Genomic DNA, 72,089 nt, shown 5'->3' with positions numbered 1-72,089 from the left:
CTGGAGGTAGGACATAGAGCTAATTAAGCCCTGAAGTGAAACAGCCCAGCAGGAAGATAGCCAGAGCAGGGGTCTGAGCAGCTGTCACTGTCCAAAGGAGACAATGCAGAACTTTTCACAGTCGAGTCTAATTTCCAGTCCTGCCCATCCTAAGCTTCTGACCAACATCCAGTGTCTACAGCAGGCCAGGACATGAGAGCCATTCTGCTCCGACTCTCCCTTCCCCCTGGACAGGCACCAAGCCCCGCTTGGCCTTGTGCACCAACCTCCTGCTGGGTGCCAACAAGTCTCTGTCTTGTGGCCTGAATCTAGTTTGAGTTTGGTCAGATCAGTGGAGCCATGATCTCAGTTTCCCCCTCTATAAGAAGAGGAAGAAGGGGGAGGGGTGCCAAGTTCTCAAGGCAGCCCGGAGTTTCACCCACGTGAGTGCCTGTGGAAGCCTTTTGGAAGGCATTAAATGCTTCTGAAGGAGTGGAAGAGACTGTTGTTTTAAAACTAAATGAGGACAGCCCAGTGCTCTGGGGTTTCCAGTGCGATGCCGTGTAACCAGAATAACCAGATTGCATGTTATGCCTCTACACATACGTGCACGCGCACACGCACACACCCTGACTGGAGAATGCATCTTTGGGGCCTACCCGAGATGCTCTGAGAGATGATACACAAAAGCGGCCCAGAGAGGGTGTTTAAGAGCCTCTTCAGGTTTAAGGTAGCAAAGCTGGAGAAGAGAGATTTCGGGGTCCAAATCCAGGAAGTGTTTCCTGTTTGAAGGTACTGCCCAGTGCTCTCATGAGTAGCTCCCCAGGGCTAGGCCCTAATAACACAAGATGTCACAGGCATCCATTTGAACAGGAACAGCCCGCTTGGGGATAAACTATTGTATGTAAAGCACTGAAGATCAGCAATCAGCAACACACTGGATGACAGAAAAGCCTGCGGCAGTCACTGAACCCTGGGGAGACAAGCTCACACAAGATATATGAGATGCAGGCTGTTTACACATGAAACTATTGAAATAGGACTGCATATTATCTTATACATAATTCACATGAAGAATATGATGTCTTTATTCCAGATGGTTTTTTTTAGAAGGCCTACAAGTTGGAGGAGCCATTGTGTTGGCTCCATCGTGAGCTCCCTTCTCAAGTGGGGCTATCTGTCTTCTCAGCCTCATTCCCAGTGGAGAGCACCACACTCTGCACAGTGGTCAAAGCTGATGAAAAATAAAAAGAAAGAGTTGGAAAGGAGGAACAACAAAATGAATCAACTAGAACCCTCAGAGCTCCCAGGAACTAAACCACCAAGCAAAGAGTACACATGGAGGGACCCATGGCTCCAGCCGCATGTGTAGCAGAGGATGGCCTTGTCTGGCATCAATGGGAGGAGAGGCCCTTGGTCCTGAGAAGGCTCGATGCCCCAGTGTAGGGGAATGTCAGGACAGGGAAGTGGGAGTGGGTGGGTTGGTGAGCAGAAGGAAGGAGGATGGGATAGGGGGTTTTCAGAGGGGAATCGTGGAAAGGGGATAACATTTGAAATGTAAATAAAGAAAATATCTAATAAATAAAATAAAAAGAATTTGAAAAAGAAAAAAGAGTTGGAAAGATTGCTGTCAATAATGTCAGGACCTGCTTTCAATCCCCAGCAGCCACATGAAAAGGCTGGGTGTGGTGGTGTGCTCTTGTGATCCCAACACCAGAGAGGCAGACACAAAAGGTCCCTGTGGCTCACCGACTAGCTAGCCTAGCTGAACTGCCAGGCCTTAGCTCAGATCAGGAGTGCAAAGGGATATCAGACTATGTGTATTTGAATGCACACACTGTAGTGGCAGCCACCCTGGTGAGCCTGCCCCAGCTCTCCCAGTATCAACCCTTAGACACCCTACCCCGGCCAACATCCTGAATCTTCTGATCAATATTTCTAACATTTTTTATGGATTCCAAAATGATAGTATTTCTTGTTTTTGAACTCTTACAAAATGGCTAAAAGTTTTACAGTGGTGGCGCATGCCTGTAAGCCCAGCACTCTGGGAGGCAGAGGCAGGCGGATTTCTGAGTTTGAGGCCAGCCTGGCCTACAGAGTGAGTTCCAGGGCTATACAGAAAAACCCTGTCTCGAAAAAACCAAATCCAAAAAAAAAAAGTTATACATATTTAGTGTATCCATACTGATGAGTTTAGACATAGGGAAGTGCTGCATGGTATTGATACCACAGCTCTGGTACCAAACAGCGCCAAATCTTTCCTTGCATCATTTTTCTTGTGTACTGTGACAACTTATTTAATATCTCTCTCTCTTTCTCTCTCTCTCTCTCTCTCTCTCTCTCTCTCTCTCTCTCTCTCTCTCTCTCTCTCTCTCTCTCTCTCTCTCTAACCAAGATTTCACTATGTGTTCTAAGCTGGCCTCAAATTTATGATCCTCCTGCCTCAGCTTTCTGGGTGCTAAAATACGGTTGTTCTCTCCTCTAGACCTAACCTTACATATATTTTTAGAAACTAAGCTCAAGTTATCAAGTTTAAACTGCAAGTGCTTTTAGCTCTGAAGCATCTCTCCAGCCCCTGGCTGTAACACACTTTAAGGTGCACATAAGGCCCACACTGCTGGCCATAGGTTTTAGCTCGCTAACAGTTCTTTATCTCATGTAAGTGAAACTTCACACACACCAAATGATAAGTCCTCCCTGCCCCAACCCCAGCAGCCGCCATTCTAGTCCGTGCTTTTTATGAATTTGGTTCTTTTATATGCTCTTAGTAGGTGGATTTACTTTTCTGTGTCTGGTTTACTTCACTAAATCTAATGCCTTCCAGGTTTATCCACATTGTTGCTAATGGTAGTGTCTCTTTTTCTCTCTCTCCTTGTCCTTTTCCTAGCCCAGGCTGCCCTTGACCCACAATCCCCCTGGTTTAGCCCCTTGAGTGCTAGGATTACACGGCAATTTGCTTTCCTACCTTTTTTTTTTTGTAAGGCTGGAAGATATTATATGTATCCCATGGACTTTTATGCATTGACTCCAAATCTTTGCATGTATCTTTAATCCATTCATATACCTGTGTAGATGGTACTGTGGTGAGAACAGAACACAACTGTTATCTCTTTGCTTGTCGCTGGACATTGTGCTTAATTTCCAGTGTCGTGCCATTTACCTGAGTATTCTTGTATCCCCCGGGCTTCATGTAAGTATATGATAGGATGCTCATAGCTGGCCTCTCTTTTTTTTAAAGACTTATTTATTTATTTTATGTATATGAGTACACTGTAATTGTACAGATGGTGGTAGCCTTCATGTGGTTGTTGGGAATTGAATTTAGGACCTCTGCTCGCTCCAGTCAACTCCGCTTGCTCTGGTCAGCCCCACTCGCTCCGGTCGGCCCCTCTCCCTCAGTCCTGCTCACTCTGGTCCAAAGATTTATTTATTATAAATAAGTGCACTGTTGCTGTCTTTGGACACATCAGAAGAGGGTGTCAGATCTCATTACAGATGGTTATGAGCCAACATGTGGTTGCTGGGATTTGAAATAAGGACCTTCGGAAGAATAGTCAGTGCTCTTACCCACAGCCCCATAGCTGACTTCTAAGGCAGTGAAGCGTTCACTGTTGCCTGTGACATACAGGTTCAGAATGCCCCCAGCCTTGCCCAGCAGTCCCCACCGAGGCACTTCTCTGTGCACCATTCCCAGATGCCGCCTGGCTTTCCATGTGTTTCCTTCTAGAGTTTTGGCCTCCCCCCCCCCCCCCCCCGCCCCCTGGTCTCCGGCTTGTTCTGCTTTTCATTCCTCTTCTCCTTTGTGAAAACCAGACTCAAAGCCTCACCTCCCTACCAAATTACCAGTTCTTCTGTGCCTTTGGGCTTCATATTTGCAAAGGTCAGATGCAGGTAAACACTACTTCTGCCACCTTCTGGTTTTGTGATTTTAGAGTTCTACATCTCTCTGATCCTAGATCACCAGCCTTAAAACAGAGTGGAAATGACCCCACGCCCTGAATGTTTGCTGAGGCCAAGCTTGTCTTCTCTGCTACATTCTGAAACCTGTAAAATGCAACGTCATATCAAGATTGGAATAGTGAAATTTGGAATGACATCATCCCACGAAGGAGGATTACGTGATGCAATGGATAATCAAGACGTAACACAGGCTGTACACAGAAGACCTGCAGTGATTTCTAGATGTTAGGATATGCACACCTGTAAGCAGGAATCATTGTGTGTGTGTGTGTGTGTGTGTGTTCATGTGCATGCAGGTGCTTGTGCACACATATATATATGGTGGATGCCAGAAATGAACCTTGAGTGTCTTTCTTCAGGAGTCCTATATCTTGTTCTGTGTGACAAGATCACACAAGGACCTGGAATCACCAATAAGGCTAGAATGGCTGCCTGGCAAACCCCAGAGAGCAACCTGCCTCTGCCTCCTCAGTGCTGAGATTGTGATTACATGCCACCAAACATGTTTTGGTTTTGCATTTTGTTTTGTTTTAATTATTATTGGGGCCTGAGAGATGGCTCTGCAGATAAAAGTGCTGACTACCTTTCCAGAGGTCCTGGGTTTGAATCTCAGCACCCACACGGTAGATAACAACCGCCAGTAACTTCAGTTCTTGGAAGATCCAACTCCTTCTTCTGACCTCTGTGGGCATTGCATGAATGTGGTGCACAGACATGTATGCAGGTAAAATACCTGTACACATAAAGTAAAAATAAATAAATCATTTAAAGGTGTTACACTTTTTATTCTTGAGAAGTTTGCACATGTATACAATAAATTATAATAATATCCATGGCCCACTTTCCTTCTCCTCCCCCATCTTTCTCCCCCAACCTCACTGACAACTTAATGTCTTTCATGTCTTGTTTCCCTCTCCCTCTCCCTCTCCCTCTCCCTCACTCTCTCCCTCTCCCTCTTCCTCTCCCTCTCCCTTTCCCTCTCCTTTTCCCTCTCCCTCTCCCTCTCTTGATAGCCCACCTGGTCTAATAAGTGCCTGTTTGTGTGTGCATGGGTGCAGGGTCACCCACTGGAGAATGGGAAACTTCCCAATGGGAACACCCTCAAAAGAGAATAATTCTCCCTCCATCCAGCAGCAGCTGTCAATTGCCAGTAGCGTCTCAGTAAGGGGTGGGAACTAGAAATCACCTTCCTCCATCCCCTCATCTATGCCAGAATTCCAGCTGGCTTCATTTCCTGCAGGCCACCACAGATTCTGTGCAGAGTTCTTGGGCGCAATGGCCGTGTCATGCCCAGACAATAGCATTTCACAGCACCCCTCTCCCTCCTGCTCTTACATTCTTTCTGCCTCCTCTTCTACAGCGCTCCCCAAGCCTTGGTGGGGGAGGGGAGGTATTGATAAAGATGTCCCATTCAGGCTAAGTATTCATCTCATATTCTTGCCATGTTGACCAGTTCTAAGTCTGTGCACTGACTGCTGTCCACAGTGAAAGGAAGCTTCTCCAACTAAGGTTGAGGGCAGTCCCATGTAAGCATAAATATTCACAAGGCAATTTGATAGAGTGGCCATTCAGCATTCTATCCGAGGACCATGGCCTTCCCAACCGTGAGCTTCTGACCAGGATTACAGTAACCAGGTCTGAAATCCCTCCCCTGGTGAGCAGACCTCACATCCAATCAGGAAGTGGTTAGCGACCCCGTACCAGCCATACCACCACTGAGCCACTAAGCACATCTTCCTAGACCCCCCCCCTCCACTGTTTTTAACTCGAGGTCTGGGGGAGCAAACTCAGAGCTTGTGCCTTGAGTGACAATCACTTTACCAACTGAACCATCTATCTCCTCAACACAGTCACCCCTTAAAACATCAACTTACAGACAAAGAAACTCAGGCACCGAGCAATTATATACTTTGGCCTATGGTCAACCTGGATCTTGACAAACTCAAGCCTCTGGTTTGTTTGTTTCGTTGTTGTTGTTTTAAACTAAGTTTGAAAATGAGAGGACAAAAAGAAAATGCTATAGTCCGAAAGCACTTTTTTTGTGTGGCCATGTTGATTGTCTACCTGATCCAGACACCCGTGACCTGACTTGTGCCTAAGTGTGTATTTTGTTTCTACAGTCAGAAATTCCCGGATAAAAAGAATGGCATCTTGATCACTGGTGAATAACATTCTTTCAACATAAGCTAGGCAAGGGTATATATCAGCATGCACATGAAGAGGGAGCAGGAGAACAGAGCTAGCTGTTCGGTGTAGCCCAAAGAAAAAGACCAATGGCTGGGGAGGTAGGTTTGAGGTATGTACCAAGAAGAGCTAGTGAGACAGCCCCAGTAGATGGCTGAGGAAAAGGAGGGAGCTCCTTGTTCCTAGAGGAGTGTAGGCAGGAATAGATGTGGATGACGCAGGAGGTATTCCTAGGCCTGGAGAATCTCCAATTCTTTTTTTGTTTGTTTTTGTTGTTTTTTGTTTTTATTTTTGTTTTCTTTTCTTTCTTTCTTTCTTTTTTATTTGGGTTTGGTTTTTTTTTTCTTTTTCTTTCTTTCTTTCTTTCTTTCTTTCTTTCTTTCTTTCTTTCTTTCTTTCTTTCTTTCTTTCTTTCTTTCTTTTTTTTGGTTTTTTCGAAACAGGGTTTCTCTGTATAGCCCTGGCTGTCCTGGAGCTCATTCTGTAGACCAGGCTGGCATCAAACTCAGAAACCCTCCTGTCTCTGGGATTAAAGGCGTGCGCCACCACTGCCCAGGGAAAATCTCCAATTCTTACACTCCACCTCAGGTCCAAGAATTTCTGCCACAGGATTCTAGCTTTATCGCATTCCAGGAGGAAGGTGCTTTATTGCTGCAATGTGTGTGTCTATTGCTTAATTAATTTTTTGGGTTTTGGTTGTTTTTCTGTTGGGGGGGTTGTTTTTGTTTTTGTTTTGCTTTGTTGTGGGTTTTTTCAGACAGACCTTCACTGTGTTGTCTAAACTGTTCTCGGACTGTAGGGCTCAAGTGTCCTTTCTGCCTTGAGCTCCTCTGTGGCTGAGACAACACGCATTTCCATCCAGCCTCTCCTGTGGTTTGGAGGCACTAAGTCTCCGTGACCTCTTCTAACAGTCCAGCTCCCCTGAGAAGTTGGTGCTAACACAGAACTAACCACAAAGGATGCTGTGACTAACAGCACCGGTGAGAGCCAACCAGAGAGGGCTGAAGAACCAGGGGAGCTCCAGGGATCGGAAAGGAGGTGGAGTTATCTATAACGTGTCCAAGAGGCCATCAAGGTGGCTCGGCAGATCACTCGCCACACATGCCTGATACTCCGCATTCAATCCCTGGAACCCACAGGAAGCAGCCAGACGAAGTGGCAAGAATCTGTAATTCTTGTATTCCTAAGGCGAGATGCAAGGTGGATGCTTGCAGGTCAGCTACCCTGGAGCAGCTTGGCAGAAACGGTAAGAGAGTCGCTACTTCAAGAAGGTGGAAGGAGAGAAATAGCTCCTACTGTTGTCTTCTACATGCATAACATAGCACATAGGCACAGGCATGTACATACTGATAGATAGATAGATAGATAGATAGATAGATAGGATAGGATAGGTAGATATGCTCATGACAACAATAATATTAGTAAATAAAATTTAACAACAAGAAAGAAATTGTGCCCAAAGAGACAGACTCAGGAATATGCAAGTCTGGCTTGTGTGAAAGAAACAAAGAAGGAAGCCTGGGCAGAGGCTTCCTTATCAAGCCTGCCACCCTCTCTAAAGAAGCTTCAGACAGTTTGGGGAATGTGGTCCTCAAACTAATATGGCTAATCTCAGAGGCTCTGTATGTCCTGGTAACATAACTGCCTTGGCGTGTTCACTGTCCTCAGCCAATGGGAAGCAAGTCAGGGGAAACCTTAACTGTGAGAACTTGGGGTGGGTTTCAGATCAGTCACCTGGTACGTTACAGTCACTGTCCTCATCATTGGAAGGAAGTCTGTGCCTTAGCCTAATGCCAGTCCCTAGTCCCCCGGACAACTTAACTCTCTCTCTCTCTCTCTCTCTCTCTCTCTCTCTCTCTCTCTCTCTCTCAGGCTACCCTTGTACTTCCATCTCCCCAATGCTGGAACTACAGGTATAGGGCCCCACACCTATATTTCATGGGTTCACTCCTTTTGTGAGAAAAATACATTTGGCCCATGAGTACTCAACATGATTTATAAAATGAACAAATGGAATTACAGTTTCTAGGTGTCCCCTGAACATCTTCACACAAAGAGAAAGGTAAACCCCATAGCCCTAAAAGCACACTTGTGACACCCCCTCCCAGCCCATCCTCTGATCATGCACTGCGTCTGCTTCAAGGGTCAAGCAACTTCACAGGCTTGCTCAAGAAGCTTCTTGACCAACAGTCTAGCTCGAGACAACTAGCTGTCTTCTTTGCTCAAAAACCTGGGGATGTTTCAATCTTCTGTGAGCTCACATCTTGCCAGTCTTGGGGTCAAGCCAAGCCTCTTAGACTACCTAGCTAAGCTACTCTGTCATCTTTTCCACCTTGGATGCAAGGGGCAAGGGAAGCTGCTGTCCATCTCATGACAGGAAGTATGCATAAATGAAGAGTAAAGACCATAAAGGTCTGGATCACATAACTAACACACGCCCACATTTGGAGCACAGGGGCAGCACTGCATAGAAAATTTGATAAACAAAGGTATTATATTATGTGCTCTCCCCAACAAGTTCATTTTGAATTTGTCCTAATTAGAGTACTTAAGGTGTTATGATTTTGTTTTTTGGGTTTTGTTTGTTTGTTGGCAGGAGAATTGAAAATGTGATCAATTAAGTCACATTATGTAATACTGGAGTACAGTGGCTCCTCACCCAATGGTTTGGTTGTTTGGTTGTTTGGTTTTGGGTTTTGAGACAGGGTTTCACTTAGCCCAGCATAGCTTCAAACTCTTTAGGTAGCCAAAGGATCTTAAGAATTCTCCTGTCTCCACCAACCAAGAACTGGCATCACAAGGGTGAGCCACTGTACTCAGCTGGACGGCTATCTTGTATGTGTGTATTTGTGTGTACACATGTCTGGGCAGGTGCACTCATCCATGTATTCATGTGTGGGGACCAGAAGTCAATATTATATGTCTTCTTTAATTATTCACCACCTTTGTGTTGTTGTTGTTGTTGTTTTGTTTTGTTTTTACTTTGGAGAAAGAGTCTCTCATTGAACCTGGTTTGGGTTGGACTGGCTGGCCAACAAACCCTCAGAATTCTCCAGTTTCTATCCCCTAATATTGGTGTTATAGACACATGCCACTGTAACAAGCTTTTATACGAGTACTGGGGATTCAATCCCTGGTCCTCATGCCTGTGCCATATGCACCTTACTCACTGATTAGTCTCCCTAGCCCCTTGACTGGTGTGGGTGTAATAAAGAAATTTGGGTACTGATAGAGTGCCCTACAAAGATGAAGGGTGTCTTCTATAAGCCAAAGAAGACCGAAATTCACTAGTAAAATATACGGCTGGGGAGGAGCATGCCACAGGCTCCCTTGTGTTTTTAGTGGGAACCAACTCTCCTGGCACCTTGACAAACCCTCCAGCCTCCAGACCCATGCATCCCTTCTGTTTAAAGAACCCTGTAAATATTTGTCATATCATCTCCAGAGAACTAACACAGGGAGAAAAAAACAAGCTAACATGATAATCACCTTCAATATTTACTTACCAAAGAGCCCTAGATGATTACCTTGAAGAAATTAATATCACTAAGAGGGAAGGGAAAAAAAAAACAGCTGCTTATCAGAAGACCTATTCTGATGGGGCAATACACAAATGTTTTCAAACAGCTGGTACCTTGTGAGAAGAGGCCCCTGTCAACAGGATATTCCTGTTGGCATGGGACTCCTTATTTGCCTAAAACAACAGAGCCCCATTTCTGCAACAGTCAACCTATACAAACAAGGAAATCTGGAGAAATTAGAAAACGCAGACATCATAGAAAATCCCCTGGACACGAACGTAGACGACACTGGCAGAAGCACAACACAAACACCCAGGAGCTTACAAAAGCTTGCCCTTTGAAAGCTTGGGCATCTCCCCGGGAACGGTGCACCGGAGTCCCTCTAAAAGGAAAAGCACAGAAGGTCAAGGCTGGAAGAGAGCTTAGGGATTATCCATCCTGTCTTCCTGGTTGAGGAAACTGTCTCCCAAAGAAGGGACATTTGTCAAGTCACCCAGCAGCAAATGACTGATGAAACTCTTGTCCCTACCTTTTCTGACTTCAAGTTGATAGTCCATCCTTCTGTCACCCCTCTCCCTCTCTTGTTCCTGGACAGCTCTTTCTGTGCCACCCCCACCCCCTTCCCCCGTTCCTAGGTTCTACTTGTGCTTCTACTGTTCCTAGCTCTCTTGCAATGCTGGGTTCCCACTTTCTCTTCACGCCCTGAAGTGTGTGAGAATACCTCAAATTTATTCCAAGGAGCTGGCACTCAGCATGACAACGTTCTCCCCAGAAGGCTAATCTGTCTCCCTGACAAAAAACTGGTGGCCTGGCGCCTAAGTCTTCCCTCGGTGACTCTCTTTGTCGCTAGGACTGTTTCCAAGGGGACCCGTATAGCTGCAGTGGTGTGTAGGACTGTAGAGCCTTGGGGAGAGCTATAACAGTGTCCAACACCCATCCTACACACACCAAGCATTCACACCTCTCATCCATGGCAGGTACACACACACACACACACACACATATACACACACTGCACAGATGTGGTGTGTTATTAAGAGAAGAGGGCCCCTCACCCTCATTCTCTGACTAGACCCCATCCTAACCTTAGTCTGCCTACTGGCCTTCTCTGGGTTTCATTGGCAACTCCTGATCTCAGGCTATCTGGATGCACATCTGGTGCTTCAGCCAGGGCTTACTGCTTATCTTAGCACCTCCCAAGAGCCTGTCCATAGTCTTTCTGTATAAACCACCACTTGCTTGCGATGCTGTCTGCTTCTTACATCTGGGCCTCTGGGTAGCCATGAGATCAGCGTAGTGGGGTCTGCCAGGCTAGTTGTTGGGCCAGCTTCATTTACTCCTTCCCTTTCCATCTCCTCTTGGAAGGGAGCTGCTGAACCACTGATCTGCTGGCCTTCCTACCTCTATCAGAAACTCTTTTGATATTCCACATCAATGGACTGGAGCCAGTGCACCCAAGCGAGAGAACGAGGCAGGCCAGTGAGGATACAGCCAGTGAGGACAGAGCACAGGACAGCTGTTGATGCTGAAGGATGTAAGCATGTGGCTTCACCACACTACCATTGCTTTTACTTTTTGTGTATTTATGAGAATTTTCATAATAAAATATCTTTTTAAAAAATGAAAGAAGAAGAAGAAGAGGAGGAGGAGGAGGAGGAGGAAGAAGAATAATAATCCTCTTTTGGTTGTGCTTCTGGTCCAGAATCAAGTTCAAACATCTTGCCTTGACACGGGAGTTGTTTGTTATCCAGCAACCCAGGAGCCTGCACGCTCCCTAATCTTCTTGGGCTACTGTCCTGTTCTTTCTTACTCGCATCGATGGTTCTTTCTGAACCCTGGCTCTGAGCAGCACTGGCACCAGGAGACGTAGAAATGTAGAAATCCTAACCCACTAATGCCCCAGGACCACTGGGCACTGGGACTAGCAGTGTGGCTTTTAGCAGGGCATCCAGGTGACACTGATGTGAACTACAGCTGGAGAAGCCTCCCACTCCTCGAGGTGCTCTTAGCCAAGCTCAGGAGCTCAGTGTTTATGACAACCTCCCCAACGCCTCAGCTCCTGGAACTCTGAACTCCTAGACCTCTGAACCCAACACAGAGATCTCCTTCATGCACTCTGTTGGTATCATTTTCTTCAAAAGGCCAGAGGAACCTTGGCACATTTAAGTCTGTGTTTGCCCCAGTACCCGGACCAAGGCCTGAAACAGGATGAATGTGCCAATAAATAGTACTCTGGAGATTTGTTAAGCTATGATTTGCAAAGTCCATTAAATTCTATAACCCTTGACCAAGCTCACGTTGTGGGCAGCTAAGGAAGGCATCATAGCTGTTTGCTTCTCAACTTTGCTTCGGTACCTTCCCCCAAGTCCCTGGGTCCTTCCTGCTAAACCTCAAATGACCAGAACGTCTATGAAATCTCCAACTTTTCATCTATAAGCTTTTGCATTCAATTCCCTAATAAATCGTTTCTCCCCTCCCTCTCTCTGAGAGGGTCTCCTGTAGTCCAGGCTGGCCTTGAACTCATCTGGAGCTGAGGATGATCTTGAACTCCCGACCCTCCTGCATCTACTTCCTGGATGCTGGCATTTCTGCCTTATACTACTGCTGCTGGTTTCAATCCATGCTGGGGATTAAACCCAGGGCTTGTCCACGTTGGGCAAGTAGCTCTCTACTAACTGAGCTATGTATCCAATCCTATTTTCATATTTAACTATAGCCAGATCTATAATAAAACACAAAGCACACTGCCTTAACTCTTGAGCTCTCTTACTAGCCCTGGAATTTTATTTTTGGTTGCAAATATAAGTTATATATTTGTGCAGGGTCTATTCTAGTGCTCTGATTTGATTCTTTCTTCTTTTTTTTTTTTCATTACAAGCATACAGGGTTTATAGTCCAAATTCTACCCCTTCCAATGCCCTGTGAATAACAGGTTTTTATGCCTTTGGGTCAGAATGATGTCAGTTGAACCCACTGTAATTGTTTCCTTTAGAAAAGTGACAATACTTTTGAGAAGAAGTGGAGATAATAGAAAGGGAACTCTGCTTGGCTTTTCCTGCTCTGTTGTACTGACTAAGAGCTGACTAGATCAGCACATACAGTGTCCTACCCAGCAAACATCACAAATGAACTACAGTGGACGGTGAAACTCAGCTGGAAGGAAGTTGAGTCCCTTGCTCAAGGCTGTGTATCAGGCTGGTGTGGTGCCATTGTTCATGCAATTGATGTCCCAGCAGTGCAGTGAGTGCATTTACATTTGTGAGCATGAGAACTTAATCTGCTTCCCGACTACAAAAGCAATATGACCTTCAGCCTCAAGGTCCTGCCACCACCTTCACCGTCTAAGTGGGTCACACCGGTTAACAGTCAGCGAAAGTAAAAGCTTCTGTTCTTGAAAAAAAACAAACATATAGTAGTACTGAGTAGGCTCATTCTGTGACAGTGTTTTGCTAGTTTGGTGATTCGAGGCAGGCAGGAAGGATGGGCTTTGGCTCACAGTTCAGAAGAAGACAGTCTATTGTGGGGAAACGGCATGGTAGACCACTGATTAGAAGCAGAGAAAGGTGATGCTGGTGATCTCTATGTAGGCCGAAACCATGACATAAGTTACTTGAAAGTAATTTAAATTTACTTGAAAGCAAGGTCCGCGACTCTCCAAGTATAGTCGCTGTATCCCTCCTTACGAAGGCAAGGCTGCTTTAAGCGATATGCATGTCACCTTCGAGACTCCTGTCTATAAAGGGTTCTGTGCTCTGGGGTTTCAAGCCTCCCTGGGATCTCTGCATTGTGTTTCCCATGGATGGGGGTGGGGTGGAGATGAGTGTGATAGTCACAGCAAACACTGATTTCAGGCTTGCTAGGATCCATGCACTAACTGCTTTCAAACACACCGTATCTAGAAAATGATATCATCTCTACATTGCAGAAGAAACAAGCAAAGAATCAAAGCCAGCAGCTAATGAGCTGTGGGGCTTGGGTTTCAGATCTCGGAGTCAGTATGTTGAAACGTCTGTTACTGCCCAGAGTCCAGGTGCCGGAGCTCTGGAGGTGCCCACATCTTGTGGGAGTACAGAAGTCCCTTTGCCTTCTAGCTCCATGTGTGTTTATCTTCCCTTTGTATCTGTGGATTATAAACAACCCGTGCAGCCTTTTCTCCACCAGGTTATTATTCAAGTTCAGCCTGTGTTGTGCCTTGTAAAATCACTGTCCCTTGTTTGGAACAAGATCAGGGCTCAAGTCTTTGATCTACCACTTGGCCCCTCTGTGACACACTATGCTGTCCTACCTTCCTCCTTTCAAGTAACAATAACATGGCTGTGCATGGTGGCATGTGCTTTTAGTCTTAGCACTCAGAGGCAGAGGCAGGTGGATCTCTCTGAGTTCAGGGCCAGTCTGGTCTACATAGTGAATCCCAGGACAGTCAAGTCTATTATATGGAGATACTTGAAACCACCACCACCACAAAAGAGAGAGAGAGAGAGAGAGAGAGAGAGAGAGAGCGAGAAAGAGAGAGAGAGAGAGAGAAAGAGAGAGAGAGAGAGAGAGAGAGAAAACAGAAGAATGTGATTCTACAGCCTCTTCCATAAAGCTCACCAACCCAGATGCATCCCAGAATACTGAAGGTCTCAGGTTTCTGAGAGGCAACAGGTACGCATACTATATAATAGAGCATTGCCACTGAAGTTCAGGGCAGTACCCCAAATATCAAGCACCTTACTGCTTTTTCACATGGAGCATGAATATTCACACTGGCAGAGACATAAAGAGATTCATGTTTCCCCAGAGCAACCCTTATCACCCAGCACGTTACGAAAGCATTCTGGTTCTGGCCGAGCTTTCGGGAATGTGAGATGCAGAAGCTGTGGACGCAGAACTGCCTCCGCCTTCAAGGGGTCCTGCCGGAGCCGCACGCGCTCACAGGACAAGACGGTGCTTTTTTGCAGAGTCTGTGGTCCACAGGAGACCCAAAAGCACGTGACAAGAGGTGGCTCTTCCTTCACCCCCACCCCATCTTCCCAGTCTGGCCCGTTTCTCAAGCCCACCCCCCACCCCCACCCCCCACAAATCAGACCACCTCCTCTGATTTGTATATTTGAAATCTACCTTCTGCTGATCCTAGGCCTGTTATGTCTATATGTTTAGGATGGCCTTGAAATCCTGAACCTCCTGGTTTCACCTTACCTATGCTGAGAAGAGAGCTTCGTCACCCTCAGCTTTGACTGAACTTCACATCCTCCTCTATAACTGGAGTCTTTCCAGATAAGCAGGGTTGTTTGTATCTGGATATACAGCTTTCGACTCCTCCCCCCCCCCCCCCCCCCCCCCCCGCCAAATCCATGATTTTTTTTTTCTGTCACAAAATCAAAAGTGAGCTTGCACGCACACAGAACAGCTTTGTGGATTTCTGCCTGTCCTATCCTGTGCCCCATGGTTAGCTGGTCTGGGCCATTTTGTTAGGGGTGTTGAAGGTAAGCTTGCTTGCAAAAATGTGGTCAAAAGCTTGGGAGCGTTACAAAAAGGTGGGTATGATTATGTCTCTACAAGATAGCCCACCCACACAGCCCTCTGCTACTGAAGGGTGGCTAAGGGAGAGTGAACCAGCCTGGCCCATTAGTCCCCTGGGGAACAGCCAATTGCAGGTCCCTCTAGACTCTGGCACTTCTCTGTAATCTTGCAGCTCCACACATGTTTAGGGAATGCTACTGGAAGGCACAGAGGTGTGGGCAGGGCAGAGGCAAGGCGCCATTGTGTACCTACTTCAGCTGGCGGAGCCTTGTTTTTGCTGTCATGACAATATTGCATCATGGAATGGGAAAGGCCCTTCCCTGATCTAAGCCATTATTATGTGGGTCCTATTCTGGCCACAGACACCACGTGGGTAGTCAGGCCTCCGCTGTTATTTCAGCCTCAGGGGTGAAAACATCCGAACAGTGGAATCTTTTTTGTTCCTGGCTCCAGTCTCGGAATGTACAAACTTTGGATTCACCGACTTCTCCACAAATCATCACCCCAAGCAGAGGGCTCCCAAAGCACCTCTATTTTTTCTGCGTCTGGCTCACAGCTGGGATCCTCCCCACCACCCCACCACCCCCACCACCCCCACCACCCCCGCCATCATTTTATCACTTGTTCAAGAAAACTATGGGAATCCAGGCGACTGCTGACAGCACAGCCCAGATGGATTGAGTGATGGCTAAAAGAAGGTAGCAGTGGGAGCCGAACCCCCAGGGCTACAGGAGGTCCACGGAGGCATCTGAACCAGCATGGCCTGTCCTGCCTGCGCCCCTTGTGGCGCTCGCTGGAACTTCAAGCTGGTATCATGGATGACTGTGATGTGGCTCTGTCCCCGGCTTTGATGGGGCCGAGCGGGCCTCTTCAGAGGAATGCAGACCTGTCTGCACCCGAAAACCAAAACCGTGTCCAAGGGGCGGGGCTGAACGGCTGGAAGAGAGGCCTCACCTCACCTGGGCGGACGCCGCTTCTGGAATGAGACCTGGCCGAGTGGGCGCGGGAGGTGGCTCCAGGCCCCGGGCCAGCACGCTGCTTTCCCACGTGTGCACAAGCAGGCCTCCTCAAAACAGGTCCTGGGAAGCAACCAAGAGGCCTCTGAAGAAGGCAGCATGTGTGCCTCGACCCTCAGGCAGAGAGCCCAAATAGGATTTGAAGATCCAGTCCTGAGAGATTTCGAATCTAGAATCCTTTCTTCCAACCTCTGGCAATTATACTCACTCTGGTCTAGTATTACTAGCCAATAGGGATCCATGGTTAATGAGGACTTGACATGTGCTTCTAATCTGTACTGTATATTGGAAATATAATATGGGTAAGGGGGGGAGTGTGATTGTTTGTTTGTTTGTGGTACCAGATATATGGAACTCCGGACTCACGCATGGTAGGCAAGCACTCTACCAGTAGGCTACACCCCTGTTTTTTTCTTAAGTAGATATATTAAGACATAGTCTCATTATGTTGTTCAGGTTGGCTTTGAACTCACCATCCTCCTATCTGTTTCCCTAACACAAAAGAAAATAATAATAATTAGAGATTATTCAGTAATACTCAGTTTTATTAGTATTTTTGTTTGTTTCCTGTGTTAAGAAAACATAGTTAATTCTACTCATTTCTTTTTTTCTTTTTATAGTGTACATTCTGAACGTTGAAAATGGCACCTGTATTTCTATAGGAAGCCTTAGAGTTCTCAGTTCTCCCAAAGAGCTTGCTCCTGGCCCCAGGGCCTTTGTACTTGAGCTTCTATCTAGAATGCTTTTAGTTCAGCAGAAGTTCCTTCTTCCTTGTTATTCAAATCACAAAGTTCGAATATCCAGCTCCTTCCCTCTTTCCTCATACCATCCGGTAAAGGCCAGCAAGGCAGGCGGCAACTCCCCAGCCTTACCCTATAAGTCCCCTGAGAGCAAGACTTAACCGTTCCTGTTAGCTCAGTTCCCCTGGTCCCCACAGTAAACATGTGTTGAGTGGATACTCCTAGGAGTGACTGCGTCAAGCACAATCTACTATGAAGCCAAAATGTCTGGTTCGGACACCAGGGTTCTGGGTTGTGAGAAATGGAGAGAACATGAACTCCACCTGAACAGCCTTCCCTTTTGCCAATATCCAGCTGAACTTTGGAATGAAGGGCTTACAACACGACTAGAAGTGGTGCTTGCCTTGAGTTCTGTCCTGTGAGCTTAGAGAGGTGGCTGTCTCTCTCAGAGGCCCAGGGTCCCCTAAACATTGATGTCTAAGGGCCCTTCCTCCCCAAATGTGAGGATTAGAGATTGTTTTTGAAGATTTAGGTCTCTCCTGAGGGCAATTTACTCTGTGATGCACTCCTAAATCGCATAGCTGGCATTGTGAAGTCTCCATTAACTACCCAGCCAGAGTGCTCAGGGCTAGAAGTGTCCTGGTTAATTTAATTTCCTGGCTGAAGATCAACTGCAGGGAGCATCCCTATTTGAAAATACAAATAGTATATGAATCCATTCGCCAACACTAAAAAGCGACTTCACTGGACAAAAAAATACCTATTCTTAGAAAATAATTTGGCATTGTTATCTCCTCCTGAGAATTAAAATTGAGCCCTGGGATTGGGTAGGGGAGACCCCGTGAGAGTTTGCCTGGCTGTGTTGGCACAGCTGTATGACTTTAAGGCAAGCAGAGCTTCAGCCTGCAGCGGATCAGTTTTCTTGTGGGGGAAACTGGGGTAAGATGACACAGCCTCCAGCATGTCATCCCTTCGTGTGGATGAAGGCCGATGATAAGAATCAAGTGTTTAGCACGGAGCTAGTGTGTGGCAGATGCCTGGCACTTGCTATTGTCTGCAATGTCTCGGAGCAGCACAATGTGACCCAGCCACACATCTAATTAAAGGAGGGTGAGTGCCAAGACAGGGCTAGCCTCTGATCCTGGCTTCTCTCCAACATGCCCAGAAGCCCCCACACAACCTCCCTTACTCCTTGGCCTCAGTTTTCTCTTGGGTAAGATGGGGGGTGGGGGCACTGACTCCTCTTCCCACTTCATAGGTTGGAAGCCCATTAATTCGTCACATGTCTTGGAGTTTTTGTTATGTTTGGTTTGGTTTGGGATTTATTTTTGTTTGTTTGTTTTTTCTTCTGTGGATCTTGGCCTCAGCTAGTCTAGAGAGCCAGGCTCCTTCTCCCATAACCAGTCTGTCTCTATTCAGGGAGCTGCATAGGTGCCCACCAACCGACCTCCTGCCTAGCTCAGTAGAGGTTATCAGTCAGCCAAAGCCTGCCCTGGCAGCTGCGGCCCACACTGCCTTCCTTTGGGAAAAGCTGTCCTGTGACGCCCTCTGGAGGAAGGAGGCTTTTTTCCTTGTGCCACCAACTCCTCAGGCCCAACCTGGGCTCTGGGAACTGACTCACTGACTCCAGCCAGGCCTGGAGGAGCAGTGGTAGGTCAGCAAATGTCCTTTCCTGGACCCCAAGGTAGACAGACCATCCTTCCCAACTTTGCATCTGAAGTCATAGGCAGGCATTCTCCCTGACTTCCTGTTTCTAGGCCTCTCCTACCAGGGCTTTCCAGAGTGGCCCACCCCTGCCTCTGTTTAAACTCTTTCTCTTCTAGGTACCCAAAGCCTTCAGGGAAGGTACTTAGATGGCCCTGGGTGGAGACTCACTTCCTACTGTGACCCACTCTCCTTTACTAACTGTTGACCAAGTCTTGTAAGCAGAGCTACCAGATTTGTTTTCTACAGCTGCTCTGTGCGCTCCCACAGTTCCCAAAAAGCTTAAAATGAGAAGGTTGCCAAGTTGAAATTGATGAGTGTATAATTAAATGTCTACAAAAGGTAACATTATGTCAACTGTCTTTGCAACTTATCTCACCTATTAGATAGCTATATATATATAAAAAAATCTCATTTGATATGCAAAGTGGGTGAATTTTAATGCCTATGATAGGATGTTGGAGTGGGGCCTTGTAAAATAACAGTGCCCTGGGGCCTCCAAGGTCAAAAGCAATCCTGGCCCTTCCCACCCTCCGCCTTAGCCTTCTAGAAGCACTCCCGGCTCCTCTCACTGATTCCACTCTCCCCAGATTCCAGGCTTTGCACCTGCAGTTCCTCAGCTTCTCCCAATGCCTTCTTCACAGCTCACCTTCTCTTTCTTGCCTGGCTGAGTCCTAGGATTTTTACAGTAGACATTTCAGAAGTCGCTTCCTCTGGGATGACCCAGTCACGATCCACACAGTGAGCCCCTTTGACTCTCACACCTGTGAGTTATACAGCCAGGCAGGAAACCCTGCACCTCTCACCTCTTCCTGCTCACCTCTTCACTGGCTCAAATCACCCTGATGACAAAGACTGAGTCTCATTGAGCCTCAGTGTCCCTGGTACCTGATTCAGTTCCTGGGCCATGGTATCTAAGTAATGGCTGGTGCACGTCCAAGGGTAAAGAATGATAGATAGATGGTCAGTGGGTGAATAGATAGGTGGGTAGGGTAGATGGGTGGATAGAGGGATGAGTCTATGAATGGGTGAATGGAAGGCAGGGGGAAGAGAGGGAGAGAGGGGCAAATAGATTAATGTGTGGGTGGATGGGTGAGTGGATGGTGGGTGAGTGAGTGGCTAGATGGATGGATAAATGAGTGGGTGGGTGGGTGGGTGGGTGGAGGATGGAAAATGGATAAATGCAAAGATGAATTGATGACTGGGGGAAGAAATAGGTAAGTGAATGAGGATGGATGAGATAGATGAGGAATGGATAGCTGAATGTGTGCTTGTGTGTGTGTGTGTGTGTGTGTGTGTGTGTGTGTAGGGATATATGAGGGTAGGTGGGTGTGTTGGTGGATAGACAGAGTAGAGAATTCTAGCATTGATTATAGGAGAGGGGATTCATTGTCTCCTGGTATCTGAGTTTTCTCCCTTATATACTGTCAACTGGCAATCTGGGTTCTTCTGAATCTGTGTCTTCAGGGAGCAGAAGAAGTTCACGCTTCCACGACTTAGGCCATGACCTTGGTTGTGTTCTTCTTCTATATTGTGCTTGCAAGACTAGAAGGACCTAAACATTTTTACAAATCATAGAATTATAAGGGATTAAGCAGGACAATGGGTGGAATTTGGCAAAAATGACCCGATCTGTGTAAAGACCAGGACATGGGGATGAGCTGACCATTATGGGATGGAGGGGATAAGCTTGTCTGTCTCGATGCATGTGGTAGACGACTTTGTTTCTAGTTTTGAATGTGTTTGAAATTTTACACAATACTTTTCCTCCCAGATTTTGCTAACTTTTTCTTTTGGAACAGAGTCTCATGTAGCCCAGGCTAACCTGAAACTCACTATGTAGCCAAGGCTGTCTCTGAATTTCTGATCCTCCTGTCTCCACCACCAAGTGTCAGGATTATAGGCCTGCCACACCATGTTTGCCTCTCTCCCCCCTCTGTCTCCTTTCCAGTTTGCTCATGTATTTTGCTCATTCAAAGTCAACTGCTTAGGAACCTTAACTTGTGATGACAAGTTCCTGTCATCATGGCCAAATGATATAATGGAATTACGCAAGGACAGACCACCTCTTTGGTCATGTTCTACTGGTTAGAAGTGGACATTAGCTCCTACTGGCACTCAGGGCAGGAACACCAAAGGGAATCATGAAGTGGCCTTAGAAATATAGCCACATTCACTGCACCTGTAATACCGGGTTTAGGAACAAACTTCTGCCTTTGGAAATTTCAGTGAGAGTCAGTTAGGTGGCTGAGACCCTAGGCACTAGATGTCACAGCCCAAGCCCAGGAAATGGGAATCTGGTTCCAATGCTACTACTAAGTCACTGAAGCAACTCAGATAAGATTCCTTCCTGTCCAATATCTCATCTTCTAGTCTGACCTTTGCTGACGGTTCACATAAGAAGTTCTGGGTGAGACTTTCAAGACGTCTACACTCATCTCCCCACATGTGCACTCTAGCTTAAAAAACCCCGGATCCTGCTTGGCTGGAGCTACACATACAAGCCCCTTTTCCAGCAAAGTATTTGACAACCCAGGACTTCCACCTGGGTGGAACTGCATGTAACCACTCTCTGAACAAGCTTCTGACCACTCTGCCCTAAAGGGGCAACTTCTTAGTTACTCCCCTTTTATGAACGAACAGATCTTGGGGGATATCTTAGTACTAGAGGCAGTACCAATCCAGTCTGGATTGGTTTGGGGGTACCTACATAGCAACCAGTGTCTAGTAAGCAAACATTTAGAGAAAAAGACTTGTTTAGTATCTTATGCTTATTAGGCATGCAAATGATTAAAATCAGATGCACCATGGGGCGAGACAAGCTTGGTGAACAAAGGTTTACACAATAAAAATCTGTCAAAAGAAAATCCTAAACTCCACCCCTAGAAACACCTCTCCTTTTCAGGACTTTTTTTTTTTTTTTTTTTTTTTTTGAGACAGGGTTTCTCTGTGTAGCCCTGGCTGTCCTGGAACTCACTCTATAGACCAGGCTGGCCTCGAACTCAGATCCGCCTGCCTCTGCCTCCCAAGTGCTGTGATCACAGGCATGTGCCACCACCGCCTGGCTTCAGGACTCTTAAAAAAGAAGCCCCAGAGGTATCTGGGACCCAAGTCAACCTCCCTCAGGCCTTATTCTTCCCTTCCAGGAACCTGGACCTTGGCCTTTGAATAAAACTTCTTGCTATTTGGCTATCTCTGTGCACTTCTTCAACTCTGAGAGCAAGATGCCAAGAACCTGGCAACAGTCCTGACAGAGATATCAGTAACAACTTCAGATCCACTCCCACATGACAACAGGCTCCTTCAATCCCCTGCCACACAATCACTGAACACCGAACGCCGAACGCCTCTCACTAACTAACTAACTAACTAACAACTAACTAACTAACTAACTAACTAACTAACTAACGCAGAGGACGTGCCGCCATATGCTGTTTCACCTTTGCATTAACACAGGAACATGGACTAACATACAGTGTCCCTAAACAAGGGGGGGGGGGACTGAAAGGCGAATAGAAATGCTAGTTTCAATCAGGGAACGAGCACAACTCACAGCCTGTGATGTGGACGGTGATGTGGACGGTGAATCCCCCTAATTCCAGCAGCCATCAGATCAGGGAGGAAAAGCCATCCTTGACGCATGCAAAGGTATCCTTAGCTTTTCCTTTCCCCAGATTTACGATGCCATTCAGTCTAAGAGGCATCGGACCCAGCCTTGATACTGCTTTAAAGCTTCATTCCTCCTTTAGAGAGAGTAGACATATGAACCACAGAAAATGAAATCCTAGAGTCTTAGCGGGTCATTTTCCCTCTTTGCTTTCTCCACTTCTTCTTGGTACCCCTGCAGCTTTCTGCCCGCAGTCTATTCCTTTTCTATGATAGTAAAATACCTATACAATGTATCAGTTTAACCTTCTTTTGATACATTTGTGTCATTGTATATGTATCAATATTATCAATAATTTCCTGACTTTGTTCCCCTTCCTGAACGCTTGCTGGTCTCCACACAGTCCCTGTAGATGCCACCCTTACTTTCTATCACTGTGACATCTGCCCACCCTGTGTGTGTTTCCTTACATATTCCCTGGACTAAGCCAGATTAGTCAATGGGTTCTCCAGGGAGGCAGGGAGGATTGAAAAGGAAACAATTTGACAACACTAAAACAAGACCCAAGCCAGTTCTTAAAACAGGTTTATTTTTTTTCCAGTCTGCTTTATATCATTCTAGGTACATACAAAGAATATGATCAGTCCTGAGGCTTAAACAAAGTAGTCAAGGAACAAACAAGGCAATAATCAAAGTAATCAAACAAGGCAATAAACAAAGTCCCTGGGTCACGACGGTGTTTAGTGGTTTATCAGGACGACCAAGACAAAGAATACAATACATTCCTCAACTGTATTTACCTTGAGCCTACTCTATTTTCCTAGCCCAAAGTCAAATTCCAGCCAAATTCCTAGAAGTGGCCCCAAAAGCTCTCCACATTCCCCTAATGACGACTCTGATCTTCATATAAATGGAGAAACAAGCCTTGTTTGGTTGGCTGCTTTCACTGATAATAATGTATTCAAGGTTAGCCAGGTTATAGTTCCTCCTTTGCCGGGAAGGTGGCTAAGGATTAAATACAGAACTTTACACATGCCAGATAAGGATGACCTCCACACTACTTCATTCTTTTTTGAATTCATTAGGCATTAGGGATCCATGCCACATTTTCTTGATCAGCCCATAAACACGTGCACTGCCTTGACTCTTCTCTATTGCTGTGAGTGTACAATTATCTGTTTTGAGTCTCTGCTTTTAGGGGTTTTTTGTTGTTGTTTGAGGGTTTTTTTTTCCTTTGTCTTTCTTTTTTTTCCGAGACAGGGTTTCTCTGTAGTCCTGGCTGTCCTGGAACTCACTCTGTAGACCAGGCTGGTCTTGAACTCAGAGATCCGCCTGCCTCTGTCTCCCAAGTGCTGGAATTAAAGGCATGTGCCACCACTGCCAGGCGAATCTCTGTTCTTATAACTTTTGGTGATCTCACCAGATGTAGAAATTGCTAGGTCATATATAATTCTATATTTGAGTTTTCTAAACAAACAAACAAACAAACAAACCACCTGCCATCTCCATAGCCGCTGTACCCAAGAGACCCCCAACTCAATGTTTTTAGACCCCTAAACAACTAGCCCAGCACAGAGTAACGAGGCATGGGGCGCCCTCGTTTTTTCCGGGTCTTACATACCATCTTACATTCTCCCCATTCTGTGCTAGAAATTTCTTCACATCCTTGCTAATGTGCTATTTTCTAGTTTGATTTGGGCTGTCACTGGGGTCCTTCCTCCCACCTTCCTTCCTTTCTTTCTATTCTCTTGCTTTTGTTTGTTTATTTGTTGTGGTTTTTATTTGCTTTTTAGAGAGGGTCTCAATATGTAGTCCTGCCTAACATGGAATGTTCCATGTAGATATCTGGCCTTGAATGGGAGGCAATCCTCCTGCCTCTGCCTCCCATGTTCTGGGACTACAGGCATGTGTCACCAATCCAGCTGCTGTAGATTTGGGAATTGCTATTTTATTGTATTAGCGGATTCTCATTTGTATTATTTCCCTCGACATGATAAAAACTCAGGTCCCCACACTTTGTTGAACTCCACCACTGGGACCTGCTTGCCCACCAGCAGGGCTTGTCCTCACCAGGTGGGACGATGCTGTAAAGAGTCCTCTCCTTGTGTATCGGGAGCTCAAATCCCTATTTTGCCTCAGGAGACTCAGAGGTCTGAGTCTGGCTGCTAGCCCCTGCCAGGGCTATTCCAGAGGGGAAGGCTACTTACTGGCAGTGACCAGTTCTACATGCAGCCTCTGAAGAAAAGTGACAAGAGGCCCATGCAGGCAGCATGGCACCTTGGCGTGACACCCCAGGAGGGTTATTTTCAACAGTACTGTCATTACGCCCTTTGGAACTGAGATGAAATTCTGAAATTCTTGAATGAATTTCCCTCGTGCTCTGAACCACAAGAATGTACATGAGTCAGTGGTGCTACATGATGGAGCTCTTTGGGACACTGAGGCTTCCAGGGTATCTTTTCAGTGAACTTGATATATCCTTGATATGCTGTTGCTTAGAAACAAACACTTGTGTGAGGTATACAGTGTCTGTCTTTTCCATGCTTACAATCAGAGCGTTGTGTCGGGCTGAGGGTAAAGCAGATGGGATTGAGATCCCAGGACATCTCAGAGGCACGGACTCTGTGAAAAGGCATGGAGTTTAAAGAAGCTCCCAAATGCCATGGAACCTGGGAGTTCCTCTCTCCACATTCACCATCTTCATCCCCAAAACAAGAGGATGCACACTGCCGCCTTGGTGGGTCTTATTAATTCGATTTCAACGGCCCAAGTTATAAACACAAACATGTTAATTTTGTTGGGAGGATGACACCAACAAAAACAGTCTTTCTTGTTTGCTATCCTTTATCCTGGCCTAATCTTGCCAAGGATGCTGGTGAGAGTAGAACTCAGTCTTTTCTATCCACCCCTATTCCTGCACCTATGTGTAAACACACTATTCTGGTTTCTGTTTGTTGGTTGTTTGTTGGCTGGTTGGATTTTTTTGTTTGTTTGTTTGTTTGTTTGGTTGGTTTGGTTTGGTTTGGTTTGGTTTTGGGGGTTTTTTGGTTTTTTTTTTGTTTTTTTTTTTTTTTTGTTTTTTTGTTTTTTTTTTGGTTTTTCGAGACAGGGTTTCTCTGTGTAGCCCTGGTTGTCCTGGAACTCACTGTGTAGACCAAGCTGGCCTCAAACTCAGAAATCCACCAGCCCCTGCCTCCCAAGTGCTGGGATTACAGGCGTGCACCACCACGCACGGCTCCATTCTGTTTTCTAAACACAAATCACAATATCTCATTGTATACTATCTTACAATTGACTGTTCTCATTTATTCTTTTGTTGTTGTTGTTTTGTTTTGGGAGGGCGGTTTTTGGATTTGGCTTTTTGAGACAGGGTTTCTCTGTATAGCCCTGGCTGTCCTGGAGCTCACTCTGTAGACCAGACTGGTCTCGAACTCAGAAATCTGCCTGCCTCTGCCTCCCAGAGTGCTGGGATTATAGGCGTGCGCCACCACCGCCCAGCTTTTTCAAAGTCTCATTACTCATCTCTCTCTCTCTGTCTCTGTCTCTGTCTCTTTCTGTCTCTCTCTCTCTCTGTATGTCTCTTTCTCTCACTCTGTGTGTGTGTGTGTGTGTGTGCACAGCAGTGTGAGTGTTTATATGTATGTGTGGATATGCATTCTTTTTTTTTTGTATTTGGTTTTTTTTAGAGACAGGGTTTCTCTGTATATAGCCATGGCTGTCCTGGAACTCACTCTGTAGACCAGGGTGGCCTCGCACTCAGAAATCCGCCTGCTTCTGCCTCCCAGAGTGCTGGGATTACAGGCGTGCGCCACCACTGCCCTGCTCTGCATTCTTTTTTTAAGACTTATTTGTTTGTTATATGTGAGCAGCTGTCTTCAGACACACCAGAAAAGGGCATCAGATCCCATTACAAATGGTTGTGAGACACCATGTGGTTGCTGGGATTTGAACTCAGGACCTCTGGAAGAGCAGTCAGTGCTCTTAACTGTTGAGCCACCTCCCCAATCCGTGGATCTACATTTTTGATGTGTGCATGTATAGGCCAGAGGTAGATGTACAGTGTTTTGCTCTACCTACTCACTCTACCTTTATTTTTAAAGACAGGGCCCATCCCTTAACCCAGAACTAATTCATCTAGACTTGCCAGCCAGCTAGTCACAGATATCCTCCTGTCTCTGACCCACAGTGCTGGTAACTCAGGAGCACCCTGTTAAAAACAGCTTTTTCCATGAGTCCTGGGCTCTGACCTCAGGTTCTTGTGCTCAAACTGCAAGTTCTTTTCTCACTGAGCCATCACCGCGGCTGCTAAGCAGAGTGTTGTTACCACTAGCATATTCATTTTATAGCTGCATAGTACTCTGCCTTAGAGTACTGACTTAACCATACCGCCAGTAGACAGACATGTAAGTTGTGTATTCGTTACTTTTGTGCTGCTGTGATTGAGTACCCTGACAAGAAGGAACTTAGGGTTTAGTTGGCTTGCAATTGAATTGCCGGAGAGTGGAGCTCATGGTGACAGGAAGACCCGCAGCAGTCAGGAAAGGCATGAGGCAGAGGCTGGAAGCTGGCTGATCGCATTTCGTCTGCACTCAGGACACAGAGAGAAAAACAGGAAGTGCACTAGGATATAAAACTCCCAAAGTCTTTCTCCAGTGACAATGTCCCACACTGTCAGCTGGGGACCAAATGTTCAAACACATGAACTTACGAGGCTTGAATTTGTATTCAAGCTTCAAAAGATGACTGTTATTCACCATTACGGCAGTGCTAACATGAAATGTTTAATTATTCTGCTTAAAATAGATATGGAAATGTTTCTTTAAGTAGAATATATAAAAATGCTATTCGGAAATGATGAAGGCATTTTTTAGAAAGTCAAAAACTACTTTAGGCAAGTAGTTTACCTTGGTCCTGGATAAAACTGTTTGCCTACAAATCCAACAGTGCTGGGCAGAGCAATGGACGCAGTGTCTGTAGGGATGGATCAGGTATTAATGTAAATGAGCTGAGATGTGGGTGTAGATCAATTAGGGGAGGCCAGGGACAGGGTGAGCAGCTGGCCACTCTGCTCCTCTGTCTGTGTGGCCTCTACTCCATTACAGCCCACCTCCAGGACATAGGAAACTGTCTGACAAATACTCCATGATGACCTGAGTCTTTTAAAATGTGAGCTCTTCAGGGTATCCAGTTTTTGTCCTTGCTACCGTGCATTCCTGAAATGGTCCCCAGAGTGCTGCTGTTGGGAAAGTGTGGGGTCTAGTTTCTTGTGGGACACTTACAAATCATTAGTTATGACAATCTCTCTCTCTCTCTCTGTGCGTGTGTGTGTGTGTGTGTGTGTGTGTGTCTTTACTCCCTCCACCTTCTCCTCCCTCTCTCCCACTCTGTTAAACTTTCTTACTACATGGTAAGTGGTTTTGCTCTGCCACATGTTCCCCAATATAACATATTCCCAACAGGCTGGAAAGCAGTGGGCTCCATAGTTCATGGGTCATAAGCACCTGAAGCCAAAATAAAAGATATCCTCTCTCTCTCTCTCTCTCTCTCTCTCTCTCTCTCTCTCTCTCTTTCTGTGTGTGTGTGTGTGTATGTGTTGTACAAGCTTGTGTGAGTATGTGTACTTGTGTGTGCACATTGAAACCAGAGAGCAACAGATATGTTCCTTACAAGAGATCCACCTATTGTTCTGCGACAGCCCCTCAAAGGCCTCCAGTTCTCCAAGTAAGTTACGCTGTGTGGCCTGTGAGCTTTTCTCCTGCCTTTGCCTCCACAGCTCTGATATCACAAGCATGTGTCACTGGGCTGGACACGGGAGCTGGGGGTCAAGCACAGGTCACGAGCCTGTGTGGCAAGCACTTACCCACTGAGCCGTCTCCTGCCCCCATCACCATCCACACCCACTGAGCCGTCTCCTGCCCCCATCATCATCCACGCCCACTTCCCATGGCTCCCTGCTAGGCCATTTCTGCTCCCGGGCCGGAGCAAGGATTCTTCACAACTGGCTCGTGGATGCCTTGGCAGAGGGAAGCCCGAGTTACAAAGTGAGTTTTCAGTCTTCACAGACCTCTCCGCTTCCAGGCTCAAGCTGTTTCTCTGCTAAAAGCACTGGGTCTTCTCAGAGGGCATCGAGCTGCACATCACAGAAACACCTCCACACAGGCTTCACAACCCAGAGCTTTCCTGCCCTAGGGTATGTCAGGAAGTCTGGAAGCTGCATCCCAGAGGAAGCTCTACACGCACTAGGGCTACTGTCTCTCCTGTTCTACCATTCTGAACATATGACCCTCTTTCTCAGGCTCAAAGGACAGCTGTAGAGCCTCCAGGCAGGAAGTGGAGGGAGGACAAAAGATAAAATCATAATCCAGTTGAGCCTGTTATTTTCTTATCAGGAAAACAAACAAGAGATTCCCTGGAAGGCCCACCCACTCTCCTCAGTGGTCCCCTGAAGCCCTTGAGTGCGTGGCAAGTCGCTGCCCTCTTCACACATTTCATGGCTGCCTCCAATCATCAGGGTCTTATTAGCACAGAAACCGGAGATCACATGGAGACTGAGTGAGCTTCTAGAAGTGTCCCTCGGGCTGAAGATAGCCCTTTCCTTTCTCCCGGTGACAGCACATTTGTTTTAAAGTGTTATCTTTCTCTTCGGCAACAGGCCAGAGTCATATCAGCTTGAAAACTGAAACTCTCCACGTGCTCACGCTGCCAGATGCTGTAAGCACAAAGTCTGTGGAAAACACATGGTGAGCAAGACCCTCGGGCTCTACACAGTGGAGTGGTATTCCAGAGCTGAGAGGTGGTGAGGGAGAGAGTGGAAGATGGCGTCTAGTCCCACACTCCTCACAGGGCCCAGCACCCGTCCTTCTGTTTCTCTGTGAGACATGTTTCTCTCTCTCTCTCTCTCTCTCTCTCTCTCTCCCCTCTGTCTCTTTCTTAGTGGACCTGGAGAGCCTCTTATATCCATGCTATTGAGTCACATCTCTCCATCTGCTTTCTTACTTTTGACTTAAAAAAAAAGTTTATCGTAACATAAAGCACAAATACGGGGAAACCACCGAAAAATGTTGATTTATTAAATTATCATATTCCACCTGGAAACTTATTCCACCTAGAAACAATAGTGTCTCAGCATGGCAGGGTAACTCATACCTGCAACCCCAACACTTAGGAGGCTGAGGTAGGAGGGCCACCATGAGTCTCCACCTAGCCTAGGCTACAGAGTGAGTTTCAATCTAACCTGGGCTGTTACAGAGTGAGACATTGCCTACCCCCCAAAAAGGAGGAGACAGGAGTCATGGCTCAGTGGGTAAGAGCACTCGCTAAGCAAGCATAAGGACCTGAGTTCAAATCCCATATACAAAAGCCAGGCATGGCTACCCATGGCCTGTAAACCAAGCTTTGTGTGGGCACAGACGAGAAGATTCCCTGGGGCCTGGTAGCCACCACCATAGCTCTAAGTGCAGAGACTCAAACTACAAAGCAGAACACCTAACATCTTCCTCTACCTTCTATCTCATAGATCACACACACACACACACACACACACACACACACACACACACACACAGCAAAACCCTCTCACAGTGAACTGAGCCAGATGAAGGTCAAGTGCTTACCCTACATGTAGCATGTAGCTGTATCCCACTGTGATAGAGCCCTGAAGCAGCATCACTTGGGATCTGGTGATGACAATGGCAACAGAAGTTGGACAGGCCAAGTGTATCTTATTCCCTCCCCTAGACCATCACTGTCCAGTAGGTCTTTCTGCTTCCCTGTGTCCCACTTCTGGGAAGAAGGCAAGGGCTGGGCATTCTGGGGCACAGACTCAGATGGGAAGTGCAGGGAAGGAATTTGGAGAGTTAAATGAAGACTGCCATTTCAAAAATCTAACCAGGGCTTGAGGGGTTGCTCTTAAGTTTGACTAGATGTGACCCAGAAACACCCTGGAGTCCAGGTCTGTGATGTTCTAGGAACTATTTCTAGAGATGGCACGGGGTCTGTCCGATGATCCTGTTTTTTCATTGTTGATTTTTTTTTTTAACACGATTCACTTTGTATCTCAGGCAAGTCATGAGCTCACTGTGTAGCCCAGGCTGGGGCCTCAAACTCACGTATATCCTGTTTTAGCCTTCCAAATACTGGGATTAAATGTGCATGTCATCCCTGCACGGCAGTTGTGGCTGCTGTGTCACGTGTGTGTCAGTAGACGGCAGAGAGGAGGGAAGCTATGTCTGTGCTCAGTGTTCAGACCTGTGAACATCTGAATGATTAGTAGTAGCCCTAACATTACCTTAAAAAAAAAAAAACCTAGCCTGAGACAAACACCAATCTAGTGCCAGGGGTCCCAGACAGGGTGCTAGCTTGAAATGACCACCAGTCTTGGTGCATGGCTCTGTAGCTGCAGGGATATGTTAATACCAAAGCCAGCTGACCCTTCCTGGTCTGGGCTGCTGCCTATCTGAAGGCTGTGCAGAACTGCCCTGTCCCCCTGGGCATTGTAGAAGATTTAGTCTTGGAGCATGAGAACAGGAACGCTGACCCTACTCCATTGCTAGACTTGCCCATGATCAGCCTCAAGGATATTAGCATGGAGAACTGGCACTAGCACTTGTCTCCCATGTGGTAGTGTGGTTGAGAAAGAGAGAGCCTCCTCCCTCCTCCTCCCTCACTACCTAAGACAGGTAGAAGACCTGGCCCTGGGGTCATGAGAGCAGGAGCGCTGGCCCTGCTCCTCACCAGCAGGTCAGCACGAAAAGGGTGAACCAGCCCCAAGGTTGAGAGCCTGAGAGCGTAGGACCCGTCACTTAGGTGCCGTGTGTTGACATGGGAGAGGGAGCCGTGCCACCTTCCTCTCTCCCTTGGCCACCACGGCAGGCAGGAGACATGCCTCAGGTTATCAGAGTGAGTGAGAGAGCTGGCCCTGCCCCTTACCTGCTGTAGTGCTTGGGAGAGCAAGCCCTGCACCTCACATGGGCAACACAGGAGAGCTGACCTTGGATGTGGGGTTTCTGAATGAGCTGGCCCCATGGGCTTAAGCGTGGGAGAGCCGGTCCTGCCTCTGCTGTTTTGTGATGGTATAGGGGAGGAAGAGATTCCCCTTCCCATCCTTTGGCCTTCGTCACTGGTGCTGGGTAGGAAAGTTGACCCCAACAGGGTCATGGGATCAGGAGGGTTGTCCCTGTGCCCCCTTGGTCACGCCTTGCCTGGGCATCAGGGTAGAGCGGCCCTGGTTATGGGTTTTGCTGGTGAGTCATCCCCAAGGGTGTGAAAGTAGGAGAGCCAGTGGGATTACAAGCTTAGAGACCTGTCAGGTCCAGATCCAGGGCTTTGTATTGGTCCACCCCAACATCTGCCCGTACATCGATGATCAACAGCTGGAGTGCATGAAGGGGCTGGTCCTACAGATCCAAAACCACAGGGCCTCCATGACACTGGGCAAACACAGGATATCCTAGAGGTGTCCCCGTGGGGTTCCGGGATTGATAGAGTAGCAGAAGCCAGAGGCCTTGTACGAGACTAACGAGTCAATGAACATCGGCAAGCAAAGGCGTGTGGACAAAAGTGTGTATTGTGGGACACAATGTGATACATTAAAGCTTCCACGATAAGATTTTCCCCTCTGTTGGGGATGGGGGAAGGTTTCAAGGGCAGAGGGCAGGTATTAGGTGAAGGGGAGATCAGTGGGATTAGGGTGCATAATATGAAATTCACAAAGAACAAAAAAAAAGGTTTTATAAGTATACATCATCATAGCCACCTCTATCAATTATGTTGGTTTATCTATTTTTAAGGCAGTCTATAACAACTCAGGATGGCCTTAGATTTGCTATGTAGCTGAGGATGATCCTGAACTCCTGGGTTTCCTGTCTCCTTATCTTGAATGTGGACATTAAAGCTACAAACTTCCACATCTGGTTTATGTGGCACGAACTGAGGCTTACACCCAAGGAGGGCCACATGCATGCTATGCAAGTCCTCTACCGACTGAGCCACAACCCAGCCCCTTCCCAATTATTTCCCAAGTATTTAATTCTCTGTCACATAGTGCTTTTTGTTTAAAGTAACTAGTGTGCTATAGCTGAAGCTGAAAGGCCAAATCTTTTCCATTCTGACTCTATTTTAGAGAACCTGAGACCTAAGTTTGAACTCAGGTAAACTTACAGGCCAGTACCTAGCATTCATTTCCAAATTACCTCCCCAACAAAACCCTAAACTAGCTTCAGTCTCTAGGGTAACCCCAACAAGACCTGGGTCTCCAGGTTACACCCCCAACAAGACTAGCGTGTTCAGGTTATTCCCCCAACAGACGTTACAAGCCCGACCCTGGTTACAAGCCCGACCCTGCCTAACGACCACCAATGCAGAGGGAAGCAGACATTAAGTTTATGATATGACTCTCAGCACCAGACAATTACGTTAAAGGCCGTGGTAGTGAAAGAATAGAAAATACAGCCTAACTCCAGCCTTCTAAGGAGCCCCAAACACTTCACATTCCAGAGCCCGCCCTTTGTTCAGAGGTAGGCAAAAAGGCCTTGAATAGGTGATCCTGGCCCCATAAGGTAACTGGAAATGAGCTAAGCTTATCTTGCTTCTGTAAACTGCTTACGCCATTACCCCTATCCAGGAGTTCGCGCAGCTACAGACATCCAAGAAAATAGGAAACTAATTGGGCCACTGAGCGCGGGCTCTAATAATTCAAACTGATTGGCCTAAAACCTATGGAGTGGTACAAATCAATTGGCTCGCTCTTCACGGGCTCTCCATGCTAAGAAATGATTGGTTTGTGATTCGCATGCTTTGTTGTAAACTTATAAAAGCTGTTGCAATTTAGCACTCGGGGTCCACAGTCCTCTAACCCTGCGCAGTGTATGGCTGTGGAACCCAGAATTCTGGAATAAAGAAATCCTCATGTTATTTCATCGAGACCATTTCTCAGCGAGTGATTTGGGTGTTGCCTTCCGAGGCATGGGGTTCTGGGGCACCCTCGGTTTTTTGGGTGGTTTTACAGTAGCTCTCTATGAAGCCTCACCCTATAGATATTCAGGGGTCCTCATCACCAAAACTGTCCTATGTGACAGTGGTGCGCTAAGGGGCCAGAGCTAGCTTGAATGAAAAGGCCGGATTCTGTGCATCGGATTGTCTCCTGTGTGTTTTGGGGCGATCGCTAACACTACAAAGCCATATGGATGCTACTGGATTAGAGGAGAGCTATTGTCAGGTTTCATTATCCAAGATTACGTGCCATTTTCTCAGGAAAAGGAAGAGTATGAGCGAAACCTGCTCCTACAGGCCTGTAACCTCAGCTACTCAAGAGCCTGAGGCAAAAGGATAGCAAGTCCCATGTTACCTGGATTGTGGGGTGAATTCTAAACCAGCCTAGGGAACTCAGCAATGCCATACCCCCAAAAACAATAATAATAAATATTAAGTAGCTTCAGATAACTGGGTGATAGAACGTGTAAATGCCATGTTTGATCTTTAGTGCTTCAAACTAAAAGAGTGTGAACCCACAGGATACTAAAGATACTTTCCTTTTCCCGGCATACTATTACGAATTACAGAGATTCCAAAGGTATCAGGAACACTCTGCTCACTCTAGCACCTGAAACAGAAACCTCAATCTATTTGATGTTTGCTGCCATTTTTAACCCTACACCCATGGCAGGCATTACTAGTTGATCATACACTCCTTTGTATGGAGACCAGGTACCGGCTCTATCTATCTTTGTCCAGCACCTCAAGTGGCCACTTTCAGTTAATTGGATTGGGAGGCCAGAGTAAAACAATTTCGTCAGGCCTGCATAAAACAAAGATGAGTTTGAAAGTGTCAAGGCATTTAGAAGGCTCATTATTGATTTGCCTTATGAGTGCTTATGAGCAAGGATCTCTGCTGAATGCTTTAGAGAAATCCAATCTTTTTTTTCAGTGTTGATTCGATCTCAAGAAGCTTCTGTGAATGATGATATTACAGGATATGAAGGAGTAACACGGAGATGTATCCGAAGTATCATGAGGCATGAGTGTGTCCTGCAAGCTGGCAGGCCAGAGTCTTGGAGGACGTCTGAGCTTTAAAACTGTGTAACTTGGTGAAGGAAGAAGTGGAAGAATGGATTCTAGATGGAGAAGGGGAACTGACAGAGCAAACACCTAGAGGGCAAAGCAAAGATCTCGGAGAACCGAGGGGAGAGGAGGTGGCTCTAGCTAGGGGGGAAAAACAAATGTAGCAAAAATAAGGTTTGAAAAGCCCTCGGTAGGTGGAAGGTCACCTTGCCGCCTAGGGTTCCCGGCCTTGAATACCTAGCTTAGGGTGACAGTCATGGTGTCAGAAAGCCAGGGTGGGGCTCTTGACCGTGCACTTAGGAACAAGGCTTAGAGGCTCACTGACAGGCTGTGAGGTTAAAGCAAGAACCTAGGAGAAGCTGCCCCAGGGGATGCCGTCTCTGTGTGTCAGCCCAGCTCCAGCCCCCAGACGGAGGACAAACCTGCGCTTGAAATTTTAATACAGAGATAGTTTTGAAATTTTTGGTTAAATCTACTAAATTTATCATCGCAACTTTTTTTTAAAGAGAGGGTTTATGTCTTCCAGACTGATTTCAAACTTGCAGAGCTAGCCAAGGACAACCTTGAACTCCAAATCCCGCTCCCCCCATTTTACCTCTGAGACTTGAGATTTTAGGCATGCACCACCAAGCCCTGTTTACGACGTCCTGAAGATTGAAGCCAGGGTTTCGTGCACTCTAGGCAAACATCCCACCTGCACCCTAGCCCCTTTCTAACCATTTTCAAAGTGCACAACTAGTGGCTTCAAGTCCCCAACGGTCAGCACCACCATCTCCAGAGTACAGGCTTCTCAACCTGAACTTTGTCCCCATGAAGCACTAGCTTCTGTTTCCCTTCTCCCCCAGTTCCTCCGGGATCATTATCTTCCTTGTTTTTAGGCAGTTGACTATTCTAGAGAGCACATAAAATTATAAAGGACTTTGTACTGGTGCAATTAGGTGATTAGGATTCAAAAGCTCAGAAGACACAGAAGAATAGGGAACAAGCTGAGAAAGTGAACTAAGAAAGAAACCAGTAGGGCTTATCTTCACTTCCCCTCTCCTCTCTCCAACCCGGAGGACCAGGAGCTTGCCCCCAGGGCACAGGAGAGATTGTAAAAAGAATAGCCCTGGGGAGTGGGGGGCGGGGCAGAAAAGGTCATTGAAGCACCGGCTGGCTAATGTCAGCAGCAGTGGTTTACTGGCAGAGAAGACAGGAGAATTTGCTGGAAGTCACAGGTGAAAGCCAGCTTCTGTGATAAGAAAGCTGTCAGCCTTGCCCATGCTGATGGTCTGTTAGCAGAGCCAATAGGCAGCACCCTAGAAGGAGGAAGGAAATACACGTCTATGTGAATTCTTAGGCAATGGAGAAGTTCCTTGAGGGCTTAATTCCATTATTACCAAGCAAGGCAAAGACCCAGCTAAGAGGCAACACATTGTTAAGCAGAGTACTAGCTAATGGACAGAGGCTGTGCCGATGATGCTTGGGGGAGGCACCCATAATTACCTAAAATGGGGACAGGCTGCACTACTGATGCTGCTTTCTTGAGTTTTGCAATGTTGTGTTGTAAATGTTGCTGTTCATGTGGCTGTACTTGCTAGTGTGTGTGGAAGCTGGGGTGTCAATCTTGGGTGTCATTCCTCAGAAACCAGCCATCTTGATGTTTTGCTGTTGTCGGTTCTTTTCTTTTTAGACAAGCTCTCTCACTTGTATCAGAAATTGTCAGTTTAGCTAAGCAAATTGGCCAGGGAGCTCTAGGACATCTGTCTCCACTTCCCCAGCTCTGGGGAAGCACTGATACACTCTGCATTTTTGTATTCTGGGTTCTAGAGATGGAATGCAGTCTTCATGACATTTGGAAAAGCCCTTTCCTAGCCAAGCTATCTCCCCATCCCCAGACTGGTTTTTATGTTGGATGAATTGTCATCATCTGAAACAGTAGCTTTCAACCTGTGGGTTGTTGACCCCTTTTGGGGTCAAATGACCCTTTCACTGGGGTCTCCTAAGACCATCCGAAAACAGGTATTTACATTACAATTATAGCAGCAGTAAAATTACAGTTATGAAGTAGCAACAAAAGTAATTCTATGTTGGGGGTCACTACAACATGAAGAACTGGATTAAAGGGTTGCAGGTTTAGGATGGTTGAGAATGACTGCTCTAGAAGGTCTAGGCAACACATAGTCTCTCAGTCCTTACCCCTAGCTAGCTGAGAGCCAGGATTCCTTCTCCTCCTTCTCTTCCTCTGCCTCTTTTCCTTTTTCCTCTTCCCCTCCTCTCACACTTCCTTTTCTTTTTCTTTTTTAAATCAAAATGTAGTCTTGTGATGACTGACCTTGAATTCACTCCTGCTTTGGCCTAGAGTCTATGGGTACTTTGGCCTAGAGTCTTTGGGTACCACCAGGCCTAGATGAGAGTCTACATTTAAATAAGATTCTTGGATGATTTAGAGGTACCTTGAATACAAGGCATAGCATCTTTCCTGTGGTTCTTTATTAAAACACGCATTCCTGGCCTCATCTCTGAGTATCTTTTTTTTTTTTTTTATCTCTGAGTATCTTTTTTTTTTTTTTTATCTCTGAGTATCTTAAGAGCTCCCAGGAGGGTCTGTGATAGGTTGTAATTAGCACAACATTCAATAACTTGACTGCACACTGGGAGTGCCCAGCCAGCTTTAACTGAATCAGTGTCTGATCTCATCCTCATCCTGAGAAATTCTGATTTAAAGGGTCTTGTGTGAGGGCCATCCAAGCTCTGGCATTTCTCCAGGCTCCCCAGCTGGTTGTCATGAGCAGCCAGGCAGCCTAAAGCAGAGGTTATCTGTGGTGGCCAAAAGTGGTCAGCACATCTAGTCAGCCTGACCCACACAGGGTCTCATAGTTTGCCTGCCAACACTTAAACATGGAAATTTCATATAAGCATAAAAACACCTAGAATTACAATTTCTCCTTAAAAATCCTAAATCAAGAACCCTAAGCTCCAGTACCTACATGGCTACGATGAATCAATATGACAGAGCCACTGCCTTCAGAAGCCCTGCCCACCTGAGTCCCCACTGATATCTTATTCCTAGGGTTGCCCCCGTAGGCACTAGTGTGCCCCTGCCCTGACTGGACTCTGGAAGCAGGCACTGAACCCTCTCCATTGGATCCTGCCTTTCTTTGGCTCTGCTGCTTGGCTAGGAGACAGACAATTCTTTCCAAAATCGGGTTTTAGATTTTTGAATTACACAACAGCCAGTATGTTGTAAATCTGGGTATCTTGCCCATATGCCTTTATCTTAGATTTGTTACAACCTGCACAGCATTGTTTTACAGGAGCTCATGGATGTCCAAAGATAAATGATGATCCCTTGTTGGAAAACCATATGCACCACATGGTGAATCAATACCTGGCCAGCTTTAGCATTTCAAGAGAATACTTCCACCCATATGGTTCACCGCCAGACATCAATTGTTTGCATTTACACTTAGAATCACAACGCATTCTGGACCCACAGTTCTTCACAGTTTACAAAGCTCCTTACCAGGCATTTTTTCACAGGCTCTTCACAGTGAACCATGACCAAACAAATACATTACCTTTGGTGTTAAAAACAAACAAACAATAAAGAGGCTTAAAGAGGCAAGTGAGTTTCTCAGGCTGACATGCAGCCTCTGCATTGCCTTTAAAGCATTATCCTGGAAGAAAATGCCTGTTGGAGAGATCTCAAGAGAACTGTGACTTTCTCTCACCATAGGACACCAATCTGGAAGCCAGAAGGTTCTGGAAATGCTCTCTTCTGCACATCTGCTTTCTGACCTCATGCTGTTCATAGCAGATGGTTCTTGGAAAGGACCTAGTTGATCCGAGTAACAAAAGTTCCTAAGGGATGCTTGGCCCAGTAGAAAGAGTGTAAATGGGAGAGTTTTTCATACCTGTCCAAGAGTTCCACAGCCTCACACTCCACCATCTTAATCAAGGACAGCCAGATGCATCCAACTGATTCAGCATTAGTCCCAACCAAAAGAAAGGGATGTAGAGACAGTGAACGGACAAATGAAAGAAGAGGATGATGATGGTGTGTGTGGAGTAGGCAGGTGCAGCCTCAGTGGACAGATTGATGAGCTCAGAGTGGAGGACAGACGACTGCTCCGAGGGAGGGGACAAACAGCTTGGTAGTAATAGCCCCTTTGGAACTAGCATGTAGGAGCCAAAGTTTACTGGAAGTGTGTGTGGTATCAGGCTGTCCCTTTCCACTTTCCCTGATCAGACAGTGATTTTTTTTAAAGATTTATTATTATATGTAAGTACACTGTAGCTGTCTTCAGACACACCAGAAGAGAGCGTCAGATCTCATTACAGATGGTTGTGAGCCACCATGTGGTTGCTGGGATTTGAACTCAGGACCTTTGGAAGATCAGTCAGTGCTCTTAACTGCTGAGTCATCTCTCCAAACCCCAGACAGAGGTTTTTTTTTTTTTTTTTTTGAAAGATTTTATATATATGTATATACCATTGCCCTCTTTACACACATCAGAAGAGGTCATCAGATTCCATCACAAATGGTTGTGAGCCACCATGTGGTTACTGGGAATTGAACTCAGGACCTCTGGAAGAGCAGTCAGTGCTCTTAACCACTGAGCCATCTCTCCTACCCCAAACAGTGATTCTTAAGATGTTGCATTGGTCTATACAAACTTGCTCCCTTGCTGGAAGGATTTGGATGGTCCCTAAGTATTTGTATCCATAAGCATTGCTATTAGGTGAGTCTCTGGGTTTGAAAGCCGACCTAACAGTCAGCAGAGTTCTCTATCCCTGTCACTTGACGAACTGTCCCTGTCACTTGATGCCCTGGTTCTTGTTTCATTGTGCTTCTGTCTACACGGTGTCAGACTCCCAGATGGCCTCCCTGCTTCTTTCTCCTCAGACTGACCCATCTTCCAACTGAAGCTATGGACAGCGATCATCTCCATGCCTGTCTGCACACAGGAACTGACTGGAAAACAGGGCAACACCATGCCCTGCCTGGGAACAGTTCAATATTGCCAGCAAAGAGTTTAGACTCTATCCTTCAAGTTTCAGAAAGACTATTTTAATTCCACATTGCAATCCCTCCGAAAGGCATTCAAGACTTCTTATATGGGGACGTGGCCAAATCATTAGAGTCTGTGAGAGCAAGACCCAGGCATCTAGGATAAAACTCTCTAGGAGACTCTTACATGTCATTAAGAATGAGACCTTGGCTGTAGTGACAAAAGCCTGTGACCCCAGCGTTTGGGAAGCTGAGGTAGGAGGGTTAGATTTGAAGTTAGCAGGGATGGTATTAAGACCCTGTCTCTTTCTTTGAGGGGCCGGAGTATTTATTTACTTTACATCCCAACTGACCACAGTTTCCCTTCCCTCCCTTCCTGCAAGTCCTTCCTCCTAGCTCCCTTCCACCTCCCTTCCCCCAATCCACTCTTCTGTTTCTCCTCAGAAAAGGGGAGGCCTTCCATAGACATCAACCAGCCTTGGCATGCCAGGTTGCAGTAAGTCTAGAAGCACCTTCTCCTATTGAGGCTAGAAGAGGCAGCCCAGTGTGGGGAAAGGGATCGAAAAGCAGGCAACAGAGTCTGAGAGAGATCCTGCTCCTCCTCCTGCTCCTGCTCCTCCTCCTTCTCCCTGCTGCTCCTGCTCCCTCTCCCGCCCCCGCCTCCCTGCCCCCTCCTCCCTCCCAGTCCCGCTCCCACTCCCACTCCTGCTATTAGGAGTCCCACATAAAGACCAAGCTATACAACTGTTGCCTATGTGCAGAGGGCCTTCCTAGGTCAGTCCCATGCAGGTTCCCTGGTTGGTGGTTCAGTCTCTGTGAGACCCTATAAGGTCAGTTGATTCTATAGGTTTTCTTAAGGTGTCCTTGACCCCTTGGCTCCTATAATCCTTCCTCCCCTCCTTCCTCAGAATTCCCTAAATGCCACTTGGCTGTGGGTCTCTGCATCTGTTTCCATCAGTTGCTCAGTGATGACTCTGATGGTGTTTCTGCTAGGCTCCTGCCTCCAAGTATAGCAAAGTATCTTTAACAGTAAGACCGTCTCAAAAACAGCTCTTAGACGGAAGCCAGCATGGCCTATAAAAGACTTTGTCTCTAACAGCAAACCCCTCCCCACCCCCAAATTAATCAACCAGAAAACAATCAAACAATGAGACTCACTGCTCTTCCCTCCTGTATGAAGAACAGAGTGAAAAAAAAAAGTCACTGAGGGCACTGGAGAGATGGCTCAGATGTTAAGAGCATTGACTGCTCTTCCAGAGGTCTTGAGTTCAATTCCCAGCAACCACGTGGTGGCTCACAACCATCTGTAATGGGATCTGATGCCCTCTTCTGGTGTATCCGAAGACAGCAGCAGTGTACTCATATAAATAAAATTTTAAAAAGAAGAGTCACTAAGAAAGAAAAGGGGGCAGCTTAAGAGACTGGTACAGCTGTCCACGTGAGAGATGCTAAGACAGGAAGTAAAGTCAACTGGGCGCTGCTAACATGGCCAGGGGTAAAAGGTGGAAACACAATCAGGGATACCAGCTAGGGACTGAAGAGATGGCTAAGTCAGTAAGGTGCTTGCCAAGTGAGCAAGAGTACATGAGTTCAGATTCCCAGCCTTGTACAGATACAGACACACAGCAGTGCACATCTGTAACCACAGCTCTGGGGAGGCAGAGACAATCACTATACCTGGATTGGTGAGTTTCAGATTCACAAAGAGACACACCAGAAGAGGGCATCTGATCCCATTACATATGCTTGTAAGCCACCATGTGGTTGCTGGGAATTGAACTCAGGACCTCTGCAAAAGCAGTCAGTACTCTTAACCACTGGGCCATCTCTCCAGCCCCTCAATTTGTTTCTTAAATGGCTTAAAAATTGTATTATATAAGCCGGGCAGTGGTGGCGTACTCCTGTAATCCCAGCACTCTGGGAGGCAGAGGCAGGCAGATTTCTGAGTTCAAGGCCAGTCTGGTCTACAGAGTGAATTCCAGGACAGCCAGGGCTACACAGAGAAACCCCGTCTCGAAAAACCAAAATAAAATAAAATAAAATAAAAATTGTATTATATAAGTCTTTCACGTGCTTTATTAAAGTTACTCCACGATAACTTGCTTTTTGAGGCTGTTGTAAAAGGATTGTTCCCCTGATTTCTTTCTCAGGATATTTATCATTTATATATAGGAAGACTGCTGATTTTTGTGTGTTAATTTTGTAAACTGCTGCTTTGCTTAAAGGATTTATCAGCTATAGAAGTTCTCTGGTTGAGTCTTTGGGGTCTTTTTTGTTTGTTTTGTTTTATTTTTTTGGTGTTTTTTTTTTGGGTTTTTTTGTTGTTGTTTTGGTTTGGTTTTGGTTTTGGTTTGGTTTGTTTTTTTTTTTTGAGACATGGTTTCTCTGTGTAGCCCTGGCTGTCCTGGAACTCACTCTGTAGACCAGGCTGGCTTCAAACTCAGAAATCTGCCTGCCTCTGTCTCCCAAGTGCTGGGATTAAAGGCATGTGCCACCACTGCCTGGCCTTTGGGGTCTTTCATGTATAAAATTATATCATCTGCAGATAAAGATATTTTGAGTTCTTCCTTTCCTATCTGCATTCCTTGATCTCTTTCAGTCTGGGGGTTTATTTTTTTTTTTTTAAAGATTTTTTATTTATTTATTATATGTAAGTATACTGTAGCTGTTTTCAGACACTCCAGAAGAGGGCATCAGATCCCATTACAGATGGTTGTGAGCCACCATGTGGTTGCTGGGAATTGAACTCAGGACCTCTGGAAGAGCAGTTGGTGTTCTTAACTGCTGAGCCATCTCTCCAGCCCATGGGAGTTTATTTTTATTTATTTTTATTTTTTTATTTTTTATTGTTCTAAGGCTTCAAGTATAATATTGAATAAATGTGGAGAGTGGATATCTTTCTCTTGTTCCTGTTTTTAATGAAAATAATTTGAGTGTCTCCATTTAGGTTGATATTAACTCCAGAACTTGCTGTAAACTGTCTTTATTGTGTTGAGATTTGTTCTGCATATCAATAGTCTCGCTAGGACTTTTATCTGGAAGGGATGTTAAATTTTATCAAAGACATCTTCTGCATCTAATGAGATGATCATGTGGTTTTGCCTGTTTTATGGGATGGATTATGTTTATTGAACCATTCCTGAATCTCTTGGATGAACCCAACTTGATCATGGTGGACACCCCTTTGATGTGTTCCTTTGGGGGAGGTATGGGGGGGTGTTTCTGGTTGTTTTGCTTTTAAAGAAAAAGAGCATGAACTTTGGTGGGCAGGGAAGGGGATAGTCTGAGTGGAGGTTTGAACAAATATGATCAGATACAGTATATGAAAATGTTTAATTAAAAAATAATCTTTAAAAAAAAAGAAATACCATGACTGGGGATATAGCTAGGCTGGTAAAATACCTGCCTGGCACATTAGTTTCCTTTCTAATGTCATAAAACATAATGATCAAAAGCAACTTATAGAAGTTTATTCTGAGCTTCTGGTTGCAGACAGAGAGTGTATAATGGCGCAAGAGGCATGGCAGCGGGTAGCCAGAGTAAATGGGAAACCTTGAGCGTGATCTGAAAATGGGACATGGCTATAAACTCTCAAAGCCTACTCCAGTAGCATAGTTCCTTCCAGCAAGGCCCTATCTCCTAAACATCCCCAACTGGACAGTGAGTATTCAAATACCTGATCCTGTGGGAGACATTTCTCATGTCAGCCATACCTCATGTGCACAGAGTTCTAGGTTGGATGTTCAGATTCACATAAAGCCAGGCAGAGTGGCAGCACATTACCAAAATCCCAGCACTCAAGAGATGGACAGGTGTGAGCACTGGAATATGTTCAAGGTCATTCTTAGCTATTAGAGAGTTCAAGGCTGGTCTGAGATCTATGGTCTACAGGAGAAAGTTTAAGACAAAGGGTCATGATCAATTCCACCACAGATATTTCTTAGGTTAATTGTGTCTTCTTCCTTCATGTCCCCTTTCAGTAAGTAACAAGACCAGACTGGTGACATTGGAACTCTCCAAACCAGTGGCTTGGCTGACCTATGTGGTTTACAGCTACTATAAATTCTTTCTCCAAACACAGAGAACTCTTGCTTGTCTGATGCCTGACTCTATCCTCCAGGTAGAAGTAATTAGCTATCGAGGCTGGATGTAGGGAGTTTTGAAAGGATTCCATTCTTGTGTTATACTAGTTCAAAACACATTTCCATATAAGCACATGCATCTGTCTCTATGCTCTCTCTGAAAGAGTCACTGTTGATAGCTTCTTGGCAAGTTCATTGAGCAGGAGGTCTCCTTTCCAACACTCACCTCGCACAGGAGTGAGACTTGGAACACAATCAGCCTAGTAGACTGCACACTGTTGGTTTGTGTGTACACTGCCCTGTTCTGCTTTCAAGATGTTTCCCAACATATTATGTCACTGAATCTTCATTGACATGTGTAGGTGGTGCTATCTACCATAGAGGAGAGACATCTGAGATTAGGGAGGGCTAAGTGACATAGTCCAAATCACACAGTGGTCACCAGCACACCTATATCACCCATGTCTTGACCCCAATAGCTAATTTCTTACCATTGCTCATTTATTCATTCATCTGTCTGACAGGCATTTACTGAGGACGTCATACAAAAGTACTGTGCCAAGTTCTGAGTATTCAGTGATGAATGAGACATGTCTCGGCCTTTGGTAGCTCAATCTGATGAGTTAAGAGACAAAGCTATACAGTGTGTAGGAGAGTATAAGAGTATAAGTAATGTGCTTTGGAGAAAGAGGGGAAAGCAGAGCTCTATGCCAGGGGGTCTTAGGGACACCTCAGAGAGGCAATATAAAGAGAGACTTGGGGGGGGGTTGACTCCATTGATAGTGTATGGCATACACGCATGAGACCATGAGTTCAGATCCCCAACACCCACATAAAAAGAAGGATGTGGCAGTAAGCACCTGTAATCCCTTCATGGAGAGGTGGAAACACAAGGATCTTCGTGGCTTGGTGCCAAGCAGCCCAGATGAATCAACACATTGGTAAGCTCTAGGCTCAGTGAGAAGTTCTCTTTTAAGGTGGATCGCTGGTAAATTGTCTCAGCAGGCAGAGGTTGCCCCAAGCCTGACAGCCTGAGCCTAATCTGTAGGACCTACATGGTGGAAGGAGAGCATGGACTACATAGGGTCAGGTAGGAGGGGTCTTCTGCGCTCCAAAGCTTCAATGCACACCGTGGAGACCTTGTGCCACTCAGTCACAAATACATAGATACATACGTACATATGTATACACACATACATTCATGTAATCTAAATTTTAAAAGACAAGATGGAAAGTAATAGAGGAAGACACCTAGTATCAGTCTCTGGCCTGCACACACATGTATGGGCATATATGTACCAGGATACTGCGGGGAGAAAGAATGGGATACAAATGGTCCAGGAGACATGAGAAACCCCAGTGTAGCTAAACATGAGCGTGCATGGCAGATAGTGGAGGAGCAGGGGATGGAGGAGCTAGTGGGCACCTGATGATCCAAATCTGCATAATCAGGGGAGCTGGACTCCATCCAGTAGGCACTGGGCTGCCGAGTTGTCTGTGTGGTCAGTCCGGATTTTCCTGTTCAGTTCGCAGCATGTTGGCTGCTTCTTGATAACAGTCACCTCCACAGTCTGTCTCCTCGTGGCACATGTTTGATCTGACCCAGTTATTCCACAGCATTGCTCAATCTGAGCCTAGCATCCACCACGAGGAGGGTGAGGGAGAAGAGAGCTGGTTAAGCAATCAAGGAGGCTCCACCAGGCTGTGGCTAACAAGAGTGAGTGTGAAGTTCACATTCTTAGGATGATGCCTGTTGTCCTCTCTGGCAGGAGTGGAAGTGCTGCCCCCTTCCCCCACTGACTGAACACATGTCTGGGACTGCACGGAAGTGTGTCAACAGCTACATGTTAAACAGAAGCAAAGCACCCAGTACATGTGTGTGGAGGCTGTCCCCCGAAGAAGCTCAACTTCTGGTCAGCGGCATTTTCTTGTCCCTAAAGCTTTCCCTAGTCATCCAAAATCCTTGGGTTTCCTATTGCCCCCAAGTAATAGGGAATAGAAGGCAGGGCTATTCAGGTAGTAGATGTAAACAGAAAACCCATTCAGCATCCTTCTTTCTCTGCCTTTATTTATAGTGATCACCAACAACTTCTAACCTCAAGTATAACATACAATGACCAGCAACTTGCCCAGCCCCTTAAAGTTTTGAATATCTTGCATCCCAACCAGGACCCTTGAGAGCATTCCATTGCTAAATAGAACAGCAACTCACTGGCTAATAACTGTGTCTCTTCTGAATGCACCATGAAAAGCAGCCAAGTCCAGGACCTCATAAGACCTGGTGAGACCCACCCAAGAGCCTGAGGGTAGGCCTTGCCACCTCCGTCTATAGCTTTGGAGACACGTGGGTGTCTCTTAGCCAGCTCCAGATGGGCGATAAAGAACCAGGGAACTGAAATGGGAAGGTGGCCCCACAGAGGCTGGGTGAAGGTCAGTCACTCTTATTTCCCATGGTCAGCATGGTGTTGCTAGAGGCAAGGCACACTGTGCAGCCTGGGAGGCATCGACCACACACAAAAGCCAGAGACAACATGAACTTGATCTTTAGTAACGTGTTATTTCTGACAACGGTTTTGCACTGAAAGAAAACAAATACTACAGAAATCAAGTAGCTTGTCCAAGGCCAGAAGTAGTGAGTATACACACATTCCCATACACGACACTGCTTCCATGGTGACACAACCCCATATGAAGGGCCCTCAGGAGGCTCTACTTAGGTAGTGAGAGCTGTTCTCCAACGCAACAAGCTTCTCTCCCAACTTTAGTAACTAGTTATAATGTTAGCCTTCAGGCAATTATCTAAGTATTCTTCAAGACCAGCCACAGTATGAAATATGTGCGTGAAAGGAGAAGACACTAAGCCGTCATTATGCCTATGTTCTTTTTTTTTTCTTTTTCTTTTTTTTGTTTTGTTTTGTTTTTGAGACAGGGTTTCTCTGTATAGCCCTGGCTGTCCTGGAACTTACTTTGTAGACCAGGCTGGCCTCGAACTCAGAAATTTGCCTGCCTCTGCCTCCCAAGTGCTGGGATTAAAGGTGTGTACCATCACCACCTGGCTATTAATTATGTTTTAACATTCCATTTTATCTCCATCTTTAATCTAAAAACTATTAGATTTATTCAGTTTTTATCTTATGTGTGAGTGTTGTGCTGTATAAAAAGTATGTGCAACACTTGCATGCCTGTTGTTCTCAGAGGTCAAAGGAGGAGATCTCTGCCCGGCCTCTATGTTTCTTTTATAATTTGTTTAGATTTGTTTACCTTCTGTATATGAGTCTTTTTCCTGAATGTATATGTATGCACCACATGCGTGCCCAGTGCCTGTGGAGAGCAGCAGAGGGCAGCAGATCCTCTAGAACTGGAGTTACAGGCAGTTGTGGGCTGTCATGGGTATAATGGGAACTGAATCTGAGTCCTCTGTAAAAACAGCAAGTGTTTTTAACTGCTGAGCCTTCTCTCTAGCCCCCACACCAATTTTTCTTTACCCTTCAGGGGGACTGTTTAGGAAACAGTGACAGAGGTGATCTCTCACTGGATGGTCACAGGTCCAGGGTCACCCTGGGGCTTCTAGAAAACCTGGAACTGTCCATACTCAGGGTTCAGTCCCCTAACTGGTACATCTACTCCTGAGATTCTATACAGTCTTTATTCTCCTGTTTCCATCCTAGGGGGTTCTCCAACTTCCCCAGGGATCTGTCTTGCTGCCACCCTTCCCAAATGACCAGGCCTACCATTGTCAGCCACCCTGCCGTGAACAGCTTTACACTTGAGGCCATGGGAATTCAGAATGTGCATCTTCCTCAAAGCTACTTGTGCTTTTCATCACATGGCTCTGCGCGGAGAAATGACCTCATCCCAGACTGCTTGTTCAGGTGGCTGCAGAATCTTGCCAAGTGTTCTCTAGAACACTGTGAGTTCTATGAGACTCCTGTTGGTCTGAAATTTTCCAATCTTCTCCAGTGAATCAACCTTAGGTGCTGTCCTTTTGCTTCTTGGGGATGACAACAGAGAACACAGTACTCCCTGTGAGCTTGGTGGCTGTGCCCATAATATATGAAGTCCAAAACCCAAAGTAACCTGAATCCAACAAAGAACTGAAGATGAGGGTCAGGTGCTATAAGAAGCCACCACAGCACCCCCAGAGCACACCCCAACTCACACAAGAGTTCACCAGATGCTAGTCAGAGAGATTAGAAAGACTCCATCCGTTCCCAAATACTAAGTCTGTCCTCTAGGCCAACTGAGGTGGCTCTGTGGAGCTCTACATCATGATATGTTCTGGTTGGGTGCAGGGTCAGGTTTTGAGGCTACACTTAGGTTTAGTGGGGCTGAGTTATGATGGAGTTAGAAGTGTCTCTCTTGGATTAAGGGAGATGGAGCAGCCATGTAGATGCCATTAGTTGCCCCCCCCCATCCATTTGGTGTAAGAATTAAGCCTGCCAGTTGCTTACCACACTATAGATAGTTCACTTGTACAAGCCTCCTGTTACCTAATAGTCACTCCAACATTTCTACAGGAAGAGATGATAAACACTATCCCAATGCGACCCCTCCTTGTTAGATTTCTTTTTCTTTTCTTTTCTCCTTTTTCCCCTTCCTCTTCCTCCTCCTCCTTTTCTTCTTCCTTTCTCATGCAAAGCCTGTGGAAACCCATGTTCTTCTTATCTCAAAGTCCTGGAGATTTACACAAATTACAGGTACAAAATTGTAAATATAAATTTCGCTCAAAATACACACAGTTAGTACTTTTCTTGTTGATATGACAGACTGGTGTATAGAAGCAATTTAAGACAAGAGTTTTAGTGTGTAGTTCACTGTGATGGGAAGGCATCGTGGCTTGATCTGTAGTGAAGACAACTTGAAGAGCTCTCTGGTCCTGACAGTGCTAAAGGCCTAGTCTCTCTCTCTCTCTCTCTCTCTCTCTCTCTCTCTCTCTCTCTCTCTCTCTCTCTCTGTGTGTGTGTGTGTGTGTGTGTGTGTTTTACTTACCATTATTACTTGGAAAGGGACAACCCAAGAAAGAGGTCTAGATATTCTATATTTGATGCCTCAACAATGCCTTCTCTTAAAGGCTTAATGTTAGGCCAAGTGATCAAGTCTCCAGCCCTAGATGTCAGAGCAGGGATAGAGCTTCAGAGTCCCCTGAGAGACCAAAGTTTGGGTTCTAACAGTCTTAAAGGTCATTGTGGGGCTGGGGTCCCAGCAGTTTATCCTGTCATAATGTCAGACTATAGACTTCAGTGTAAGGTTCTAACCACAGCTCTCAGCCAGAACAGAGATCTCAGCAGGTCTGGTGTTTGCACTCTTGTCTCAAACAAATTCAGAGAATTCAAAGAGTGACCACAGTTTTGACTCCATCTGGTCTTCTTGGTGATCAGCTTGAAATCCCACCCTTGATCCTGTTGGCATATAGCCAAGAGAGGATCACCTCCACTTGATAAAGCCAAGTTTGACCAGCTGAACCTCTTGTAAACTTTTCTAGGGAGAGTCATAGAAAACAAAATATCAAATAGATATGGAAGAAGGAGAAGTTAACACTAGAAGACAAATCCACTCAAACAGGTATGGAAATCACTAGGGATAAGACACAACCACCACCTATGACCATCCACAACTGACTAGCTCAACTATTAAGGAATCCAAAGCCACAGAGATTGCTGAAATGTTTGAGATAGAATTCAGAGTTTTACTCTTTAAAAATTTAAGGGCCGGGCTGGAGAGATGGCTCAGTGGTTAAGAGCACTGACTGCTCTTCCGAAGGTCCTGAGTTCAAATCCCAAAAACCACATGGAGGCCTACAACCATCTGTAATGAGATCTGACACACTCTTCTGTGAAGTGTCCAAAGACAACTACAGTGTACTCACATATAACAAATAAATAAATCTTTAAAAAAATATTAAGATTCAAACAGATGCATGCATGAATTAAGGAAAACTAAGACTTCAACAAGACAGTCACCAGAGTGACCTCAACAGTTAGTAAACTGGAGGGAAAAGTCCAAAATATGGATGAAATTTTCAGAAAGGAGATTGAAGCATGGAAAAACAACCAAACAGAAATATTTAAAATGAAAAAGATAATCAAATACATGCTACATCAGATAGAATTGTTAGCAGACAAGACCACACAGAAGAGGGAATTTCAGGGATGAAGGACAAAATGGAGACAATAATACAAGCAGACATACATAAGGAAAAATATTAAGGGGCTTGAATGATGTTTTGAAGAATTTGGGGATGCATTCAAAGGTCCAACATGAAAGTTCATGGTGTAGAGGAAGGAACAGATTAAAATAAATGGGGCAGACAGACTAGTGACTCGACACACACACAGGCAAAACACTCATACACATTAACTTTTTAAAAGTTGGAGGAGCCGGGCGGTGGTGGCGCAGGCCTGTAATCCCAGCACTCTGGGAGGCAGAGGCAGGCGGATTTCTGAGTTTGAGGCCAGCCTGGTCTACAGAGTGAGCTCCAAGACAGCCAGGGCTATACAGAGAAACCCTGTCTCGGAAAAAAAAAATCCAAAACAAACACAAAAAGTTGGAGGAAGATGGCAGTTGGAGTGATAGCTCAGTGGTTAAGAGCACTGGCTGCTCTTCCAGACGACCTGGGTTCAATTCCCAGAACACACAAGGCACCTGAAAACCATCCGTGACTCCTGTCCTGGGAATCTTATCACCCTCTTCTGGACTCCATAGGCACTGCAAGCACATGGGGCACAGATACAAGGCTGTGAAACACCCACATGCGTACAAATAAATACATGTAATTAAAAGTTGGAGGAGATTGTATGGGAGTAAAGATAATGTAATAATGTTAAATATTTATGTACCATATATCAGAGCCCTAATTTTATAAAACAAACATTAAAAGGCCATGAGATCCTGAAAAAAAATGATAGCTGGAATTTTAGCACCCCAATCTCATATTTAGATTGGTTTTCCAAACTAAAAATCAGCAAAGGAACTTCAGAGCTAAAGTATACTATGGGTCAAGTGGACTTAACAGATATGAACATAATACTCTGCCAATACATACAGAATACATTATTTTCTGAGTGGCACATAGAACCTTCTCCAAAATTGATCATATTAGATGGCACAGATCAAGTCTCAACAAATACAAAATATAAAGTAACAACAAGAAAAACTACAGAAAATACTTATAGGTTGAATAATATAGTTTTGAACAAAAATGGGTCAACTGAGCCGGGCGGTGGTGGTGCATGCCTGTAATCCCAGCACTTAGAAGGCAGAGGCAGGTGGATTTCTGAGTTTGTGGCCAGCCTGGTCTACAGAGTGAGTTCCAGGACAGCCAGGGCTACACAGAAAAACCCTGTCTCAAAAAAAAAGGGGGGGGGTGTCACCTGAGAAGTCAGAGGGCAAATTTTAAAATTTCTAGAATCAAGTGAAAGTCAGAGTGAGGTCTGTGAAAACTCCCAGCTGCAGCCCAGACAGTCCTAAGGGAAAGTGAGAAGCGCTCCCACTTTTAAATACTGAGAAATCTCAAATAAAAAACCTAACAGTGCACTTGAAGGCTCTGTGGTGGTGCAAACCTTTAATCCCAGCACTTGGGAAGCAGAGACAGGTGGATTTTTGAGTTTGAGGCCAGACTGGTCTACAGAGTGAGTTCCAGGACAGCCAGGGCTACACAGAGAAACCCTGTCTCGGAAAAACCAACCAACCAACCAAACAAACAAACAAACAGCCAACTGTAAACAGCAAGAAAGTGAGTTATTAGGCTGGAGAGATGGTTCAGTAGTTAAGAGCACTGACTGTTCTTCCAAAGGTCCTGAGTTCAAATCCCAGCAACCACATGGTAGCTCACAACCATCCATAATGAGATCTGATCCCCTCTCCTTGGGTGTCTGAACCGAGCTACATTTTACCGACATAATAAATAAATAAATCTTTAAAAAAAGAAAAGAAAGTGGGGAAGGAATTAGTAGAGATTAAAAGAACAATACACGATCAACCAAAGCAAGAGCTGGTCCATTGAAACCATTAGTGAGATGGTCAACCTCAGTTAATCTGACAGAATGAAAGAGGGAAAAGACACAAATTAACAAAATTGAAATGAAAAGGATGTGGTTAAAGCTGACTTCAATAAAATCCAGAACACCATTAGAAAATATTTATTGAAACTTACATTCCAAAATACTGGAAAACCTAGAAAACTGGATAGAAAATTCTCAATACATATGACCTACTAAAATTAAATTCAAAAGATATCACTAACTTAAACAGACCCATTGCAAGCAACAAGATCAAAACTATAATCAAACATCTCCTCTCAAAGATAAATGAGACGAATTTACTGCCAAAGTCTATCAAACCCACAAGGAAAATATCATATAAATTCTTTTTCACAAAAATAATTCTTCACAAAATAGAAAGTGAAGAAACACTACCAAATTTATTCTAAAATAATAAACAAAAAACAGTATTACCCTAGTACCAAACCAGACACAGACAAAAAGAAAAGAAATAAAAGAAAATTACAGACCAATTTCCTGATAAACATAGATGCAAAACTTCTCAACAAAATACTTGCAAACTGAATTCAGGAGCAGATTAAGAAGACAATACAAGCCAGGCAGTGGTGGTGCACACCTGTAATCCCAGCACTTGGGAGGCAGAGGCAGGTGGATTTCTGAGTTTGAGGCCAGCCTGGCTTACAGAGTGAGTTCCAGGACAGCCAGGGCTACACAGAGAAACCCTGTCTCGAAAAAAAAATCAAATCCAAAAAAAAAAAAAAAAAAAAAAAGACAATACAAGAGCCGGGTGGGTGGTTCAGCAGGTAAGAGCACTAGCTGCTCTTCTAGAGGACTAGGGTTCAATTCCCATCAACCACTCAGTAGCTCTCAACCACTGTAACTCCAGTTTCAGGGGATCTGATGCCCACCACAGGCAACGGGAGTATACACGGCACACTGACATACATGCAAGCAAAGCAAAGCAAAAAGATTCTGTAGCTGACTGTGCTGGCTGGTTCTGTGTGTCAACTTGACACAGGCTGGAGTTATCACAGAGAAAGCTTCAGGTGAGGAAATGCCTCCATGATATCCAGCTGTGGGGCATTTTCTCAATTAGTGATCAAGGGTGGGGCCCCTTGTGGGTGGTGCCATCCCTGGGCTGGTGCTCTTGGGTTCTATAAGAAAGCAAGCTGAGCAAGCCAGGGGAAGCAAGTCAGTAAGTAACATCCCTCCATGGCCTCTGCATCAGCTCCTGCTTCCAGACCTGCTTGAGTTCCAGTCCTGACTTCCTTTGGTGATGAACAGCAATGTGGAAATGTAAGCTGAATAAACCCTTTCCTCCCCTACTTGCTTCTTGGTCATGATGCTTGTGCAGGAATAGAAACCCTAAGATACTGACTAAATTCCTTGATATAGATAAAAAATCATTGCATGAGAATCCATTTCTAATACATTCACAATTGAAGATAATTATACAAAATAAAGAGGAAACATATTTTTGAGGACAGAGTTTCACTTTCTTGAGAGGAAGAAGAAATGCACACATAACTATTGATAACAACTGAGGAGAGAGGAAAAGTCTGGGTATGTGATATGCCAGCATGGCAGATACCTGTAATCTTAGTATTGGGTAGACTAAAGCAGGAGGGTGGAAAGTTCAAGGCCAGCCAGGCTATAAAATCAGACCCAGTCTCCACAAATAGATCAATTTAGAGAATACCTTAATATGAAAATAAGTATATGGAGGGGGTTGTATTTCTTCCCCTCAGAGATCTGCCTGTCTCTGCCTCTGCTAGAATTAAAGGCAAGTGCTACCAAGCCCAGCCATTTTTTCCTCTTTAGTTTCCTTCTGTCTGTATCAAGGAATCATACACACACACACACACACACACACACACACACATATATTTGAGACTAGTTTTTTTGTGTTGCTAAGTCCTGGACCCAAACTCACAATCCCCCCCCCAACACACACACACACACACACACACACACACTTTAGCATGCTGAATAGCTAAGGCTTCAGACATGGTACCTAGCCTCTCTTGGATTCTTACAAACCTTCTTATAGGATCAACCACATTCTTCATGAGGCTCAGTATGAAATAAAAGGGTAAAGCCTTCTGTTTAAATCTAATCATTAATATCCGAAGAGCTACATCAGAGGATTAGGTCAAGCACAGAGCTGTTTGATGTCAGCCAGAGGATCAGGCATGGTGCAAACTCTAATCCCAGCACTTGAGAGTCTGAAGCAAGAAGATGATGAATTTAAGGTCATCCTTGTCTATATAGTGAGTTTAGTGCCAGCCTGGACTATATGAGACCCTGTCTGACGTTAATTAACTCACTTCAAAACTTAAGAGCCAACAGAGTGCAAATCCAGGCACAGCAGCCCAGGTTCCAGTCCCATCATGCCTGCCCTGCAGTCTACATCCCCACACACATCTTCCTCCAATACCCAATCTCTTGCTGTTCATCACAGATTTGCTCTGCCAGTCACCCCTCAGCCTCACGCTCCACCCTGGGATGGCCCATGCACTTCATGTTGTAGGAGAGTCCCGACTAACGCTGGAGCTCCAGTGTCACCACTGTTACTCACCACCACCTGATTCCTGAGTCATCCTATGCAGTGGCGTGGGCGTGGCCAGGTGCGTGGGCGTGGCCAGGTGCTCTCGCTGTGGTTTGCTCTTCTCAAGAAAGAAGCTTCCCCCGGTTTTCTCCAAACTGTCCGAGGGTGGACAGATGTGGTGGTATACACCTGGGAGCACTCGTAAACACAAACATGACTTTGAAACCAGCCTAGGCTACCTAGTGACTGCCAAGCTAACCTATACTACAGAACAAGAGCTTGTTCCAATAAACAGGAATATTATAAAATAAATAAAATGGATGAAGCAGGACATCAATCAGCCGTCCCCACAGCAGACGGTCTTTCTCCAAAAGAAGGAAACACTTTCCTCCAAAAAGGCACGGAACCATCAAAGCCTCCTTGTACTGCCCTGGAGTTCCTGAGTTCCCAGAACTTTCTGCTTTGCCCTCTTTTATTCCAAAGAGCTCCTCACTCTCTTAACATTTTCCCTTGTTTTCTTTGGGGGCATTTGAAACAGGGTCTCCTGTAAGCCAGCTTGGCCTCAAACTCAATATTTAGTGGGAGCTGTCCGTCCTTGAGCTCAGCCCTTCTCCACCTCCAGAGGTGCTGGGGTTATAAATGTGCATACCACGTGTGGCATGTGTGGCTCCCGAGTTGTGCTGACTGAGACAGAACAGTGCAACAATGTCACGATCTTCTCCTTGGACAGAAGGCAGACTGCATTTTGATAGGTCAAAGAGTAGGGCAGCGGACTGACTGGTGATGTGAGCCTGATTGTGGCCGTAGGGAAGCTGAAACAGGATAGAGGATGGCTGTGTGTTCAAAGCCAGCCAGGGCTAGATAACAAAACTCTGTCTCCAAGGAATAAAGCAGAAAGCCGAGAGCAAGCATGGACACCAGCTTCCTGGGGGCTGGGTGGTCAGAAAGGCCGTGTGGCACTTTGTCAGATCCTTGTTTATTGCCTGCTGTGTCCCTCTGTTCCTTGGACACGGTACTTGCTTCCTTCCAGGGTGAGCAGGGGACTTCAACAGCCTCTGAGCTTGTGGTGAAGCAGGGTCAGTGGGCCCGACATATTGCCCTGCTGGTGGGCATCCAATCCTTACAGCTTTCCTGCCCCAATGCTACAGTGTCTCCTCTTGTACCTCAGACATCGGGACGTCCTTCAATCCACCTTGTCCTCATCTGCACCACAGGAAGCCCGTCTCTCTCCATTGTCAAGTGCCCCCTATTTGTCTGCGCCCCCACTTCACCTCTCCTCATCCCTCAGTCTCGCCCATTTCCTTCCAGGCTTCTATTGCGTTGATGATCCTCAGTCTTAGTCACTCGGCTCCTTCCTCCTCAGTCCCCTCGCCCTGACCTTTGCAGCTTTCCTTCTCTTCCCAGCCAAATGAATTAAACACACAGTCCTCACACGCTGTCTGCACTTCCTCGCCTCCCACGCATGCTCAGCCCACAGCAATCTGGCTTCCTCCTGACCTCGCCCCTGAAACCACCCTGACAAAGCCTCCTTTGCTGAACCCAGTGGGCGCGCTTCGGTCTTTGTCTTACTGTACCTCTCTAGCAGACTTTCGGGTTCTGCATCCCTTTCTCCGTGCAGGTCATCCCGGGGTCTCCTCAGCTTCCGATCCTGATCCTCCTCCTCCTCCACTTTCAGTATTCTGCTCTGTGGGAACACTTCAGTTTGGACTTTCCCCCTGGGTGCCTAGCCCTGGTCATGGAGAGAGCTGAGCAAACACCTCACAACGTTGGGCATGAACACAGGCTGCTGCTAATACTACTGCTCATTGGGAGTTAAACTGACCCCCAGTGACCTGTTTAACCAAGAGCCTGCTGAACTCAGGATGGAGGTGCCTCAGCGTTTAGATGTCACCTGCTCTGTGGCATCAGATAAATGACAACTCCAGCCTAGGACTGTGGCTCAAAGCATGGCAACAATTGGTTTATGATCCCTCCCTTCACAGCCCCCCACTCCTGCTTTGGAGAACATTGCTCCAACGATTCCCTCGCTATCCTCTCACCTGAGACCGCAGTGATCAACAGCGGCTAGCATGCTAGTTTCAAGTCTTTGAAAGAGCATCTCCCGTCCTTGTCTCTGTGCCCTTGCATAAGGGATGCTCCCTCCTGTGTCTTATCTATGTGCTCTGTTTCCAGTTTCTAGTTCTGCCCTCTCTTAAACTAACCACAGCCACGAGCTCCCTAGACCCTCCCCAAAGTCCTCATCACTAGTGACTTCTGAGCCACCCAATCCACAGGCTGCATCTCAGGCTTCCAAGTCTGTACCCTGCAGAGTACAGGGCACACTTATTCAGTGTGGACTCTGTTCCTTCCTCTCCCTTCTCTCCTTTCAAGTCCTCCTTCTCCCTTGTCTCATTCCTCACTGCTGAGTCCTTCCAAGTCCCCCTCTTCTCCTTCTTTCTACTGACATTCAGTCCTCAGTAACTTCAGTTTCCTTATTATCTTGAAACCAATAATTCTCAGATTCTAGATCCCTCTATATTAGTGGTTTTCAACCTTCTTAAAGATACATCCTTTTAATACTGTTCCCTATGTTGTGGTGACCCCCAACTGTAAAAATCTTTCTTGCTACTTTATAACTGTAATTTTGCTACCATTGTGGATTGTAAGTAAATATCTGTGCTTTCCAATGATAATAGGTGACCCTGTTAAAGGGTGTTTGACCTCCCAGAGGTTGAAAACCACTATTCTATAGTTTTTGACCTCTCTCTTGGGTATCTGATAGACACTTCAGGTTCAACAAGACCAAAATGGAAGTCAGTCTGCTTCCCCCAGGGAACTCTTGATTTCAGGTGAAGGGAGCCCCCATCTTCCAGGTACTCAAACTAAAAACCATGTGTTGTGGTTTGAATGGGAAATGTCCCACATGGACTCATGTGTCTCAACACTCGGTCTCCAGTTGATGGTGCCGTTTGGGAGTATTACGGAGCTCTTAGGAGGTACAGCCTGGCTGGAGGAAACAGACCAATGGGAGCAGACATTGAGGTTTTATAGACCAGCCCCACTTCCTGTTCACTTTCTGCTTCCTGACTGCAGGCACAGGCAACCAGGCCATCAGCCATATCACCTCACTATAAACCATATGAACTCTTCCTAAGCCATTTCTCATCAACATGTTTGGTCATAGTACCAAAAAAAAAAAAAGTAGCTAGCCTACCTTGGGTCATCTTTGGCACCTCTCGACCTTCTAGGTCTCTATATTCAGTTGATTAGGAAGTGCCAGAATCCATCTGGAAAACAAGCTTCCCTGCTGCCTTCCTACATCTCTCTTGAGTTGTAGAGTAGCCTCTTGCCCTCCTGATTGCACTTTTGCCCCCTGCTGAGCTTGGTTTTTTCCCCCGCCACCCCCACTCCAAGCTGAATGTGAATGAACCTTTTAAGGCATGTATCACCTAAGGCCACATTTTTCCTTGAACCCCAGGATTGTTTCCTGTTCTACTTGGAGTAAGACTGTGGCACCCATAATCTGTTTCCAGTTCCCTGTACATCCTTTGATGTCACCTCCCTGTTTATCTTCCACTTGCTCTAGCCCAGACACCTTGAATCCTTTCACTCTATCTTGCAGGATATTTGATCACACTGTGAACCCTGAGGGTGTGTTATTTACTGAAAAAGTCTGTTTCTAGTTGAGGTGTGGCTAAGCCCTTAGCATACACCTTTACCCCCTCTAATAGGAATACAGACATGCTCTTAGTACACATTTTTAATCCCAAACAATGAAAGTAAAGTTAGTTTGTAGATCGAAGCACCATGTTTGAAAGTGAGGGGCAGACAAAGTGGCGAGTCAAAGAAAGATTTGACAGGAAGAGAGAATAAGCTAGACACAGGTGCCACTAAAATCAAGGACTATACAAGGCTGTCCTCTCTCTCCATATCTTTTCAATATAGTACTTGAAGCTCTAGCTAGAGCAATTAGACAACATAAGGAGATCAAAGGGATGCAAATTGGAAAGGAAGAAGTAAAATTATCACTATTTGCAGAGGATATGATAGTATATTTAAGTGACCCAAAAAAACTCCACCAGAGAACTTCTATAGCTGATAAACAACTTCAGCAAAGTGGCTGGTTATAAAATCAACTCAAGCAAATCAGTTGCCTTCCTACACTCAAAGGATAAGCAGGCTGAGAAAGAAGTTAGGGAAATGACACCCTTCACAATAGCCACAAACAATATAAAGTATCTTGGTGTGACTCTAATCGAACAAGTGAAAGATCTATACGACAAGAACTTCAAGTCTCTGAAGAAGGAAATCGAAGAAGACCTCAGAAAATGGAAAAATCTGCCATGCTCGTGGATTGGCAGGATTAATATAGTTAAAATGGCCATCTTGCCAAAAGCAATATACAGATTCAATGCAATCCCCATCAAAATCCCAACTCAGTTCTTCACAGAGTTAGAAAAAGCAATTCTCAAATTTATCTGGAATAACAAAAAACCCAGGATAGCTAAAACTATTCTCAACAGTAAAAGAACTTCTGGGGGAATTAGTATCCTAGACCTCAAGCAATACTACAGAGCAATAGTGTTAAAAATTGCATGGTATTGTCACAGGGACAGGTAAGTGGACCAATGGAATAGAATTGAAGACCCAGAAATGAATCCACACACCTATGGTCACTTGATCTTCGACAAAGGAGCAGAAAACATCCAGTAGAAAAAAGATAGCCTTTTCAACAAATGGTGCTGGTTCAACTGGAGGTCAGCATGCAGGAGAATGGGAATTGATCCATTCTTATCTCCTTGTACTAAGCTCAACTCCAAATGGATCAAGGACCTCCACATAAAACCAGACACACTGAAACTAATAAAAAAGAAACTGGGGGAAACACTTGACATGGGCACAGGGGAAAAGTTCCTGAACAGAACACCAATAGCTTATGCTCTAAGATCAAAAATTGACAAATGGGATCTCATAAAATTACAAAGTTTCTGTAAGGCAAAGGACACCATCAAAAGGACAAATCGGCAACCAACAAATAAGGAAAAGATCTTCACCAACCCTACATCAGATAAAAGGCTAATATCCAATATATACAAAGAACTCAAAAAGTTAGACCCCAGGGAACCAAATAACCCTATTAAAAAATGGGGTACAGACCTAAACAAAGAATTTTCACCTGAAGAAATTTGGATGGCCGAGAAGCACCTTAAGAAATGCTCAACATCATTAGCCATTAGGGAAATGCAAATCAAAACAACCCTGAGATTTCACCTCACACCAGTCAGAATGGCTAAGGTTAAAAACTCAGGAGACAGCAGGTGTTGGCGAGGATGTGGAGAAAGAGGAACACTCCTTCACTGCTGGTGGGATTGTAAGATGGTACAACCACTATGGAAATCAGTCTGGAGGTTCCTCAGAAAACTGGGCATGGCACTTCCGGAGGACCCTGCTATACCTCTCCTGGGCATATACCCAGAGGATTCCCCAGCATGCAATAAGGACACATGCTCCACTATGTTCATAGCAGCCTTATTTATAATAGCCAGAAGCTGGAAAGATCCCTCAATGGAGGAATGGATACAGAAAATGTGGTATATATACACAATGGAGTACTGCAATTAAAATCAAAGAATTCATGAATTATTAGGCAAATGGTTGGAACTGGAAAAATATCATCCTAAGCGAGGTAACGCAATCACAAAAGAATACACATGGAATGCAATCATTGATAAGTGGATATTAATTAGCCCTGAAGCTCTGAATACTGAAGATACAATTAGCATATCAAATGATTCCCGTGAAGAAGGAAGAAGAGGGCCCTAATCCTGGAAAGGCTTGATCCACCATTATAGCTACCTGTACAAGACATGCATGTTGCCTACACAGAGAGAGAGAGAGAGAAAGAGAGAGATAGACAGACAGACAGACAGACACAGACACACACACACACAGAGACACAGAGACAGAGAGGAATAGGAGGGGAACTAGTTATGAAAAGGAGAGTCAGTGAGAGTCGGAGGTGGATTAGAGGGTAGATGGGAGGTTATTAGAATTTCAATATATCTCATGCATGTATGTCATTGGTGCTTAAAGGTTAGGCTTTCTATTGCTATGATGAAACACCATGACCAAAAGCGAGTTGTGGAGGAAAGGGTTTATTTGGCTTATACTTCCATAGCACTGCTCATCATCAAAGGAAGTCAGGACAGGAACTCGAACAGGGCAGGAACCTAGAGGCAGGAGCTGATACAGAAGCCATGGAGGAATGTTTCTTACTGACTTGCTCCTCATGGCTGGCTCAGGCTGCTTTTTTTTATAGACCCCAGGGCCACCAGCCCAGGATGGCATCCCCCACAATGGGGTAGGAGTGTGCCCTCTTCCGTCAATCAATAATTGAGAAAATGATCTACATGTTTGCCTAGTCTTACAGGGGCATTTTCTAAATTGGTGTTCTCTCCTCTCAGACGACTCTAACCTGGGTCAAGTTGGCATACATCTAGCATAGATTGTCAATATACTCTAGAATCTTCTCACCTTAAGAGAACCACTATAAATGCTACTTACTAGTTTTTTCCTCCACATTTTTTTTTACTATTTCAGTATACTTTATTTTGTTCAAATAAATATTTTTACAATAAAAGTGCATTTTAAAATAAAAAACTTTAGAAATTTTATTAACAAGTTTCTTAAGCAAATCAGAGCATATTATATATTCCTCACTACTTTAAATTAGAAAACAGTTTAAAATCCATAGCTTGCTTAATCTACTAGCATCCTGAGGTTGTTTGTTTCAAACAAAGCCATGCCTGGGAGTTGAAACATCTAACAGTTTGTGCTAACAAACTGTGAGATTCAGTGTTCCAGGCTAGCACGCAGGCAATCAAACAACACATCATTTGGTTCATTGTACAGATCACAGGAAAGGGTGAGGAAGTAGTTTTCAGTAATCCTGCCAGTTCTGTTGTTCACACTATACAGCATTGATGCTTTGATCTCCTGAGGTTAGCACTGATTCAAAATTAACCAGTATTCACTGATAGACTAAGAACATTCGTTTGTTGTTTAAATATGATTGGTTTGTTTTATATTTTTCCCTATACGTCTGGAATGCAAATGTATTTATGTTTATTGGACAGAAATGTGGCCTCAATATGTAGCTTAAACTGGCTCCAAATTCACAATCTTCCTGTCTCTGCCTCCTGAAATTACAACTATTTACTACTAGGCCTGACAGCTTTTTACAAAATAGATTTCTAGGTTAATTCTTTGATAATTTCGTGCAAGCATATAATGCAACTTGATCATATCCATCCCAATCCCTCTCCCACTCCCCTCAACATCCTACAATGCTTCTCTCTCCCACCTTCAGTTCGTCTTTCAAAACAACCAAACAAAAAACCCTGAGTCTAATTAGCATTGCTTGAATGCACCTGAGTATGGGGCCATCCAGGAAAGAGCATGTGCAACGTGCCAGTGGCCACAGCCCTGAAGAAAAATGACTCCCCCTCCCATTTTTTCTCCATCAATTGCCAATAGCTCCCGAGCTGGGACCCAGCATTCTTCATCCCTTCACCATCCATGCTCGGATATTGGCAGGCTCGACCTTACAGTAACCACAGCTGCGGTGAGCTCATGAGGGCTCTTTCCATTCTCTCCTCTCCCGTCCTCCATGATGAGTCTTGAGGGTCAGGTGGGACTGAGTCCTCCACTTGAGGGCGAGCACTCTACAGTCAGTTATGTTCAACACTTTGCTCAGTATTAATTTCTGCATTGATTGCTGCCCACTCCAAAAAGAAGCTTCTCTAGAAAGACTGGGAGCAGCACTAAGGTATGGGTGCAAATACAACTATTTAGAAGTCAATTGGATGTGGTAGTGTTGGCGCATGACATTAATCCTAGCACTTGGGAGGCAGAGGCACGCAGAGTTCGAGGCACTGGTCTACAGAGTGAGTTCCAGGACAATCAGGGTTGCACAGAGAAACCCTGTCTTGAAATAAATACATACATACATACATACATACATACATATATACATATGAATTCGACGAGCATGTCCATTTAGCAAAACAAAAGTTCCCCACCTCCTTGAGCCACGGGCTTTTAACCAGGTTTACAGCACCAGGCATAGACTCTCTCCTGTGGATCAGGCCTCAAACCCAATCAGAAAGTGGTTAGTTACCTACAGCCATGCTTTTTGCACCAGTGGGCACACTCTGCTTGCCAGGTCACTGTTATAACATAAGGGTCCCCTGCTGGTAAAATCCGTTAATGATGCTCCCTGCACTAGGAAAGGGAGCCAGCCAGGAGTCATTCCTTCTCTCAGCAGCAGCTTTCCAACCCCACCCACAGGCTGGAAGGGATCCTGGCCCCACTGCCTGTCCATGTGCCAATGCAGTTCATCGCCTGTAGCTTGCGACCGGCAGCTTATTTTATAAGCTGATACCACTCATTCGCAGCAACACCTCCCATTAGCCACCTTGCCCCAATTCGCTTTCTGTGGTAAATACACCACAACCAAAAGAGTTGTGGAGGGGAGGCTCAATTCCATTCTACAAATCCAGGCCAGGATCCACCATTGACGGATGCACCACTGAGGGATCCACTACTGAGGGATCCACCACTGAGGGATCCACCACCGAGGGATCCACCACCGAGGGATCCACCACCGAGGGATCCACCACCGAGGGATCCACCACTGAGGGATCCACCACTGAGGGATCCACCACTGAGGGATCCACCACTGAGGGATCCACCACTGAGGGATCCACTACTGAGGGATCCACTACTGAGGGATCCACCACTGAGGGAAATCAGGGAAAGAACTCAAGGCAGGAACCTGAAGTTAAGAACTGAAACAGAAGCTGACCGGTGGTGGCACATGCCTGTAATCCCAGCACTTGGGAGGCAGAGGCAGGCGGATTTCTGAGTTTGAGGCCAGCCTGGTCTACAGAGTGAGTTCCAGGACAGCCAGGGCTACACAGAGAAACCCTGTCTCGAAAAACCAAAAAAAAAAAAAAAAAAAAAAAAAAAAAAAAAAAAAGAACTGAAGCAGAGAGCATGGAGATATGCCACTTGCTGCCTTGCTTCCTTTGGTTCATGCTCACCCAGCTTTCTCATACAACCCAGGATTACGGGTTGTTCTGGCTCACATAAGGGGTGACACCACCCACAGTGGATATCGATCAACGATCTCACAAACAGCCACAGGCAAATCTGAGCAATCCTTCAGTTCAGACTTCCTCTTCCCACACAGAGCTTAGTTACCTCAAACTGACAATAAAATCTAACCAGCACAGGTGCCTCCTAGGAGCCCTGCAAATGCCTCTGGAGGCCTTCTGTTCTTCCAGGGCTGCTTAATGTTATATAGTGGTCCATCCTGCTTTCCCTAAGGCCTCTAATCCTGGAAAAGAAGCCAGAGTACATTCCCTTACCACCTGACAAAAACAAATGGGCGTCAGGAAAGTGGGGAGCAGATAGTGAGAGGACTCAGGGACACAGGTGCTGCCAAGCCTCACGAACTGAGTTTGATCCTCAGAACCCACGTGGTGAAAGGAGCTAACTACTGTAAGACTCTGGGAGTCTTAACTTACCGGAGAGATCCCCTGAGGGAACCATGTGGAGACGGGAATTGATGTAAACCACAGGAGGAATTTTTATTTAATATCCAGCATGCTGGGGTCGCCCACATGGAGAGAGAACAATCCCGTGCAGTCCACGCAGTGGACCTTTTATACAGTCCTCAGGCAGCTGCCTTTAGCTACAGTGTGGCTGGCAGAACAGTGTTACCTTTAAACAGATTTGTCTCTAGGGGATGAGGTAAATGGTCACCGGTCTGTTCTTTGGAATGTGTCCCCACCATTAGGTCAATCCCCCCCTACCCCACCCCACCCCCGCCCCCTTTGTGATCTGAGGAATGTAATTTAGCCTCTGACCTTTTTAAAGTTTCTGAGTTAACCCTTTCACTACCTCTTACAAACTGTCCTCTGACCTCTACATATGCACCATAGTATGTACATATATGTCCCTCATACCATACATATATATATATATATATATATATATATATATATATATATATATATACAGCAGTGTTTGGGGGCACAGCCAGGATGCTTCACACTACACCACCCTGCTGGCTGGCCCTATGTAGCAGTGGCATGCTGCCCTGTCCATCACAGCCATGCTCAGACCCCTGTCACCAACGCCGCCTATCTCTAGTTCCGCCTATCTCTAGTTCTGCCTCTTGTCACTCCCTGTGCAAATGCTGCTCTATTCTGCCATCTTTCCTACTTCTCTGTTGTACATTTATTTACTCAAGTGACACTGCAGACTGCTGTGTGTCATACAGTATTTTCTCTGCAAACAGCTTTACATGAAAATACTATTGTAATGAGTCATTGGTATGGTCAGAGGTTTCTGGTTTCTGAGACGCCATAAGTACTTGACTATTGCAGAGATTAATCTCAGATAACTTGTTGTCGTCCAGAGTCAGGGTAATCTTGTGGCCAGGCAGGGAAGCCTGGGGTTAAGAGAGAGAGGGGGCGGGAGGAGAGACAGAGGGAGACAGAGAGAGAGACAGAGAGAGACAGAGAGAGAGACAGAGAGAGACAGAGATCTAGCTGTGGGTGACTGTATTTGTTCCCATCTTCTGCATGAGTACATCACTCTAGTTGGTATAACAAACCTGAGAGAATGGAGCCAAAAAAAAAGAAAAAAGAAAAGAAAAGGAAAAGAGGCAGACTAAAGTCTCGTCCAATAGCCAACCTTATGTAGAGCATCATATAATTTATATTATGAGAGTTAGCAAGGCCACTTGAGCAAAGTTCACAAGAATTCAAGCTAAATGGAATCACAACGGGCAAGGCTTGCCTGGAAATAAGCTAGGTCACAGGTCACATGAGTAAAGTTTACTTGACTTCCAAGTGTATACAGACTCAAGGACAGCTGGCTTAGACACATTTTTGAATAACAAAAGTAAGATAATACTCAGTCTGAAGTAAACTCACTTCTCTTTTCTCCACCTGGGAGGGGAATGAGTTCCCTACAACAAATCCAAGTTTAGAAGAAACAAATCTCAGGACTCTTGTCTTGTTTTCTTGAGTTTTCTTATAAGCTCTCAGAATTCCCTTCATACAGCTCCATTCTAGGACCTTGTTCTGACACAGGAAGAAGCCTCTGTCATGATGACTGAATAGGGCACCAGCCTCAGAGCTATCTAGTATCTCGCTTTTTAGTCACTCAAGATATGTCAGGTTTTGGTCCATCTCATGGAGTGGGCCTTAAGTCAAATCAGGCCCTGGTTACTCCCACAAGCTTGTGCCACCACTGTCCTAACATATTTTGCAGGCAGGACAGATTGTACATCAAAGGTTTTGTGACTTCGTTGGTGTTTACATTTCTCTTTTGGTAGGCTGCTGAGTGCTTTTCTGTACCAAAGACACTAAAACTTGGGGGTGAGGGTTCTATGTAGATGCCAGCTTGATCTCTCCATGTTCGGTGAGTTGTGTGGGTGTGGTCTTCAGCAGTGAGACCTTGCTGTCAGTTTGTGGAGAGCAACCTACTGTCTTGACATCAAGCTGGGTTGTTTGGGAATTTCCATGGATCCTCCTTGGCCAACAGCTCCCTTTGATGCAACCCAGTGCTACTACTGGTGATAGAGATGGTCAGTTGGGACTCTGTCTCCCTCATTATCTGGAAACTTCATTAAGATCACCTTCATATAATTTAGGATGTTTTCACTATACTGGGTTTCCATTTGACCCCTCAAATGCCCCTCAGTTCTAGCTGTCTCTTCCCAAATCCCCTCCCTCAACCTCTATCTTCTCCTGCTCCCCACCTGATTCTTCCATTCCCACCCACCCCCAGTTCACCCATAAGATCTATTCTTTTTTTCCTCCTCCCAATGAGATCTGTGTGCCCCCTCCCATCTTTTTCTCTATACCTAACTCCTCTGGGTCTACAGATTGTAGCTTGTTTGTCATTTACTAATGGCTAATGTCCACATATAAGCAAATATGTACCACATTTATCTTTCTGGGTCTGGGTTTTCTCACTCAAGATGGTTTTTCTAATTCTGTCCACTTACTTGTAAGTTTTATGATGTAATTTTTTTAATAGCTGAGTAATACTCCATTGTACAAAGGTACTGCATTTGTTTTTATCTGTTCTTCTGTTGAGAGACACGTAGGTTGTTTTCAATTTCTGGTTATTATGACTAGAGCAGCAGTGGACATGGTTGAGCAAGTGTCTCTGTGGTAGGATGACGCATCCTTTGGGTGTATGCCCAAGAGTGAAATAGCTGGATCTTGAAGTAGATCAATTCCCAACTTTCTGAGGAGCCACCATATAGATTTCCATAGTGGCTGTACAAGATTGCATTCCCACCAGCAATGGTTGAGTGTTTCCCGTGCTCTACATCCTCACCAGCATGAACTGTCACTTGTGATATTGATCTTAGCCATTCTGACAGGTATAAGATGAAATCTCCAAATAATTTTGATTTGCATTTCCCTGATGTGTCTGGGTCTTCAATTTGATTCCATTGATCAACATGTCTGTTTTTATGTCCATACTAGAATGCTTTTGTGACTAGAGCTTTGTAGTACAGCTTGAAGTCAGGGATAGTAAGACCTACTGCAATTCTTTTACTGTTCAGGATTGTTTTAGCTATCCTGAATTTTTGTTTGTTTGTTTTTCTATATGAAGCGAAGAATTGTCCATTCAAGATCTATGAGTTATCATACTAAGTATTTACATGGGCATCGGGACCCAAACTCAGGTTCTCACACTTGCCTAACAAGGGCCCCTTACCCACTGTGCCACTGCCCTAGCTCCTGCTTAACACTTTAAACTAGTAACTTGTTTTTGCTTTTGTTTTGTTTTGGCTTCTTTTGGTTTGATTTTATGAGATAGGGTTTCTCTGTGTAGCCCTGGCTGTCCTGGAACTCGCTTTGTAGACAAAGCTGGCCTCAAATTCATAGAGATCCACTTGCATCTGCCTCCCAAGTGCTGGGATTAAAGGCATGCACCATGACCACCTGGCTTAAAACGTTTAGTTTTCTCCCTTGTTCCTCACAGACAAAACCTAGACTTGCTCATGTTTTGGCCAATGCTGTGCACAAACCAGTTACCATCAGAGCTGAAGGTGGAAGGCTGAACAGTCAGAAGAAAGAGGAGGAGGAGGAAGAAGAGGAGGAGGAAGGAGAGGAAGAGGAGGAAGAGGAGGAAGAGGAGGAGGAGGAAGAGGTAGAACAACAGGATCAAAGAACAGCCGAGGTGAGTGTTCTTGGGGTTTCCCCCAAATCATGACTTCCCTCCAGTGACGGGATATAGCAGGTGTCCCTGAGCAGGTGTGGGGAGAGATAAGCTAACAGAGATAAGAAAGACCCTGGCACAGTTAAACTGAAGATAGATTTGCTTGGGGCTTACAGGGTGGGGGTTTTCCATGATGAGAACCAAAGCTGACTGAGTTACAGCCTTTGCCAGGCAAAAAGGAAAGAAAGGGAGAGAGTCCTCTCAGTGATTCAAAGATGATTGACAGGAGCAGAATCTTTGTTGTCAGTTGAACTCATCTGCTTCCCAATCCCCAGTTCCAAGTTTTCCTTACAGACATCTTTGTGTTCCCTGGATTTATCAGCCTACCCTTCCTGTGGGCTAGAATAATATCAGATAAACATGATCTCACTGAATTGGAAGTGGAAAAGCTTAGGGATGTTGAACTATAAAACCAGAAATTTTTGGACTATGGGGACAAAGGATGAGAACAAAAGAAAGAAAATGAGAGACATTTTGTTGGTGTTGTTGCCTGTCTGCTATATGGCAAATATGTCTGTAAGCTGTTAAAACTAGGAAGAGGAAGTTTCTAACCATGCAGAGGGTGTGTAGAGAGCAAAGGTGTGGGCCCATGGTCTCTAGTTCACACAGGTGCTATGTCACCAAACTCACAGACTATGTTTCTTGATCATTGTCATGAGAATAAAATATTCCCAAGTGTGACTTGGTTCCCCCAGGACTTGACAGCCTGTAGGAAGAGTTGGGGTCATATTACAACAGCATTCATTCAGTTTCTTTAATCCATGACTGTGATAGGCAAAATAATACATAATAAAAGTACCCATAGTGCGGTGGTGGCACATGCCTTTAATCCCAGCACTTGGGAGGCAGAGGCAGGTGGATTTCTGAGTTTGAGGCCAGCCTGGTCTACAGAGTGAGTTCCAGGACAGCCAGGTCTATACAGAGAGAGAAACCCTGTCTCGGGAAAAAAAAAAATCCAAAAAACCAAATAAATAAATAAATAAATAAATAAATAAATAAATAAATAAATGGCACAGAGATAATAGACACAGAGGATTGAGTAATATAGCCACAAGGTAAAAAATGTAGGAAGCCTCTGGGAATTGGGAAGGGGAGGATATGGAGTCTTTCCTAGAGCCACTTAGAAGGATGGCCCCAAAGACAGCTAGTTTTAGCCCAGAGACACACATGTGAGAGATCTGACTTTGGAGCTATAAGATACTGCATTTGCCCAGTGCTCTGGGAGGCAGAGACAGGTGGATTCCTGACTTCGAGGCCAGCCTGGTCTACAGAGTGAGTTTCAGGATAGCCAGAGCTACACAGAGAAACCCTGTCTCGAAAAAAACAAACAAACAAACAAACAAACAAAAAAAGATACTGAATTTGCATTGGCTCAAACTGCTGTGCTGTGGGGGGAGTCCACAGTACCTCCCTACTGCTAGGACTCTCTCTCCTTTCACCCACTCCTGGCTCCCTGTTTCCTCTGGACAGATATCTAAAAACTCATAAGTGGTTCTACGTCATTTCCCATTTCCGAAGCACTGGTGATGTTTGATGACTATGTGGCCATGGCCACTGCTGCCTGAGAGCTCTCAGGCCTGTCTCAACACGTTACCCTGCAGGGCACACAGAGCCCTGCATCACCAAAGCAGCCCTTCACCCTGCTGCCCTTGTTACATCATAGTAGTCATCTGTGGAGGGACAAGAGAAGGCTCGTTCCCATGTTGCTTCTCTGGCCATCTGGGTCGGAGGGGAGGGCTTCTTCCATCCATGCGCAGCCTCTCCAGTGCAGGCCCACGGCCCCATCCCTTCAAGTGAAAGATCAGAAGGGGCTGGTATCAGCACAGAGGACCAAACTGTCTACACACCTCAGCAGTGATGCTTTGAACTTGAACCGTCCTTTGCAGGCTTTTGAACCCTTGTTCCGTTCTGAAAGGCTATGAAAGCTTTTGAGGATGAGGCTTCATTAGGGGAAGTAGGTCACAAAGGGCCAAACTTTAAAAAGTTTCCGCCTATCCCCTGCTTCTGATACCCACTCTGCTTCCACAGTAATGTATAAACATAACTTTTATTTGCCTGATATAATTATCATCTCAGAGGCTTACTGCTGAATAAGCTCACCCTTTCTAGTTCTTTCTGAAACTGGCTGGCTGGTTCAACACAGCTGTCCCGCCTCAAACTCCTCTCCAAACTGACAGATTCAATCTGGCTTCTCTCTGCTTCTCACTGAATTTCTCTGCTTGGCTTCAGACTAATTTTGACAATTTGTTCTTTTTTTATTATTTTATTTTTGGTTTTTGGTTTTTTGAGACAGGGTTTCTCTGTATAGCCCTGGCTGTCCTGGAACTTACTCTGTAGGCCAGGCTTAGAACTCAGAAATCCACCTGCTTCTGCCTCCCAAGTGCTGGGATTAAAGGCATGCACCACCACTGCTGAGCCAACAATTTGTTCTAATCTTTTGACTCCTTATTCTCTGGCTTCAACTGCCTCTGCTGACCTGCACTGTGTGAACTTGCACAAATTGAACATAAGTCCCAAACTACTCTGTGTGTGTGTGTGTGTGTTTGTGTGTGTGTGTGCACGCTCACACACACACACATATGTATTTCTCTTAAGTGACCTCTTTCTTGTGCTGTTGTTGTATGAATCAGGTGTCTCTTCTCTCTGACTCAGTCTGTCAAATCTTTCCCTGATTTGTCACTATGTCTGCTCCTCAATTAGATGTCACTTTCAAACATGGCTGCTTTCTTCTACCTTTGCTGACCTTACCTTTGCTGTTAAGGATTAAGGGTGTGTACCAAGGGTATTTCCCCCAGCCAGAGGAATTAAAGATATGTGGCTTATATGCATTCCGGCAGGATTGTATCTTTGAATGTGACCCCTTGCCAGAACAGCGGTGTTGTTGGATTAAAATTCCTCTACAGTAATTCCAACACTCGCTCCTACATTCTGCTTTCCCCGTTGTGATGGCTTAGCATTCTCTCCACTCTGCCTTCCCACCATGATGGTCTAACATGTAGATTAGCATCAATATGAAACTTTCCTCCCTTTATCTTTTGTATTGAGAATTATGGTCAGTGACCCAATAGCCAATAGATGCACCAGCCATTGGCTCTATTTCATGTGAGCCCATGGCTCTAGTTACAAACTTCCTGTCCTTAGGCAATGCCTTTGTGCACAAGGACCTTTATGGAAGTGTCCATTAGATTGCCAGAGGTGTCCAATTCATCTTACCCATGCCTTCTACTAGCACAAAGGTCCTTCAATTTGAAGTCGCCCACCCTGTGCCAGACCCTCATCTTCCAAATCCAGGTTTCTCTGCAGTGGACTCCATGAAAATGGTATCTCCCGGAGGGGGGTGTGGATTGTCCCATCATCCCTGTAGGGTGATACCTGGGTGAGAAATCACCTTGCCAGATTGTAGCCTTAAAGGTTCAGTTATCAAGTCAGTGTCTTTGAAGAGGGAAGGAAAGAAAGAACTGGGTACTACTGCCTTTCTCTTCCTCCTCCCAACACAATTCTAGCTCTCCTTCTTCATGGGACTTAGATCAGGTAAGGTCCCACCCCAGTGCATGCCCACCTCTTTAGTGGGACCCAAGTGTTAGTCTTTGGCTAACAGTATTGACAAGAAGAAAGGGGGAGGGATGTCCTACAGACTGGGCCAGGCCCCATCAATCAGACTTTCTTTCTGCAGCTGAGTAGCTTATATGAACTCATTTGCATAATTTGGTTCAATATTTACTGAGCCAGTCTCATTTTCTGGGATGTCTCCATAGCCAACAGCTGGGAAGGCTGCAATTTCAGCATGATGAGCATGCAGGGAAGCCACCAGAGACTCACACTGAGATGTAGCTTCCAAACAAAGGCAGCCCTGGGGAGCTCCACCTGGGCCTACCCCAGATCTCTGCAGCTGGAAGTCAACTATAGCTACAACTGCAAACCAGGCTGTGCCAGTCACAGGCAACAACAACAGTGGCAACCGCGGCAGTAATGGCTTAGTTCTCCCTCATTACATTAATGTCATAATAGCTGACTGAGACTGAAAACTCTAAGTGGAATTCCTCACTTGATCTTCAAAGCAGCCCCAGGAGGGAGCAGATCAGTTAGGAGCACTTTTTATAAAAAATGAGACTTTGTCAGCCAGGAAAAGCCCATGAAGGGCATTAGATTAGCATCAAGCACTGGTTCAGGATGGAAATGGCATCATTAGGCTTCAAATGTGCTCCAGCTAACTGCTGACTTCATTTGAGCACAAGCTCTGAGGGAGCAGCCCAGGCTCTACCCATATCCACAGGGTTGAAGTGGCTGGGAAGTGTGAGGAGGCTCCTGCTGGTCTTGAGAGTCACTGGATTGGGCAGGCTGAGTTATATGGCTGTAACAACCTGGACACAGTGATTTGTCTTAGACAGTGGTCATGTGTCCTTCTCCCCCACCCAGTTCCAAAGGCAGAAGTGGACCCAAAATAAAAATCAGAAAATGAGTTGGGATGAAACAGAGAGAATGAAGCACGCTTTGCAGAGGCCTGTATTGTCTATGTTATTCTGGGAAGGGAATGGCTTGGTGAGATGGTACTTGCCTGTGATCCCCGCTTAGGACACAGGGGTGGGACAATTGTCCAGAATTCAAGGCTATCCTGGGCTACCCAGTAAGTTCCAGAACAGTCTGAGCTACAAAGTGAGACCTTAGACTAGGGAGATAGTTTAGTTGGTAGAGTGCTTACCCAGCATGCACAAAATGCTGGGTTTGATCTTCTAGCACCACACAAACCAGGCATAGTGACCCATACCTATAATCCCAGCATCTGAACTCAGGATGTAGAGAAGGAAGCGTCAGAAATGGGAAGTCATTGTTGGGTATATAGTGAATTCACTGACAGCATAGGCTACAGGACATTCTTGAAAATGGATGGTTGGATGGAAGG

At 45.5% G+C, this 72,089-nt stretch overlaps 1 non-coding gene across 1 annotated transcript; it reads left to right on the top strand.

Moving 5' to 3' along the window:
- The first annotated feature begins 30,366 nt into the window (after nucleotides 1-30,366).
- LOC127681955 (small nucleolar RNA SNORA17) lies at nucleotides 30,367-30,497 on the top strand. The gene has a single exon (XR_007977291.1). It is a non-coding gene; the product is annotated as a small nucleolar RNA SNORA17 (small nucleolar RNA).
- Nucleotides 30,498-72,089: the final 41,592 nt, after the last annotated feature.

This window comes from Apodemus sylvaticus, chromosome 3 (assembly GCF_947179515.1).
Source record: "Apodemus sylvaticus chromosome 3, mApoSyl1.1, whole genome shotgun sequence".
NCBI lineage: Eukaryota > Metazoa > Chordata > Mammalia > Rodentia > Muridae > Apodemus > Apodemus sylvaticus.
This window is presented reverse-complemented; position numbering and strand designations above follow the sequence as displayed.